Raw genomic sequence first — 72,089 nt, 5'->3', positions numbered from 1 at the left:
TATCAAAGTATTTAGGCATGATTAATATGTCATTACCTGATGCCATGACCTGGTCCACAATTCACATTGGAGACTAAAATGTTGGAAGTACCGTCTCCGACAGAAACACAATCATCACCGGTTCCAATATTACTGTTAGTAACAGTGATGCCGGATGAGTCGCCGATGTGCACACCGTCAGTGTTTCGGCTCGTCGCAGGGCTTGGATATTGATATCATGGACGGTAAAGTCACCGCTTTCAACAATACCTATGTGAAAAGCCTTACTGTTGATTAAAGTGATGCCGCTTAATGATCCGCCGGTAATTTTAAAAAGGCGCAAGGTCTGCAACAAAAGCGAAAGTTCAAGAAGGGAAACAAATATTAAGGATCCAATTGTTTCCATGTAAAAATACAATAACTCACTGATTCAGCCATTTTGCAGTTTGAATTGCTATTGTGATCACAACTACTGCCCCAAGAGGCTTCTCCTTGACCATCCAGAGATCCAGTTCCGGACCCAGTGATGTCCAGCTCGTTTAGACTATCAAATGTGATCCATGACTCGGTAGATCCCGAGGAAGTTGGAGCTATTAATTTGCCGCTTATCTCAACACGAGGAGATTTCTTGTTTCCACAAGGACCACTAAACATGATTGAAGTAAGAAAGTAGTCACCTTTTGGGACCAAAAGGCTGGATGGTTCAAGTAGATTTACATGCAGCGGCCCATGCATTAAGGAAGGCCTTATTATTATTTGTTTTCCCGTCGCCAACTGCTCCATACTTGGTGACATCAAACACTGTACCCTGTGAATCATCACCTGGTGGCGGCCCGGAAGCATCTCTCGGTGCAGATGCTGGTGATGGCGTTCCAGTCGGAGTTTCACCTTTCGAGGTTCCTTTTTTATGTTTTGATTTGAGAAGCCGAGTCTCAATAGTTCTAGCTTTAGCCACCCATAGAAGGAAGCCTAGTAAACATATTAACATAAGAAGCCTGCCCGAATCCATCGTTGATTTCTCCTAAGAAAATAAAGACTATAAGACAAGTGAGAAAGGCAAACGAGCTAGGATCATAAACAAGGATCAGGCAGAGCCTTAGAGACCTTGCTTGGGACGAGAGGTTTGGTTGATACGAACTCCAACAGATGTCTAGTGGACTCCGTTCAAGTTGTAACGCTTGTGGGAGGGAGTTGATATTTATGCTCTGAATTTCCATCCATATTTGGGCTTTACACGTGAATTTAGCGAGAGAGATCTTAACTCACTGTTCTTGTTAATATTAACTGTGCGGTAAGAAATCCACATTCAAATAAGGATTGGCTGCCCTTTTCTTTAGGAAAAAGAATGAGAGGAAGAAAAAGAGAGTAGGTAATATGTGGTTCTTTGGCTTGTTAGTTTGGTTATGTTGTTTCGCAGTTTGTTTTTCTCTCTTTTTGAGTGAGTGGAATAATTTCTTAATGAAGGTTCTTGGTCAGGGGATTCTCCCTCAACTGAGTATACCACTTGATAAGGAACTGGTGAGCGATGGGTGTATTGGGGGAGTTGTTGTTGCCAGTTTGAGTGTTTATTTTTCCTTGTAATCCTTTTTATCCCCTTTTCATAAAGATGTTTTATTTATTTTTTGTAAAGAAAAAAATAAAAGGATTTATGTTGGTCTATGGTCTGGCTTTATGTATAGATGATAAATTTAGGAACTTGGATCCGCTACACTGCTGGAAGGTCACCACATAATGGTGTTAAATTTTCAGTTATTGTTGATGAATTTAGGGACTGGGTCCTCTATGGAGCAAAGTAAGTAACCAATCTGGCAATTATGGGATTACCCCAATATAGAAGCACACACGGAAGAAAGATCCTAAATGTCCACGGAATGATCATTCAATTATTGTATAGAAGAAGCCTTACACATACTTAGTATTTTTTTTTGTACGAGACATGTTCAATATTTTATTTGTTTGTTTTAGTGAATATATTAACTTGTTAAATAGAAGGTTAAGATGATTTTGTTTGGCTTGGGTTTCCCTCCAAGTAGGGGATGGCCCATTACTTGAGTTATCCCATGTGGTTAGTTTGTTTTTCTCTTAAGAGGTCCAAAGGGGGAGAAATTGCTTGTTTGGATGAAACAATAAAGGAAGGAATCCCAAAATAGAGAAGAATGAGCTCAAGTCTTGTTTTTGTGTGTGCCTTGCGCACATGGCATTCGGGACGATGTAGGCCAAGTCTATCGGAAAGCCGATGTAGAGAGAATAGGTGACGTGTGCCTCCATTGGAGAGATCTTGTCTTGGTGCCTTCCTTTAGGCACGAGGTTTCCGCTATCAATGTGTGAGATCACTCTAGCAGATTGAAGCATGCACTTGTCCTTCTTAACAGCAGTGCACTCCTCATCACAGAGAATGGACAAGATCATCTAGTGCTCAATCCAGTATAGTATGTCGTCGAAAGTCACAGCCTGGTGCATTCCATCTACTCTCAGTTGGGACGTAAAGAGGTCCAGTATGTGTGCTCTTCTAATTATTCTGGCAATAGTATGAGTAAAAAGATAGATTTCAAGACAAAGACATTCCATTAAAGATTGAAGGGAATATAGGCACCCCCACACTTAAGCTCTTTACAACCTCTCTTGTGTCTAGCTCTAGGCAAACAATTCTATTGAGAAGTCTCCTCTTATCCCCAGTCTACCAGTTCACCCTCAGATAAGACTAAACTAAGTATCAAATAATACCAAGAACTCAAAATCTAAGCAATATTAACCTTCTTAGACATTTCACCTTTATAAACACATTACTTCACTTCTTTCTTCAATGGTCGCTGTTCTAGTCCGTGTAATGTCTTGCCTCTTAAGCTTTCTCGATGGCCTATGTAACGAGTGTTGGGTCAGCCGCTTTCAATCTAGATGGCCTTAAGGGATTAGGTGTAGAATACCCCTCGAACTTACTTACTCAAGCCAATGAGGCTACATGCCAAGACTGGACCAAAGACACCCCAATTGTTTGACGTGAGGCACGATGTTGGTGACACCGAGACCCGGTTACTATGGAGGAGGTCTAAACTTTAAACTTCAGCAGATTCTTTTTTCCCTTTTTTTTTTCTTTCACATTATACTTCAATTCACTTGACATTTAAATAATCTAAAATCAGTCTCAACTTGTCACCATAAGTACAAGGCAATACAAGATAACTAGATGGTCAAACCTTTAGGACTACTTGGAGTTCCTATTTTCCGATTCAACCTCAGTCTCAAAATGTAAAACCCATTACTATTCTCTCAAGAGGGTGTTCATTACATCTGATGGGATTTCTAAAACACATAAACTCTCATTTTGTATCTAATCAAAGAATTAAAACATGTATCTTACCAAAGCCAGAAAAAATTGGGCACTTTTCATCTTTGTGACAATGCTCTAGCAACTATCAACAAGTCTTACTCGAGTTGACAACCCCCCCCCCCCACACACACTTAAATTTTGCCATGACCTCAGTGCATGCAAGATATATAAAAAAAATGATAGAAGCAAATAGAGCAAAAAGAGTTTACCCGATGTTTGAAATCATGATAGAGCACGCAACAATAAAGCCTAACCACAAACAAAGAAAAGAGAAAAAAAGAACAAGAAATAACATCTAAACAAATGGGTTGCCTCCTATAAAGTGCTAACTTTATAGTCTTCAGCCAGACTCAGTGAGATGCAGCCAATGGAGGTGGAGGCTCAAATCTAAATGTGAATGGTGACTTCTCCAAAGAAGTGGAAGAGTCCAACAATGTGTTGACTTCCTCAATATTTAGGTTAGATTCCCCAAATGGCAAGTAATGTTGTAGGGGATCATCAATAAGCATGTTTGGAATATAATCAACCACTACCTCATCAATAAGGTTAATCGCAAAGCACTCTTCATCCCTATTTGAGCTTAAAAATGCATTGAAGATGTTGACCCTATTTGATTAGAGGGATTGGGCATTGAGTTTCGCCATGAAAAATTGGGGTGGTTTCGCCATCCTGGGTTGTAGGTATTGGAATATGGATCATTGCCCAGTTTAGAGACTCCTTGGGCTAAATGTGTATGCTCCTTAACAAACTCAGGATATTGTGTAGCCAAATAGCAATCGGTGACATAATGGGATAGGCTAGAACATAAAGCACATGTTTCAATCTGATTAGGTGGAGAGGAACTTGTAGGAAGTGGAGATGGGGTTTGTTGTCCTAATGATAAGAGATGGTCCAATTTCTTTGGTAGCAAGTCAACCTTAGTGCTCATCTCAATGGTAGGATTGATCTCATAGAGACCACTCATCTTTGGTTGCCCAATGGATGGAATCTCAGTCCTAGCTGCTGAAGCATGGTGTTGGGAGTTTTCACTAAGGGTCTCAAAAAGTTCCCATGCCTCATTCTCATTCTTGTGCATGAAAGTCCACAAGAAGAATCAACTATTTGCCTATGTCGGTCTCTAAGGCCATCATAAAAGCATTGAACCAATTTCCATTTAGGAATAGCATGGTGGGGGCACTTTCTTAGTAATTCTTTTAGTCTTTGCCAGGCCTCATGAAACTGTTCTTCTTCTTGTTGGGAGAAACTCGTTATCACTCTCCTAATGCTATTGGTACGGCCAATGGGGAAGAACTTTTTAAGGAACTCTTGTTGCATTTCTGCCCAATTAGAAATTTTAACATTGTCTAAAAAATCAAGCCAATGCATAGCTTTATCTTTAAGGGAGAATAGGAAAAGAAGTAACCTTAAAGCATCAACTGAAAGGTTTTGACTTTTAACCATGGAGGACACCTCTAAAAACTTATCTCAGTGCTTATAAGGCTCTTCATTGGCAAGTCCACAAAAAGATGGTAGCATTTTGAATCACACTAGATTTGATCTCATATTGAGCCGCCTCTATTTCAGGCAACTTAATACAGAAACCGGAGTATATATCGTAGGAATGAAATGCTCACTCAAGGGCCTCATTGGAGGCTCATAGTTTGCCATGGTTCTTTGCCTTCTAAGGTTGGCCAAAGTCTCTTCTAACTCTAAGTCAAGTGGAGTCAACTCAAGGTATAGGGACCGACGACCATGCATGCATACAGAAGAAGAAAAAAAAGAAGAAGCGAAATAAGTAAAATTAAAAGAAAATAAGTATAGCAAAAGGGAGAGTTTAGGACGTACCTGAAGCGCAATCCACATGATCTTTCGAACAAATGTTACACATGTGGGATCTGAGGGATGGGATTTTTAAAAATTAACCTAAACAACCCAATCTAATGCAAATATTACAATTGAAAAGTCCTAAATACAATTATATCTAAGAAGAAAAGATAACAACCTAATCTAATTATCGAATTGCTACTCTTGCAGTAACCTATAAAACAAAAGAAAAAGAGATTAGTTAAATAATCAAAGACAAAAATTAAAAATTAAAAACTCTAAAATTTATGCCTAATTGACAAAAATCAATCCAAGCAACCGTGCTTTGGTTCTCCGGCAACGGCGCCAAAATTTGATCGAGTCGCTAACCAATCAAAAATAAAATGCTATGCTAATCTAGCAAGCAAAAAGTACGGGGTTGAACTATGGGGAAGTAAAAGGCTAAGTTACTAAGATTGAATTTAACACAACCTAATTTAAACTAAATCTATTAATTAATGCAAAAACTTAAACTTTGAATATTTGAAGATTTTGAATCCCCAATGCTTTTCCTTAACCGATATAACTCTACACTTCAAAGTAAATTAGGGATGGACTTCCTAGATATGCCCTATCTTCGCAAGACTATCGTCCTTCGTGGAAGCTTGGCACGCTTAGTTCGCTGAGCTATAGAACATCTTTGGCCAAACTCAAACACAATCAACTAGAAGAGACAGAACAATGAAATTAATGAAATCAACATGGTTCATCTACATCCCAAAGAAAATGAACTAGCTACTCATTATCACAAAGATCATAAGAAAAATAAAGATGAAACATAGGGAGAGAGAGAGAGAGAGAGAGATGTGGTCATCTTCTTCAGCAATGAGAGAGATGAGAGCCGTTCGTTCGCCGACTTCTTTTCTTCTCTTTGGCTGGCTTCTCTTTTATGTCTCCCGCACACAATGAATCCCCTCTTTTTACCTGTATATTTGACCTCTATTTATTCGGATTTCGGAAAAACTCAAGACTATAAAGTTTTATATATTTTCAATATCGTTCCATAGTGTCTTGAATCACCACAATCCAAGCTCATACGAGAGAGATATGCCAAAAATACTGAAGGTATGTCTATTTACCCGATTTTCAGATTTTTTACCAATTTTGTTCCTTAGACCTCCACCTATTTCCAATTTGACTAAGATCTCATTTTTCATGATTTCTTGGGCAGCAAGATTGAATGCCATGATTTAAAATCCACCAATATCTAATATATTTGCCAACTTTACTCCATATTATCTCTAATATCCAAAATCACCTTATTCCTGAAAAATACACAAAAATACTCAATTAGCTCTCTTCAATTAAATAAGTATGGGGAATGTAAATCAAATAAATAATGGTAAATGCATGCTTATCAAGCTCCTCGTGGTAAGTCAGGTTCCACAATGCAGAGGACCTTGATAAGCTGGTGGAATAGGAAGAGTGGGATGAGTATCTTGGAGGTAGTGTTGAAGGTAACGCGTAATGGAATGGCAAGGGACGAAAAGGGCTACTTTGTGCACAAGAAAGAGATTTTGGAAGAACACGTAATATTCTTTGGAGAATGATCAAGTATGGAAGATGTTGAATTGGGTGTGGTAGGGAAAAGCTAGATGACACTTCAACCAGTCATCTCTTATGCCATATTTAGAGAAGAGAACTGCCAAATTATCTTGATAAGTGGTTCTGCATCGGCTGGTGATAGTGCGACAGGGGATATCACTATAAATTGTTGGAGGTAGGTTGGAGAGATGAGGTGGTCCAATGTCGTCATCAGAAGGAGATTTTCCATTGGGGGAATTCGGAGGTGGTCTTGAGGACGAAACCCCAAGAGTAAATGGGAAACAGAGAGGGAGGACAGATTGGATACCTAGGGTGGCTTCAAGGGTCTAGATAAGAAATCTGTTGGCACCTTATGTTTGCCTTTGACATCTTTTACTGTAAATGACCATTTACAGAACCATTGCGCCCGTTTTAACAATTGAGAATCTGGAAGCATCCTTGACTTGAATTGGAGTATGTGGGGGGAATGTTGTCATATCCATTTCAATCTAGAGTGTATGACCAATGAGGTGGATTTGAAATTTTTCAATGCATGTTCTGACAGCAAGGATCTCTCTAAAGTTGTTATGGTATGACTGTTCAGCTGTAGTGAAAGTACCACCTTTATAACCACAAACCCGTCTTTTTCCATGGAGTTCTTCAAAGAGGATTGCTGCCCATAATTTGTCACTGGCATCTGTTTGCAAACTGCGGGTACCTGTAGAGGGGATTTCCAATGGAGGGAGCTTTTGGGCAATTTGCTTAATTCTCTTATGAGAAAAAGATTTCCCAAAGAAGATGGCTGATTTTTAGAGATACAATTATAAACAAGGGTTTTAATATAACCTTTGAACATATTAATGGTAAAGATAATTTCCTTGCAGATGGATTATCCAGATCCTTATTTGGAAAATAATTTGTAGGAAATAGATATGGCTGATTCCCAACCCAAAGATTCTGAAGATACGACTGGTTCCCAGTCAAAAGATACTTCTATCGAAGAGATTATAGCTTCTGTGGTTAATACCCGGAGCAGCAAAGATAAAGTTTCTCAGATGGGAAGTGCTATCTTGAAAAGGAAGCATGTACCAAAGAAGATTATGTATGGGCAGAGATATCTCTACACCATAGATGAAAGATTTCAATTCAAGGTTTTACTTGAAGTTGAAGAAGAAGATAGAACAATTTTAGATAATCTTTGGATTTCTCACCATCAGAGTGTCCAAGAACCAGCAGATAAGAGCAAACGTGACTACTTCAGTTCAGTCATGAATTGCTTAAATTATCAGATGAATATGGCTTACTCCAAGTCAAAATCCAGCTACAGATATTACGTTGTGTTTAAGGGAAAGCTTCCCGGAATTTACACACAATGGTCAGATGTCTCTGTTTGTATCAGAAACTTTGACAAGCCTCTATACAAAGGTTATGTTGATCTTTCTGAAGCTCTGAAGGATGCCAGGAAAACCCTTGGTATCAACTTCTACAAAGATCCCAAGATTGAGAAAGTTGACCAAAAAGATTTTAAAGGCGCACTCATGGCATGTGATGAGTGTTCCATCACAAAGATGGAAATGAAAGATTTAACAGAACAGTGTGAGATATACAGGACGTGCTCGCTCCGTCTTGTTGAAGAAGTTAACAGCTTAAGGCTTGCAAACCGCAAGCTTGACAGTGAAAAGACAGAGTTAATAGCTCATTTACTTCGTGCCAAAGACCTCTTAGTCATGAATGAGTTGGAGATTATGACCTCATTTGTCAATAAACACAAGAAAAAGACAAATGAAGTTCCCAAAGATAATCTCACTACAGATAAACAGATTGTAGAAGCTCTAGAGCCTCCCATCCAGCAATATGTCAGATCCATTGATGAAATGCTGGTGCAGGTTAAAAGGCTACTATCAGTGGAAGATGGTGGACCCAGTTCATCCAGTTCTACAAGATCAGATGGCTCGTAGAAGGCCTTCCAGAAGAAGTGAACACAACAGAAGATACAGAAGAATAATCATTGCCGAACTTGGAGATCGTCCGATTCCAAGATGGGTAAACAGATATGGACAAATACTTGGACGAAGATTCAAGAAAAAGAAAGCTGCTTGTTTTCTGAAAAAATATGAAAAGAAGCATGATGAGAAAGTTACTACAAAGGCTAAAAGGAGATGCAGGTCCAACATCATGGAGATGATGGACGATGAACCCCTGAGATACAATGAGACTATTGCTGAAGTCATTAGCCTCACAAATGAAGATTTCGAAGTAGGAACAGTAATTGTCTGAAAATACTGCCTACACAGCTGCTGACGTCATCATGCTGATGCCACAAAAAGATGCTGTTACTATGCAAAGATGTTGCTGACGCAATGCTGACGTCACCAAACACTATGTAAACAGTAAAAGAAGATTCTTTTATCTTTTGTCAAACTATGTTTAATAGTTTTTGAATTTCGTTCTATCTTTTATTAAGTTATGTTTTATAAACTTTGAAGTCCGGAGTCTATAAATAAGACTTCTTGTTACTAGAAATGCATCGAGAGAGAAGGAAAGAAGGAGAAAGAGAGAAGCTCTGTAATAGTAAGAGCTCTAGTTTGTAATAGTTAGATATTAATGAAGTATTATTCTCCAATATTGCACTTGTCTTAAGAAGATCCAAGCGTAGGAAGACTGCTTCCTCCCAAGTAAGTTTTTTTCTTTAGTCGTTTCAAAGATATGGGCTTGTAGTAGTGGAGTAATTATGTATTTCATGTCATTTGCATGCATATTCGAGGTGGATAACCGTGGAACATGCCTACAGTAGTGCCTCTGTTCTTGGTGACGACCACCACCGCATTCATGTAGGATCATCTGCATCAATAATCCCAGATGAGTAGTTTCAGTGGATAACCGAAACTAGATGTATGCTCGATGAGTACAGGTTGAAAGAGACCCAACTCCAGCGCTGTCTAGAATTGGTGAAAAACTGTTATGAAAACTGATGTTAAATAATCCTAAGAATTATTCAGAACTTCAGATGACTATTTATAACCCCGTGAAATAGTCGGTGAGGTGCCTGATGGTCTGAAAGTCTGTTTAAATCTTAAAGAATGAGTAGAGTTAAAGGACCCTATCTGATAAAGCCAGAGGAATAGGCTATGACAGTCAAGGACTGGGTAAAGGCCTCAGCAGAGCCGTGAAGGGCAGTGAGTGTAAGTCCCGTTGTGCCGGCAAGATTGCAGAGCTGCAAGATGAGTCTGTTCATGGAAGCCTCTCTTGGCCTAAAGAGACAAAGACCATTAATTTGGTTGGGTTACTCCTCGAAAATTTGAAATTTTCACTTGACCTTGCACACCATTCTAGTTTGCATCCAAGCATTTAGAACTCAAAAAGAGTTGAAATCCGGTTGAGAGTAAACAGAAATGCACTCCTTGGCCCAAAAGGAAATGCAAAAAACATCCCTGCTTTGCAGTGCAACTTCCAGAGCGGGCTTGGCCATAAGTCTCGGTTGGTACGATGTAAGTATGCAGGAGCCCTATAGGCCTTGTGTTTTGCGTCTATTTATTTCAGATATACTGGTTAAAATACTCTGAGAGTATAGGTCATATTTGCATATAGGATTTGCATAGTTTTTGCATAGTTTGATCCAGCGAACTTAAAACTTTCTGGATTACCCTTATATTGGTATATATATATATATATATATTTTCATTATAAGCGAGGCCTCCTCCTTGATTGTAACCCCTGACAGCAAGGCGTGCTCTATATGTATGAAGACTGCCAGCAACCTTTCTCTTAATACGAAAAACCCACTTGCGACCGATGATGTTCAAACCCAGACAAATTTGGACGAGGGACAAAGTACCATTTCTTGTGAGAGCATTAAACCCATTGTCCATGGCTTGACGCCATTCTGGATGTTCGTTTGCAATGGTGAAGTAGGTGGGTTCAACAATTAGAGGGGCCGAGATAGATACGTAAACTTTGGGACGGTTAGTGCCATCGTGTTGACGAGTTACCATAGGATGATGCTTGGGAGGAGGTGGAGGAGCAGGTGGGTCAACCACATGGTCCTTTGTGGGAATGGGAGTGGCTTGGGAAGGAGAGGGCGAAGTCAATGTACTATGTGAAGGGGAAGTAGGTGGAGAGGATGGTGAGGTTTTGGGAAAGGATGATGCGGTAGGGGATGGTTGAAGCATGCCAATGTATAATGCACATCAAGATACTGGTAAGTGATCGTAAGTTGGATGCACAACATGCGTTCAAAACATTGGAGAGATTTTTGTAGTATAGGGGTGGGAAATGGACTGATAAAAAAATTGCTTTAGTTAATGCTTATTGCCAAAAATTCCAAGGTACAGAGGCATGTGCATGTAAGGCTAGCCTAATCTTTACAATACGACGAAGTCCGCATTCTGCACCTCCCTCCTTCTCAATTGAAGGATAGCGTGTAACACGATGTGCAATACCAGCTTGGTTAAGAAAGTGAGAGATTGTTGGGTACTCCTCGCCCAATCACTATGGAATCTCTTAATTTTGCGGCTCAAACTCATTCTCTACCAACATTTTAAACTTCTGAAACACAGGAAAAGCCTCATATTTAAGGGCAATTGGAGACACCCAAATAAATTACTAAAAGCATTAAGAAACAAAACATAATAACGATGTCCTTCTGTATAGGAGAAGGGCCTTATGAACGTGACTGATTGCTGGCGACAATCAAGGGCCTTATGAGCCATTTATTGCAGATCTGACAATATGTTTCATGCATTAGATGAAGGATGAGCACTAGAACCATGGTGAGAGTGGGAGGCAACATCGTCTGAAGAGCGGCTGGCTAAAAGATCAATGAGATTCCACCACGATAATTGCCAAAATGTCCACAATAGCCATGGCGACGGGAACCATTTAACAAGCATCGTTGCCAGCAAAATTATGTGACCAACTACTGCAAGCCATATTAGCAGTTGCCTGAGGTATATTGAAGAGAGTCGAATCATCTTTGAGTCGGAGCACTTGAGTCAAAAGCAGACTACGAATATCACAATAAGTTACAGGGATGACACAAGTGGAGACTAAGCTAACAAACACAAAGATACCTGGACCTAATTAATTCTCTTTCTTCTTTTTTTTTTTTTTTTTTTTTTTTTTTTTGTTGTTGTTGTTGTTGTTGAAGAGTAGACTAATTTCATTGCTAGAAAAATGCCTAAAATCCAGATTACATGCCTCTAGAATCCAAGGAACGGATATGGGCAAAACTAGCTCTGTCGTACAAGTTAAGGCCTTGCGTGGGAGAGAATCCACAGCCAAATTGGACTTTCTCAAAATAGGAAATTGTTGTTGAAGGATTTTAATAGTTTTAATTCTTCTACTTCATTCCACTGATCATGAAGAGAGATTAATTGTTTTTTTATATATTCTAGAGTCCTTTCACAATGCCATAATGAAGTTGCATGGGTCCTTTATGCTAATACAATTATCTATTTTCTAAACTCAAGGGATTGGTTCAATTGCAACACCAGCTTGGCCACTAGTTGAGGACCATGAATACTAAAATCCGGATGCCATCTCTAGAAGTGAATAAACTGATTTTGCCACCTTCCGTTACCCAAGACGCTACACCTCTAACATATCTCCCTCATAAATGAAAGAAAAATTTATAAAAATTCAACCCAACAAATGTTAGTCTACCCCCGAACTTAATTTTCAGGATTTCCTTGCTAGATCTCACTACACATCCATAGAAGTAAGTCGAAGATTGGATCTGTTGATCAATGAACAATGAAATTGGATGCTTTGCAATTCATCATACTCCTGTTGGGGTATCATAGTTCTCCGATAAGAACCAATATGCACAGGAGATGGGAGAGAGTCAATGTTAGGGACCCTTGGATTTTTCCCACAACACCAACATATGACTTCTTCCCTTCCCCACCACCAGCACCTCCATTACCTCCTCCTCGGGATGTTTCAAACATTGGAACACAGATTCTCTTGGAGCCCCCATGTCCCTCGGAGCTTCTCTATCCTCACACATTATTCGAGTTTAATAAAATTCAGGAGAAGATTTCTTCGAAAAAGAAAAGAAAAGAAAGTTAACTAAATTTCCAATAAGGATTTCTTTTTGAAATTGTGGAGGAGGCACAAAATTACTTTGAAGATATTTTTTTAAAAGGTAGTAAATAAATTACCAAGAATATGTGACCGAAAAAATGAAAAGAAAATAATAGGTAAATAAATGATAGGTAATAAGAAAATAAAGGTATTTCAATTAAAATAGAGGATAAATTCATCAAGTTAAAATTTTCCATGAAATAGGAATATACGCACTTTGTATAACTAGTAAAGTACTACATGCAATGCAAGTGAGTTTTTGTTGGTTTTTCAATAATTATAGGTGTGTTGATCACTTGATTTCATTTGGTAGTGGCATTTTCGTACAATTTTTTTTTATGACGGCTATTGTAGTATATGGATTTCGTATGAGACTTGAGATGGTTGATTCTAAGCATGAATATTAAGAGGTTGGGCTTTAGTGGAGATGATTAATTCACTTGATTTCATTTGGTAGTGGCATTTTCGTACAATGTTTTTTTTTTTTATGAGGACTATTGTAGTATATGGAGTTCGTATGAGAATTGAGATGGTTGATTCTTAGCATGAATATCAAGAGGTTGTGCTTTAGTGGAGATGATTAATTACAATTAATACTAAATTGCAAATGAATATATTTTTCTTTTCCCTTTTCTATAGATAAACGAGTGGATATATTCGCAATGCCATAGTGACGCTTTTCTACATCTTTTTTTTTTTTTTTTTAAGGGGGGGTGGGGTGGGGTTAATAGATTTAATTCTCTAATGGGATTTGAGACAGTTGGGATCTATGCATGAATATCAAGAAGACCATAAGTTGGGTTTTAATGGAGGAGATTCATTGCAATTAATATTATTATATAATTAGAGTAAAAGACTAATTAATGAGCTAGTACAATAACAATTTTTTACATAAGTAACCAAACCCTTTTGGCGAGTAATTGAGGGTATTCTAGGAATAAAAATGTTATCATCCTCCATGAGTTCATGCGTTTATAAAAGTAGTATGTTAATATGATTTACTTTTGGAAATCGAAGCTGATCGGGTGCAAAGTAAAGTGAAATCTAATAATCAACTTCTAAATTATTTGATGTTATTTATATTGTTTCTTAGAGTAATGAATATGAATTATTAGAAAATTTGTTTTTTTAAGTATGAACATTTCCCTTCCGTTCCTTCAATTTCCTTGCAACCTGGACAAATTGACCATCAAAGATTGAATATTTAGTAAGAAATTAAATTTCAATATATTGAACTTTGAATCAAGTCAAAGAGAAGTAGTAATATAGGCAGGTAGTTATGTTTTAATGGAGAAGGTGTCATATGCTTTTCTCCTTCCATAGTTTCTCCTTTGCTTGGGGTACTTGAACCAAACACAACTAGATACTCCAGCTTGAGGAATCACTCTTTAAAAGCAATTCATAAGAAGCCAATTACACAGATGTACGAGAATCAAAATTGAATGGACTCAAAAACACGGACTTGGCATTTGAACGCCCGAGGTAACCCCTTTTGCATTCTCACAAACAGAGGTGCTGTCACCATCACTTGATGTCAAATCAATATCAACGAGCTGTACTCCTTCGCATGGTACGGCTTGACTACATATGAGGGCAACTGCTTCCTTGGTGGCAGATGTACCCTTGATGTTCTTGAAAAGAATGTCTGTGAGCTTCACACGTGAAGGCTGTGCATTGGGTAGGGTTAATAAATGCCATTAGTAATCTTAGAGACAAGGTTTACAAAGCCAATATATAATTACCAGCCTTCAAGTGAAAAAGACGAGGTAGAGCAATCAGGATCCTCTCCTATGACCTGATCGACCTACCTCCCTTCTATCAAACACAAAAGGGGATGGTTAGACGAACATACTTATGCCAACCTAGACAAGGTGAGCTCACACACGAAGTCTAATTGGGTGGGGAGCATATATGTATTAACTTGATGAAAAGAGAGTGATTCTAACAAAATGCTAATTGTGCTTGGAGAGAGACCGTCAATGACTCTGTACAATCAAATTGGGTAGTATTTTGTTGATGTCACATTATTTTACTCGTTGGGCTCATCGAACTTACCGAGGAGTCACACTGGTTCTTGTCACAATATTCTTGGTTGATGATGATGGGGTTTTTCACATTTTTCATGATAAGATCCTCAAATATAACATTAGAAACTTTGTTGTCTTCTGATGCTGGCCATGTTTTGATCCGGACGCCATTGTCAGTTCCAGTAAAAGTACAACTCTTCACTGTGATACCGTTCACTTCCTTTTCATTTTGATATCTCCCAAGGCTTCCCAAGCTGCAAAACAAAGAACAAAACTTGGAGAAAGCCGTTTGAAACAATTTTCATCATCCCTCCTTTTCTTGTTTCCTTTTTTTTGGGGCGGAGGGGGCTTTGAGATTTAACCCAACCGTAGGAGCCTTAATCTAATACCTAGCCCTGCGTACCCCTGCTAGGGCCAAGCGTAAACTTGACCCAGACCAACCCTAGTAGGGTTTTCCCAACAATTGCCCACCCCTAGTTCACCTTGATTATCATGCACCCATTTAGTCATGGAACTTGCAAACCCATTGCATCCTACTAGGGCTAAGCCCAAGCTTTAATGCCCATAATATCATGGAAATAACAAAGCTCATCAAAGCCCATTTATATCAAGCACATGCTTTATATATGATGAACCTAGCCCACACCTAACTTCAAATACAGGCCCGATCTAATCCTATTTGGGCTCAGGGTGCTTGTGCTAGTTGCTTTTTCTCTGACACCCCTTTATTGTTTCAGATCTGATGTACTAATTACTAGGAGATTTATCAAAGTATTTAGGCATGATTAATATGTCATTACCTGATGCCATGACCTGGTCCACAATTCACATTGGAGACTAAAATGTTGGAAGTACCGTCTCCGATAGAAACACAATCATCACCGGTTCCAATATTACTGTTAGTAACGGTGATGCCGGATGAGTCGCCGATGTGCACACCGTCAGTGTTTCGGCTCGTCGCAGGGGCTTGGATATTGATATCATGGACGGTAAAGTCACTGCTTTCAACAATACCTATGTGAAAAGCCTTACTGTTGATTAAAGTGATGCCGCTTAATGATCCGCCGGTAATTTTAAAAAGGCGCAAGGTCTGCAACAAAAGCGAAAGTTCAAGAAGGGAAACAAATATTAAGGATCCAATTGTTTCCATGTAAAAATACAATAACTCACTGATTCAGCCATTTTGCAGTTTGAATTGCTATTGTGATCACAACTACTGCCCCAAGAGGCTTCTCCTTGACCATCCAGAGATCCAGTTCCGGACCCAGTGATGTCCAGCTCGTTTAGACTATCAAATGTGATCCATGACTCGGTAGATCCCGAGGAAGTTGGAGCTATTAATTTGCCGCTTATCTCAACACGAGGAGATTTCTTGTTTCCACAAGGACCACTAAACATGATTGAAGTAAGAAAGTAGTCACCTTTTGGGACCAAAAGGCTGGATGGTTCAGTAGATTTACATGCAGCGGCCCATGCATTAAGGAAGGCCTTATTATTATTTGTTTTCCCGTCGCCAACTGCTCCATACTTGGTGACATCAAACACTGTACCCTGTGAATCATCACCTGGTGGCGGCCCGGAAGCATCTCTCGGTGCGAGATGCTGGTGATGGCGTTCCGATCGGAGTTTCACCTTTCGAGGTTCCTTTTTTATGTTTTGATTTGAGAAGCCGAGTCTCAATAGTTCTAGCTTTAGCCACCCATAGAAGGAAGCCTAGTAAACATATTAACATAAGAAGCCTGCCCGAATCCATCGTTGATTTCTCCTAAGAAAATAAAGACTATAAGACAAGTGAGAAAGGCAAACGAGCTAGGATCATAAACAAGGATCAGGCGAGCCTTAGAGACCTTGCTTGGGACGAGAGGTTTGGTTGATACGAACTCCAACAGATGTCTAGTGGACTCCGTTCAAGTTGTAACGCTTGTGGGAGGGAGTTGATATTTATGCTCTGAATTTCCATCCATATTTGGGCTTTACACGTGAATTTAGCGAGAGAGATCTTAACTCAATGTTCTTGTTAATATTAACTGTGCGGTAAGAAATCCACATTCAAATAAGGATTGGCTGCCCTTTTCTTTAGGAAAAAGAATGAGAGGAAGAAAAAGAGAGTAGGTAATATGTGGTTCTTTGGCTTGTTAGTTTGGTTATGCTGTTTCGCAGTTTGTTTTTCTCTCTTTTTGAGTGAGTGGAATAATTTCTTAATGAAGGTTCTTGGTCAGGGGATTCTCCCTCAACTGAGTATACCACTTGATAAGGAACTGGTGAGCGATGGGTGTATTGGAGGGAGTTGTTGTTGCCGGTTTGAGTGTTTATTTTTCCTTGTAATCCTTTTTATCCCCTTTTCATAAAGATGTTTTATTTATTTTTTGTAAAGAAAAAAATAAAAAAGGATTTATGTTGGTCTATGGTCTGGCTTTATGTATAGATGATAAATTTAGGAACTTGGATCCGCTACACTGCTGGATGGTCACCACATAATGGTGTTAAATTTTAAGTTATTGTTGATGAATTTAGGGACTGGGTCCTCTATGGAGCAAAGTAAGTAACCAATCTTGCAATTAGGGGATTACCCCAATATAGAAGCACACACGGAAGAAAGATCCTAAATGTCCACGGAATGATCATTCAATTATTGTATAGAAGAAGCCTTACACATACTTAGTATTTTTTTTTGTACGAGACATGTTCAATATTTTATTTGTTTGTTTTAGTGAATATATTAACTTGTTAAATAGAAGGTTAAGATGATTTTGTTTGGCTTGGGTTTCCCTCCAAGTAGGGGATGGCCCATTACTTGAGTTATCCCATGTGGTTTATTGATGGGCAAGTTTGTTTTTCTGTTAAGAGGTCCAAAGGGGGAGAAATTGCCTTTTTTTGTGGATGAAACAATAAAGGAAGGAATCCCAAAATAGAGAAGAATGAGCTCAAGTCTTGTTTTTGTGTGTGCCTTGCGCACATGGCATTCGGGACGATGTAGGCCAAGTCTATCGGAAAGCCGACGTAGAGAGAATAGGTGACGTGCGCCTCCATTGGAGAGATCTTGTCTTGGTGCCCTCCTTTAGGCACGAGGTTTGCGCTATCAATGTGTGAGATCACTCTAGCAGATTGAAGCATGCACTTGTCCTTCTTAACAATAGTGCACTCCTCATCACAGAGAATGGACAAGACCATCCAGTGCTCAATCCAGTATAGTATGTCGTCGAACTCACAGCCTGGTGCATTCCATCTGCTCTCACTTGGGACGTAAGGAGGTCCAGTATGTGTGCTAGCGGCCATGTGGAGAAGGGGATGTGGATGTCCCACACCTTGCTCTCTATCACCAATCATTTGTCCTCTTCACCAACTAGCTCTGATCGTGTCGCTAACCAATCAAAAATAAAATCCTATGCTATGGGGTCAAACTATGGGGAAGTAAAAGGCTAAGTTACTTAGATTGAATTTAACACAACCTAATTTAAACTAAATCTATTAATTAATGGAAAAACTTAAACTATGAATATTTGAAGATCTTTGGGATTTTGAATCCCCAATGCTTTTTCGTAAGCGATATAACCCTACACTTCAAAGTAAATTAGGGATGGTCTTCCTAGATATGCCCTATCTTCGCAGGACTATCGTCCTTCGCAAAAGCTTGGCATGCTTAGTTCGCTGAGCTATAGAACATCTTTGGCCAAACTCAGACACAATCAACTAGAAGAGATAGAACAATCGAATTAATGAAATAAGCATGATTCATCTACCACCCAAAGAAAAGGAACTAGCTACTCATTATCACAAAGTTCATAAGAAAAATAAAGATGAAACATAGGGAGAGAGAGAGAGAGAGAGAGAGAGAGAGAGAGAGAGAGAGAGAGTGTGGTCTTTTTCTTCAGCAATGAGAGAGATGAGAGCCGCGTTCGCCGTCTTCTTTTCTTCTCTGTGGCTGGCTTCTTTTTTATGTCTCCCACACACAATGAATCCCCTCTCTTTACCCGTAGATTTGACCTTTATTCGTTCAGATTTTGGAAAAACTCAAAATCATATAGTTGTAGATATTTTCAATATCGTTCCATAGTATCTTGAATCACCACAATCCAAGCTCATACGTGAGAGATATTCCCAAAATACTGAAGGTATGTCTGGTTACCAGATTTTCAGATTTATTACCAATTTTGTTCCTTAGACCTCCACTTGTTTCCAATTTGACTAAGATCTCACTTTTCATGATTTCTTGGGCAGCAAGATTGAATGCCATGATTTAAAATCCACCAATATCTAATATATTTCCCAACTTTACTCCATATTATCTCTAATATCCAAAATCACCTTATTCTTGAAAAATACACAAAAATACTCAATTAGCTCTCTTCAATTAAATAAGTATGGGGAATTAAATCAAATAAATAATGGTAAATGCATGCTTATCAAATACCCCCACACTTGAGTGTTTGCTAGTCCTCGAGCAAAACGAAACAATAAATGCAATACGGAAATAAATATAGAAAAACCTAACTCACTTTCATAGGAATCACGGTTGCACTGAGCATGTGCAACAATCCTTTAAACCCCTAGGTTACCCTAGTGGACGAGTTGTGTCTCGTGAGTGTTTCCAGAGAATATACACACAAAATTCTTAAGTGCTCTTCTAATTATTCTGGCAATAGTAAGAGTAAAAAGATAGATTCCAAGACAAAGACACTCCATTATAGATTGAAGGGAATATAGGCACCCCTACACTTAAGCTTTTTACACCCTCTCTTGAATCTAGCTCTAGGCAAACAATTCAATCGAGAAGTCTCCACTTATCTTCAGTCTACCAGTTCACCCTCAGATAAGACTAAACTAGGTACCAAATAATACCAAGAACTCAAGATCTAAGAAATATTGACCTTCTTAGACATTTCACCTTTATAAGCACATTACTTCACTTCTTTCTTTAATGGTCGCAGTTGTAGTCCGTGCAATTTCTTGCCTCTTAAGCTTTCTAGATGGCCTATGTAACGAGTGTTGGGTCAGCCTCTCTCAAGCCAGATGGCCTTAAGGGATTAGGTGTAGAATACCCCTCGAACTTACTTACTCAAGCCAACTAGGCTACAGGCCAAGAGTAGACCTAAGACACCCCAATTGTTTGACTTGAGGCACGATGTTGGTGACAACGAGACCCGGTTACTAAGAAGGAGGTCTAAACTTTAAACTTCAGCAGATTTTTTTTTCTTTTTTCCTCACATTATACTTCAATTCACTTCACATTTAAATAATCTAAAATCGGTCTCAACTTGTCACCATAAGCACAAGGCAATACAAGATAACTAGATGAGCAAACCTTTTGGACTACCTGGAGTTCCTATTTTCCGATTCAACCTCAGTCTCAAAATGTAAAACCCATTACTATTCTCTCAAGAGAGTTTTCATTACATTAGATGGGATTTCTAAACACTTAAACTCTCATTTTGTATCTAATCAAGGAATTAAAACATGTATCTTACCAAAGCCAAAAAAAATTGGGCACTTTTTATCTTTGTGACAATGCTCTACCAACTATCAACAAGTCTTACTCGAGTTGACACCCCCCCACACTTAAATTATGCAATGACCTCAGTGCATGCAAGATATATAAAAAAAAAATGATAGAAGCAAATAGAGGAAAGAGTTTACCCGAAGTTTAAAATCATGATAGAGCACGCAACAATAAAGCCTAACAACAAACAAAGAAAAGAGATGAAAAAGAACAAGAAATAACATCTAAACAAATGGGTTGCCTCCCATAAAGCGCTAAGTTTAGAGTCTTTAGCCAGACTCAGTGAGATGCAGCCAAGGAGGTGGAGGCTCAAATCTAAATGTGAATGGTGAGTTCTCCAAAGAAGTGGTAGAGTCCAACAATGTGTTGACTTCCTCAATATTTAGGTTAGATTCCCCAAATGGCAAGTAATGTTGTAGGGGATCATCAATCAGCATGTTTCGAATATAATCAACCACTGCCTCATCAATAAAGTTAATCACAAAGCACTCTTCATCCCTATTTGAGCTTAAGGATGCATTGAAGATGTTGACTCTAAGTTTCTTATTGTCAAATAATATGTCCATGACACCTGATCTACAATTGATGCAAGCATTCGCAGTGGCTAAAAAGGGCCATCGAAGAATGACTGGTGGTAAGTTATTGGTAGTTGTATTGTCCATATCTAGGATAAAAAAATCAACAGGAAAATATAGATCCTCAACCTTTACCAAAACGTTTTCAAGTAGCCCACGGGTTCGTTAGATTGAGCGGTTTGCCAATTGTAGAATCACATCAGTAGATTTCAAATCTCCTAGACCAAACCTATCATAAACTGAACCGGGTAAAATATTCACACTAGCTCCCAAATCAAGCAATGCTTTACTCATGGATAAATCTCCAATGACACATGAAATTAAAGGTGTACCTGGATCTTTAAGTTTTGGGGGCAGTTGGTTGGAAATTACCGAGTGACTTGTTCGATTAGGTGCACGATTTTAGGTGTTTGAGTCTTCAACTTACGCTTTTGGGTGCACAAATCTTTTAGAAACTTAGCATAAGCTGAGACTTGCTTAATAGCATCTAATAGTGGGAGATTGATACGAACTTGTTGGAATAAATCAATCATCTCTTGCATCCTAGCATTCTTTCTAGAATGCGGAATTGAGGACTAAAGAGATTCGGGGAAGGGGGCTTTGGGAGTGTAAGATTTAGGAGTAGGACCCTCTACAATCGGAATGTGCAACCCCTTACAAGGAAATTGATGGGAAATACTCACAGGTGGTGTTTCTTTACTAGGCTTGTGTGCATCATCGCCGGTGTCATGGGTCAAATCAACCTCCTCTCGACTCTCAAGATCAATGGGCAATGGCTTGGGAGTAGGCAAAGGTGCATAATATTTCTTCCCACTACGTGTCACAATAGAGACTGCTTGGACCTGTTCTTTCCTAGACCCAATTTGATGATTAGGGTTACCGATTGGTTGACTAGGTAACTGACCAACCTCCCTCCCTACTGATGGCATCAGCTAGTTGACCAAGTTGGGTTTCCAATTTGTTAATGGACTGAGAATGGGAATGCAACAATTGAGTGTTTTGCTCTAATCCACAAAGTGCTTTTAGTACCTTATCCTCAAATGATGAATTATGTGAGGGTTGTGGAGAAGATGGTTGCTCATTCCTATAGGCATTTTGGTGCATATTAAATGGAGATGGCCTATAAGGTATTTGATTAGAGGGATTGGGCATTGAGTTTTGCCATGAAAAATTGGGGTGGTTTCGCCATCCGGGGTTGTAGGTATTGGAATATGGATCTTTGCCCAATTTAGAGACTCCTTGGGCCAAATGTGTATGCTCCTTAACAAACTCGGGGTATTGTGTAGCCAAATAGCAATGAGTGACATGATGGGATAGGCTAAAACATAAAGCACATGCTTCAATCTGATTAGGTGGAGAGAAACTTGTAGGAAGTGGAGATGGAGTTTGTTGTCCTAATGATAAGAGATGGTCCAATTTATTTGATAGCAATTCAACCTTAGTGCTCATCTCAATGGTAGAATTGATCTCATAGAGACCACTTATCTTTGGTTGCCCAATGGATGGAATCTCGGTCCTAGCTGCTTTGAAGCATGGTGTTGGGAGTTTTCACTAAGGATCTCAAAAATTCCCATGCCTCATTCTCATTCTTGTGCATGAAAGTCCCACCACAAGAAAAATCAACCATTTGCCTATGTCGGTCTCTAAGGCCATCATAAAAGCATTGAACCAATTTCCAATTAGAAATAGCATGGTGGGGGCACTTTCTAAGTAATTCTTTTAGTCTTTCCCAGGCCTCATGAAAATTTTCTCCTTCTTGTTGGGAGAAACTCGTTATCACTCTCCAAATGCTATTGGTATGGCCAATGGGGAAGAACTTTTTAAGGAACTCCTATTGCATTTCTGCTAAAGTAGAAATTTTAACATTGTCCAAAAAATGAAGCCAATGCTTAGCTTTATCTTTAAGGGAGAATGGGAAAAGAAGTAACCTTAAAGCATAAACTGAGAGGTTTTGAATTTTAAGCATGGAGGACACCTCTAAAAACTTATCTAAGTGCTTATAAGGCTCTTCATTGGCGAGTCCATAAAAAGATGGTAGCATTTGAATCACACTAGATTTGATCTCATATTGAGCCGCCTCTATGTCAGGCAACTTAATACAAGAAACCGGAGTATATATCGTAGGAATGAAATGCTCACTCAAGGGCCTCATTGGAGGCTCATAGTTTGCCATGGTTCCTTGCCTTCTAAGGTTGGCCAAAGTCTCTTCTAACTCTAAGTCAAGTGGAGTCAACGCAGGGTATAGGGACCGTCAACCATGCATACATACAGAAGAAGAAAAAGAAGAAGAAGCTAAATAAGTAAAATTAAAAGAAAATAAGTATAGCAAAAGGGAGAGTTTAGGACGTACCTGAAGCGGAATCCACGTGATCTTTCGAACAAAAGTTACACATGTGGGATCTGAGGGATGGGATTTTTAAAAATTAACCTAAACAACCCAATCTAATGCAAATATTACAATTTAAAAGTCCTAAATACAATTATATCTAAGAAGAAAAGATAACAACCTAATCTAATTATCGAATTGCTACTCTTGCAGTAACCTATAAAACAAAAGAAAAAGAGATTAGTTAAATAATCAAAGACAAAAATTAGAAATTAAAAACTCTAAAATTACTCTAAAATTTATGCCTAATTGACAAAAATCAATCCTAGCAACCGTGCTTTGGTTCCCCGGCAACGGCGCCAAAATTTGATCGTGTCGCTAACCAATCAAAAATAAAATCCTATACTAATCTAGCAAGCAAAAAGTACGGGGTCGAACTATGGGGAACTAAAAGGCTAAGTTACTAAGATTGAATTTAACACAACCTAATTTAAACTAAATCTATTAATTAATGCGAAAACTTAAACTATGAATATATGAAGATCTTTGGGATTTCGAATCCCCAATGCTTTTCCCTAACCGATATAACTCTACACTTCAAAGTAAATTAGGGATGATCTTCCTAGATATACCCTATCTTCACAAGACTATCGTCCTTTGCAGAAGCTTGGCACGCTTAGTTCGCTGAGCTATAGAACATCTTTGGTCAAACTCAAACACAATCAACTAGAAGAGATAGAGCAATCAAATTAATGAAATAAGCATGGTTCATCTACATCCCAAAGAAAAGGAACTAGCTACTCATTATCACAAAGTTCATAAGAAAAATAATGATGAAACATAGGGAGAGAGAGAGAGAGAGAGAGAGAGAGAGAGAGAGAGAGAGAGAGATGTGGTCTTTTTCTTCAGCAATGAGAGAGATGAGAGCCGCGTTTTCCGTCTTCTTTTCTTCTTTGTAGCTTGCTTCTCTTTTATGTCTCTCGCTTACAATGAATCCCCTCTCTTTACCCGTAGATTTTACCTTTATTCGTTCGGATTTTGGAAAAACTCAAAACTAAAAGTTGTAGATATTTTCAACATCGTTCCATAGCATCTTGAATCACTTCAATCCAAGCTTATACGAGAGAGATATATCCAAAATCCTGAAGGTATGTCTGTTTACCCGATTTTCAGATTTATTACCAATTTTGTTCCTTAGAACTCCACATGTTTCCAACTTGACTAAGATCTATCTTTTCATGATTTCTTGGGCAGCAAGATTGAATGCCATGATTTAAAATCCACCAATGTCTAATATATTTGCCAACTTTACTCCATATTATCTCTAATATCCAAAATCACCTTATTCCTGAAAACTACACAATTAGCTCTCTTCAATTAAATAACTATGGGGGATGTAAATAGATAATGGTAAATGCATGCTTATCAAGCTCCTCGTGGTAAGTCAGGTTCCACAATGCAGAGAACCTTGATAAGCTGGTGGAATAGGAAGAGTGGGATGAGTATCTTGGAGGCAGCGTTGAAGGTAATGTGTAATGGAATGGCAAGGGACGAAAAGGGCTACCTTGTGCACAACAAAGAGATTTTTGAAGAACACGTAATATTCCTTGGGGAATGACCAAGTATGGAAGATGTTGAATTGGGTGTGGTAGGGAAAAGCTGGATGGCACTTCAACCAGTCATCTCTTATGCCATATTTAGAGATAAGAATTGCCAAATTATCTTGATAAGTGGTTCTGCATCGGCTGATGATAGTGCGACAGGGGATATCACTATAAATTGGTGGAGGTAGGTTGGAGAGTTGAGGTGGTCCAAAGTCGTCATCAGAAGGAGACTCCCCATTGGGGGAATTCGGAGGTGGTCTTGAGGACGAAACCCCGGGAGTAAATGGGACACGAGAGGGAGGACAAATTGGATACCTGGGGTGGCTTCAAGGGTCTAGATAAGAAATCTGCTGGCACCTTATGTTTGCCTTTGACATCTTTTACTGTAAATGACCATTGGGCCCGTTTTAACAGTTGAGAGTCTGGAAGCATCCTTGACTTGAATTGGAGTATGTGGGGGGAATGTTGTCATATCCATTTCAATCTGGAGCGTATGACCAATGAGGTGGATCTGAAACTTTTCAATGCACTTTCGACAGCAAGGATCTCTCTAAAGTTGTTATGGTATGAGTGTTCAGCTGTAGTGAAAGTACCACCTTTATAACCGCAAACCTGTCCTTTTCCATGGAGTTCTTCAAAGAGGATTGCTGCCCATAATTTGTCACCGGCATCTGTGTGCACACTGCGCGTACCTGTAGAGGGGATTTCCAACGGAGAGGAGCTTTTGGGCAATTTGCTTAATTTTCTTATATTATATGTTGACTTGTGGTAGCATTAATGGTAAAGTGATCATTAATCTATGAAATCTTGATAATTCCATCTGATATCTTGCTAATCTAAGGGATCTTTAACATATTCTCTTATATGCCCCTTCAAACTCAACAGGGATGAAATCAGCTTGAGGTTGGATGCCAAAATATTGAAGCAAGCACAAGATAATGTGTTAGTGAAAATGTCAACCACTTCATCTTTAGTTTAGATGAAGCGGGCACCCAAATTGCCCTTGGCAACTTAATCACTCACAAGGTGAAAATTGATTTCAACATGCTTAGTTTTAGCATAAAACACTGGGTTGGAAGTGAGATACATGGCCCCTACATTGTCACACCATAGTATTGGAGCGGAGGGGAGAAACACTGTAGTTCTTTTAGTTGAGATATTAGCCAAGTGAGTTCAACAGTAGTATCAGTGAATGCACAATACTCGGCCTTCATGCTTGGTTTAGCCACAGATGCTTGCCTTCGAAAAATCCATGATATCAAATTGGTTCCATGAAAAATTGCAAATCCTCTTGTAGATTTTTGATAATCAGAGCAACCAGCCCAGTCAGCAACAGAATAGGCAGATAACTTCACGCCAGGTTGTTTTGTGAAGATGAGGCCAATGTCAACAGTGGCCGTGAGATAATGAATAATTCAATTTACGGCTGCCCAATGATTGAGAGTTGGGCAACGCATGAATTGACACATTTGATTAGCTGTGGATTTGATATCTGGACAAGTAAATGTGGCATATTGCAAGGCGCGTGTACTAGGATACAAATTAAGATCACTCATTGGAGTACCAAAAAACTTGGATAATTGGGCTGATGAAGCCATTGGAGTATACACCGGTTTGCAAAGAGACATATTTATCTTGGCTGGTAAATCTAGAATGTATTGGCATTGTGTAAGAACAAGGCCATGAGAGGTAGGGAGCACACTAATTCCCAAGAAATAATGTAGAGGCCCCAAGTCCTTGTTAGCGAAGGTAGATGCCATGGTGCTGATGAAATGGGTTAGTGTTGCATCACTATTGCTAGTGATAGTGATCTCATCAACATGAATTAACATATAGATCATCGCATCAACCTTGTTGCATATGAAAAGAGAGGTATCAGTCTTCAAACCTATAAAACCATTTTCAAATAGAAAGCAGCTAAGATGATCAAACCAAGCATGTGGGGCTTGCTTTAGGCCATTATGTGAGCGCTCAAGTCAACATACATGGTTAGGACGAACAGGATTGATGAACCTTGAAGGTTGGGACATAAATACCACTTCATTAAGAACTCCGTGGAGAAATGCATTTTGGACATCAAGTTGGCCAACAGCCAAAGATTTTGAAAATGCAAGGGATAAGACCGTTCGAGTGGTAGTGGGTTTAACAACGGGACTGAATGTTTCATTATAAGCGAGGCCTCCTCCTTGATTGTAACCTTGACAGCAAGGCGTGCTCTATATGTATGAAGAATGCCATCAACCTTTCTCTTAATACGAAACACCCACTTGCGACCGATGATGTTCAAACCCAGACGAATTTGGACGAGGGCCAAATTACCATTTCTTGTGAGAGCATTAAACCCATTGTCCATGGCTTGACGCCATTCTGGATGTTCGTTTGCAATGGTGAAGGAGGTGGGTTCAACAATTAGAGGGGCCGAGATAGATACGTAAACTTTGGGACGGTGAGTGCCATCGCGTTGACGAGTTACCTTGGGATGATGCTTGGGAGGAGGTGGACGAGCAGGTGGGTCAACCACACGGTCCTTTGCGGGAATGGGAGTGGCTTGGGAAGGAGAGGGCGAAGTCAATGTACGAGGTTAAGGGGAAATAGGTGGAGAGGATGGTGAGGTTTTGGGAAATGATGATGCAGTAGGGGATGGTTGAAGCATGCCAATGTATAATGCACATCAAGATACTGGTAAGTGATCGTAAGTTGGATGCACACCATGCATTCAAAACATTGGAGAGAAATTTTGTAGCATAGGGGTGGGAAACTGACTCAATAAAAAAATTGCTTTAGTTAATGCTTATTGCGAAAAATTCCAAGGTACAGAGGCATGTGCATGTAAGGCTAGCCTAATCTTTACAATACGACGAAGTCGGCATTCTGCACCTTCCTCCTTCTCATCTGAAGGATAGCGTGTAACACGATGTGCAATACCAGCTTGGTCAAGAAAGTGAGAGATTGTTGGGTACTCCTCGCCCAATCACTATGGAATCTCTTAATTTTGCGGCTCAAATTCATTCTCGACCAACATTTTAAACTTCTGAAACACAGGAAAAGCCTCAGATTTAAGGGCAATTGGATACACCAAAATAAATTACTAAAAGCATTAAGAAACATAACATAATAACGATGTCCTTCTGTATACGAGAAGGGACTTATGAACGTGATTGATCGCTGGCGACAATCAAGGGCCTTATGAGCCATTTGTTGCAGATCTGACAATATGTTTCATGCATTAGATGAAGGATGCATTAGATGAAGGATGAGCACTAGAACCATGGTGAGAGTGGGAGGCAACATCGTCAGAAGAGTGGCTGGCTAAAAGATCAATGAGATTCCACCACGATAATTGCCAAAATGTCCACAATAGCCATGGCGACGGGAACCATTCAACGAACATTGTTGCCACCAAAATTACGTGACCGACTACTACAAGCCATATTAGCAGTTGCCTGAGGTATATTGAGGAGAGTCGAATCATCTTTGAGTCGGAGCACTTGAGTAAAAAGCAGACTACGAATATCACAATAAGTTACAGGGATCACACAGGTGGAGACTAAGCTAACAAACACAACATACTCTGGACCTAATTAATTCTCTTTCTTCTTCTTTTTTTTTTTGGTTGTTGTTGTTGTTGTTGTTGTTGAAGAGTAGACTAATTTCATTGCTAGAAAAATGCCTAAAATCCAGATTACATGCCTCTAGAATCCAAGGAATGGATATGGGCAAAACTAGCTCTGTCGTACAAGTTAAGGCCTTGTGTGGGAGAGAATCCACAGCCAAATTGGACTTTCTCAAAACAGGAAATTGTTGTTGAAGGGTTTTAATAGTTTTAATTCTTCTACTTCATTCCACTGATCATGAAGAGAGATTAATTGTTTTTTTATATTTTCTAGAGTCCTTTCACAATGCCATAATGAAGTTGCATGGGTCCTTTATGCTAATACAATTATCTATTTTCTAAACTCAAGGGATTGGTTCAATTGCAACACCAGCTTGGCCACTAGTTGAGGACCCTGAATATTAAAATCCAGATGACATCTCTGAAGTTGAATAAACAGATTTTGCCACCTTCCATTACCCAAGACGCTACACCTCTAACATATCTCCCTCATAAATTGAAGAAAAAATTATAAAAATTCATCCCAACAAATGTTAGTCGAAGATTGGATCTGTTGATCAATGAACAACGAAATTGGATGCTTTGCAATTCATCATACTCCTGTTAGGGTATCAAAGTTCTCCGATAAGAACCAATATGCACAAGAGATGGGAGAGAGTCAATGTTAGGGCACCTTGAATTTTTCCCACAACACCAGCATACGACTTCTTCCCTTCCCCACCACCAGCACCTCCATTACCTGCTTCCTCAGGATGTTTCAAACATTGGAACACAGATTCTCTTGGAGCCCCCATGTCCCTCAGAGCTTCTCTATCCTCACACATTATTCGAGTTTAATAAAATTCAGGAGAAGATTTCTTCGGAAAAGAAAAGAAAAGAAAGTTAACTAAATTTCCAATAAGGATTTCATTTTGAAATTGTGGAGGAGGCACAAAATTACTTTGAAGATACTTTTTTAAAAGGTATTAAATAAATTACCAAGAATATGTGACTGAAAAAATGAATAGAAAATAATAGGTAAATAAATGATAGGTAATAAGAAAATAAAGGTATTTCAATTAAAATAGAGGATAAATTCATCAAGTTAAAATTTTCCATGAAATAGGAATACACGCACTTTGTATAACTAGTAAAGTACTACATGCAATGCAAGTGAGTTTTTGTTGGTTTTTGAGTAATTATAGGTGTGTTAATCCCTTGATTCCATTTGGTAGTGGCATTTTCGTACAATTTTTTTTTATGACAGCTATTGTAGTATATGGAGTTCGTATGAGACTTGAGATGGTTGATTCTAAGCATGAATATCAAGAGGTTGGGCTTTAGTGGAGATGATTAATTCACTTGATTTCATTTGGTAGTGGCATTTTCGTACAATGTTTTTTTTTTTATGAGGACTATTGTAGTATATGGAGTTCGTATGAGAATTGAGATGGTTGATTCTTAGCATGAATATCAAGAGGTTGTGCTTTAGTGGAGATGATTAATTACAATTAATACTAAATTGCAAATGAATATATTTTTCTTTTCCCTTTTCTATAGATAAACGAGTGGATATATTCGCAATGCCAAAGTGACGCTTTTTTACATCTTTTTTTCTTTTTTTTTAAGGGGTGGGGTGGGGTTAATAGATTTAATTCTCTAATGGGATTTGAGACAGTTGGGATCTATGCATGAATATCAAGAAGACCATAAGTTGGGTTTTAATGGAGGGGATTCATTGCAATTAATATTATTATATAATTAGAGTAAAAGACTAATTAATGAGCTAGTACAATAACAATTTTTTACATAAGTAACCAAACCCTTTTAGCGAGTAATTGAGGGTATTCTAGGAATAAAAATGTTATCATCCTCCATGAGTTCATGCGTTTATAAAAGTAGTATGTTAATATGATTTACTTTTGGAAATCGAAGCTGATCGGGTGCAAAGTAAAGTGAAATCTAATAATCAACTTCTAAATTATTTGATGTTATTTATATTGTTTCTTAGAGTAATGAATATGAATTATTAGAAAATTTGTTTTTTTAAGTATGAACATTTCCCTTCCGTTCCTTCAATTTCCTTGCAACCAGACGAATTGACCATCAAAGATTGAATATTTAGTAAGAAATTAAATTTCAATATATTGAACTTTGAATCAGAAGTAGTAATATAGGCAGGTAGTTATGTTTTAATGGAGAAGGTGTCATATGCTTTTCTCCTTCCATAGTTTCTCCTTTGCTTGGGGTACTTGAACCAAACACAACTAGATACTCCAGCTTGAGGAATCACTCTTTAAAAGCAATTCATAAGAAGCCAATTACACAGATGTACGAGAATCAAAATTGAATGGACTCAAAAACACGGACTTGGCATTTGAACGCCCGAGGTAACCCCTTTTGCATTCTCACAAACAGAGGTGCTGTCACCATCACTTGATGTCAAATCAATATCAACGAGCTGTACTCCTTCGCATGGTACGGCTTGACTACATATGAGGGCAACTGCTTCCTTGGTGGCAGATGTACCCTTGATGTTCTTGAAAAGAATGTCTCGTGAGCTTCACACGTGAAGGCTGTGCATTGGGTAGGGTTAATAAATGCCATTAGTAATCTTAGAGACAAGGTTTACAAAGCCAATATATAATTACCAGCCTTCAAGTGAAAAAGACGAGGTAGAGCAATCGGGATCCTCTCCTATGACCTGATCGACCTACCTCCCTTCTATCAAACACAAAAGGGGATGGTTAGACGAACATACTTATGCCAACCTAGACAAGGTGAGCTCACACACGAAGTCTAATTGGGTGGGGAGCATATATGTATTAACTTGATGAAAAGAGAGTGATTCTAACAAAATGCTAATTGTGCTTGGAGAGAGACTGTCAATGACTCTGTACAATCAAATTGGGTAGTATTTTGTTGATGTCACATTATTTTACTCGTTGGGCTCATCGAACTTACCGAGGAGTCAACCCTGGTTCTTGTCACAATATTCTTGGTTGATGATGATGGGGTTTTCACATTTTTCATGATAAGATCCTCAAATATAACATTAGAAACTTTGTTGTCTTCGATGCTGGCCATGTTTTGATCCGGACGCCATTGTCAGTTCCAGTAAAAGTACAACTCTTCACTGTGATACCGTTCACTTCCTTTTCATTTTGATATCTCCCAAGGCTTCCCAAGCTGCAAAACAAAGAACAAAACTTGGAGAAAGCCGTTTGAAACAATTTTCATCATCCCTCCTTTTCTTGTTTCCTTTTTTTGGCGGCGGAGGGGGCTTTGAGATTTAACCCAACCGTAGGAGCCTTAATCTAATACCTAGCCCTGCGTAACCTCTAGGGCCAAGCGTAAACTTGACCCAGACCAACCCTAGCAGGGTTTTCCCAACAACTGCCCACCCCTAGTTCACCTTGATTATCATGCACCCATGTAGTCATGGAACTTGCAAACCCATTGCATCCTACTAGGGCTAAGCCCAAGCTTTAATGCCCATAATATCATGGAAATAACAAAGCTCATCAAAGCCCATTTATATCAAGCACATGCTTTATATATGATGAACCTAGCCCACACCTAACTTCAAATACAGGCCCGATCTAATCCTATTTGGGCTCAGGGTGCTTGTGCTAGTTGCTTTTTCTCTGACACCCCTTTATTGTTTCAGATCTGATGTACTAATTACTAGGAGATTTATCAAAGTATTTAGGCATGATTAATATGTCATTACCTGATGCCATGACCTGGTCCACAATTCACATTGGAGACTAAAATGTTGGAAGTACCGTCTCCGACAGAAACACAATCATCACCGGTTCCAATATTACTGTTAGTAACAGTGATGCCGGATGAGTCGCCGATGTGCACACCGTCGGTGTTTCGGCTCGTCGCGGGGCTTGGATATTGATATCATGGACGGTAAAGTCACTGCTTTCAACAATACCTATGTGAAAAGCCTTACTGTTGATTAAAGTGATGCCGCTTAATGATCCGCCGGTAATTTTAAAAAGGCGCAAGGTCTGCAACAAAAGCGAAAGTTCAAGAAGGGAAACAAATATTAAGGATCCAATTGTTTCCATGTAAAAATACAATAACTCACTGATTCAGCCATTTTGCAGTTTGAATTGCTATTGTGATCACAACTACTGCCCCAAGAGGCTTCTCCTTGACCATCCGGAGATCCAGTCCGGACCAATGATGTCCAGCTCGTTTAGACTATCAAATGTGATCCATGACTGGTAGATCCCGAGGAAGTTGGAGCTATTAATTTGCCGCTTATCTCAACACGAGGAGATTTCTTGTTTCCACAAGGACCACTAAACATGATTGAAGTAAGAAGTAGTCACCTTTTGGGACCAAAGGCTGTATGAGTTTCCTTTTCGAGGTTTTTTTTATGTTTTTATTTGAGTTTGTTAATAGTTAGTTTAGCCACCATGAAGGAGCTAGAATCCTCGTTGATTTCTCCTAAGAAAATAAAGACTATAAGACAAGTGAGAAAGGCAAGCGGGTTAGATTCTTAACAGGATTTGGCGACCTTAGAGACCTTGCTTGGGACGAGGGGTTTGGTTGGTCTGAACTCCAGGTTGGTCTTAGTGGGCTCCGTTCGTGGTGACGCTTGTGGGAGGGAGTTGATATTTATGCTCTGAATTTCCATCCATATTTGGGCTTTACATGTGAATTTAGCGAGAGTGTGTAATCTCCTGTTCTTGTTAATATTAGTGTGCGGTGAAATCTGCATTCTAAATAAGGATTGGCTGCCCCCTTTTCTTTGGGGAAAAGGGGGTTGAGGGAGGAAGAAAGAGAGAGTGTAGGTATGTTGGTTCTTTGGCTTGTTAGTTTGGTTATGGTTGTTTCGTTGTCTTTTTTTTTCTCTTTTTGAGTGAGTGGAAGTAGTTTCTTAATGAAGGTTCTGGTCGTGGGGATTCTCTCCTCGGGTGTACCACTTGATAAGGAGGCGGGTGACGTGGGGTGGTATTGGGGGGAGTTGTTGTTGCGGTTGAGTGTTTATTTTTCCTTGTAATCCTTTTTTATCCCCTTTTCATAAAGATGTTTTGATTTATTTTTTGTAAAGAAAAAATAAGAAGGATTTATGTTGGTCTATGGTCTGGCTTTATGTATAGATGATAAATTTAGGAACTTGGATCCGTCATGCCACGTTGTGGGAGGTCACCCCATGATGGTGTTAAATTTTCGGTTGTTGTTGATGAATTTAGGGCTGGTGGGTCCCTCTATGGAGCAAGGTTAGCTAACCAGTGCAATTATGGGATTACCCCAATATAGAGGCACACCGGAAGAAAGGTCCTAAATGTCCACTTGGAATGATCATTCAATTATTGTGTAGAAGAAGCCTTACTTCTTTATATTTGGTTTTTTGTTGTGAGACATGTTCAATATTTTATTTGTTTGTTTTAGTGAATATATTAACTTGTTAAATAGAAGGTTAAGATGATTTTGTTTGGCTTGGGTTTCCCTCCAAGTAGGGGATGGCCCATTACTTGAGTTATCCCATGTGGTTAGTTTGTTTTTCTCTTAAGAGGTCCAAAGGGGGGGAAGTTGCTTGTTTGGATGAAACAATAGAGGAAGGAATCCCCAAAATAGAGAAGAATGAGCTCAAGTCTTGTTTTTGTGTGTGCCTTGCGCACATGGCATTCGGGACGATGTGAGGCCAAGTCTATCGGAAAGCCGAGTGGGGAGAGTAGGTGGCGTGTGCCTCCATTGGAGAGATCTTGTCTTGGTGGGGGCCTTCCTTTAGGCACGAGGTTTCCTTTGCTGATCAATGTGTGGTGGGGTCCTTGTAGATGCCTTTGGTTATCGGGCGTCCTCCTCATATGGCAAGAGTGGTTGGGTTCATCTAGTGTGGTCCTGGATAGTATGTCGGGAAGTCAGTTTCTTCGTGGGCAGATGGTTTTTTTGGGGGTAAGGAGGTATGTATGTGTGCTCTTCTAATTATTCGGCAATAGTATGAGTAAAAAGATAGATTTCAAGACAAAGACATTCCATTAAAGATTGAAGGGAATATAGGCACCCCCACACTTAACGCTTTTACAACCTCTCTTGTGTCTAGCTCTAGGCAAACAATTCTATTGGAGAAGTCTCCTCTTATCCCCGTCGCAGTCACCCTAATTCTAACTATGGGATTACGTTCAAATAATACCAAGAACTCAAAATCTAAGCAATATTAACCTTCTTAGACATTTCACCTTTATAAACACATTATTTAATTTTCTTCGTAATGGTCTCTGTTCTTTATTCTATGTTAACTTGAAGAAGCCTTAACATACTTAGTGTTTTTTGCCGTTTGTACGACAACTGTTGGACAATCCCACTTTAATTGTTTGCTCCCTCAGTGCATGCAAGATATAAAAAAAAATGATAGAAGCAAATAGAGCAAAAGAAGAGTTTACCCGATGTTTGAAATCATGATAGAGCACGCAACAATAAAGCCTAACCCACAAACAAAGAAAAGAGAAAAAAAGAACAAGAAATAACATCTAAACAAATGGGTTGCCTCCTAAGTAAAGTGCTAAGTTTATAGTCTTCCGCAGAGACTCGTGAGATGCAACCAATGGAGGTGGAGGCTCAAATCTAAATGTGAATGGTGACTTCTCCAAAGAAGTGGAAGAGTCCAACAATGTGTTGACTTCCTCAATATTTAGGTTAGATTCCCCAAATGGCAAGTAATGTTGTAGGGGATCATCAATAAGCATGTTTGGAATATAATCAACCACTACCTCATCAATAAGGTTAATCGCAAAGCACTCTTCATCCCTATTTGAGCTTAAAAATGCATTGAAGATGTTGACCCTATTTGATTAGAGGGATTGGGCATTGAGTTTCGCCATGAAAAATTGGGGTGGTTTCGCCATCCTGGGTTGTAGGTATTGGAATATGGATCATTGCCCAGTTTACAGACTCCTTGGGCTAAATGTGTATGCTCCTTAACAAACTCAGGATATTGTGTAGCCAAATAGCAATCGGTGACATAATGGGATAGGCTAGAACATAAAGCATATGTTTCAATCTGATTAGGTGGAGAGGAACTTGTAGGAAGTGGAGATGGGGTTTGTTGTCCTAATGATAAGAGAAGGTCCAATTTCTTTGGTAGCAAGTCAACCTTAGTGCTCATCTCAATGGTAGGATTGATCTCATAGAGACCACTCATCTTTGGTTGCCCAATGGATGGAATCTCAGTCCTAGCTGCTGAAGCATGGTGTTGGGAGTTTTCACTAAGGGTCTCAAAAAGTTCCCATGCCTCATTCTCATTCTTGTGCATGAAAGTCCCACCACAAGAAGAATCAACTATTTGCCTATGTCGGTCTCTAAGGCCATCATAAAAGCATTGAACCAATTTCCATTTAGGAATAGCATGGTGGGGGCACTTTCTTAGTAATTCTTTTAGTCTTTGCCAGGCCTCATGAAACTGTTCTTCTTCTTGTTGGGAGAAACTCTTTATCACTCTCCTAATGCTATTGGTACGGCCAATGGGGAAGAACTTTTTAGGAACTCTTGTTGCATTTCTGCCCAATTAGAAATTTTAACATTGTCTAAAAAATCAAGCCAATGCATAGCTTTATCTTTAAGGGAGAATAGGAAAAGAAGTAACCTTAAAGCATCAACTGAAAGGTTTTGACTTTTAACCATGGAGGACACCTCTAAAAACTTATCTCGAGTGCTTATAAGGCTCTTCATTGGCAAGTCCACAAAAAGATGGTAGCATTTTGAATCACACTAGATTTGATCTCATATTGAGCCGCCTCTATTTCAGGCAACTTAATACAGGAAACCGGAGTATATATCGTAGGAATGAAATGCTCACTCAAGGGCCTCATTGGAGGCTCATAGTTTGCCATGGTTCTTTGCCTTCTAAGGTTGGCCAAAGTCTCTTCTAACTCTAAGTCAAGTGGAGTCAACTCAAGGTATAGGGACCGACGACCATGCATGCATACACAAGAAGAAAAAAAAGAAGAAGCGAAATAAGTAAAACTAAAAGAAAATAAGTATAGCAAAAGGGAGAGTTTAGGACGTACCTGAAGCGCAATCCACATGATCTTTCGAACAAATGTTACACATGTGGGATCTGAGGGATGGGATTTTTAAAAATTAACCTAAACAACCCAATCTAATGCAAATATTACAATTGAAAAGTCCTAAATACAATTATATCTAAGAAGAAAAGATAACAACCTAATCTAATTATCGAATTGCTACTCTTGCAGTAACCTATAAAACAAAAGAAAAAGAGATTAGTTAAATAATCAAAGACAAAAATTAAAAATTAAAAACTCTAAAATTTATGCCTAATTGACAAAAATCAATCCTAGCAACCGTGCTTTGGTTCTCCGGCAACGGCGCCAAAATTTGATCGAGTCGCTAACCAATCAAAAATAAAATGCTATGCTAATCTAGCAAGCAAAAAGTACGGGGTTGAACTATGGGGAAGTAAAAGGCTAAGTTACTAAGATTGAATTTAACACAACCTAATTTAAACTAAATCTATTAATTAATGCAAAAACTTAAACTTTGAATATTTGAAGATTTTGAATCCCCAATGCTTTTCCTTAACCGATATAACTCTACACTTCAAAGTAAATTAGGGATGGACTTCCTAGATATGCCCTATCTTCGCAAGACTATCGTCCTTCGTGGAAGCTTGGCACGCTTAGTTCGCTGAGCTATAGAACATCCTTGGCCAAACTCAAACACAATCAACTAGAAGAGACAGAACAATGAAATTAATGAAATCAACATGGTTCATCTACATCCCAAAGAAAATGAACTAGCTACTCATTATCACAAAGATCATAAGAAAAATAAAGATGAAACATAGGGAGAGAGAGAGAGAGAGATGTGGTCATCTTCTTCAGCAATGAGAGAGATGAGAGCCGCATTCGCCGACTTCTTTTCTTCTCTTTGGCTGGCTTCTCTTTTATGTCTCCCGCACACAATGAATCCCCTCTTTTTACCTGTATATTTGACCTCTATTTGTTCGGATTTCGGTAAAACTCAAGACTATAAAGTTTTATATATTTTCAATATTGTTCCATAGTGTCTTGAATCACCACAATCCAAGCTCATACGAGAGAGATATGCCAAAAATACTGAGGTATGTCTATTTACCCGATTTTCAGATTTTTTACCAATTTTGTTCCTTAGACCTCCACCTATTTCCAATTTGACTAAGATCTCATTTTTCATGATTTCTTGGGCAGCAAGATTGAATGCCATGATTTAAAATCCACCAATATCTAATATATTTGCCAACTTTACTCCATATTATCTCTAATATCCAAAATCACCTTATTCCTGAAAAATACACAAAACTACTCAATTAGCTCTCTTCAATTAAATAAGTATGGGGAATGTAAATCAAATAAATAATGGTAAATGCATGCTTATCAAGCTCCTCGTGGTAAGTCAGGTTCCACAATGCAGAGGACCTTGATAAGCTGGTGGAATAGGAAGAGTGGGATGAGTATCTTGGAGGTAGTGTTGAAGGTAACGCGTAATGGAATGGCAAGGGACGAAAAGGGCTACTTTGTGCACAAGAAAGAGATTTTGGAAGAACACGTAATATTCTTTGGAGAATGATCAAGTATGGAAGATGTTGAATTGGGTGTGGTAGGGAAAAGCTAGATGACACTTCAACCAGTCATCTCTTATGCCATATTTAGAGAAGAGAACTGCCAAATTATCTTGATAAGTGGTTCTGCATCGGCTGGTGATAGTGCGACAGGGGATATCACTATAATGTTGGAGGTAGGTTGGAGAGATGAGGTGGTCCAATGTCGTCATCAGAAGGAGATTTTCCATTGGGGGAATTCGGAGGTGGTCTTGAGGACGAAACCCCAAGAGTAAATGGGAAACAGAGAGGGAGGACAGATTGGATACCTGGGGTGGCTTCAAGGGTCTAGATAAGAAATCTGTTGGCACCTTATGTTTGCCTTTGACATCTTTTACTGTAAATGACCATTTACAGAACCATTGCGCCCGTTTTAACAATTGAGAATCTGGAAGCATCCTTGACTTGAATTGGAGTATGTGGGGGGAATGTTGTCATATCCATTTCAATCTAGAGTGTATGACCAATGAGGTGGATTTGAAAATTTTCAATGCATGTTCTGACAGCAAGGATCTCTCTAAAGTTGTTATGGTATGACTGTTCAGCTGTAGTGAAAGTACCACCTTTATAACCACAAACCCGTCTTTTTCCATGGAGTTCTTCAAAGAGGATTGCTGCCCATAATTTGTCACTGGCATCTGTTTGCAAACTGCGGGTACCTGTAGAGGGGATTTCCAATGGAGGGAGCTTTTGGGCAATTTGCTTAATTCTCTTATGAGAAAAAGATTTCCCAAAGAAGATGGCTGATTTTTAGAGATACAATTATAAACAAGGGTTTTAATATAACCTTTGAACATATTAATGGTAAAGATAATTTCCTTGCAGATGGATTATCCAAATCCTTATTTGGAAAATAATTTGTAGGAAATAGATATGGCTGATTCCCAACCCAAAGATTCTGAAGATACGATCGGTTCCCAGGTCAAAAGATACTTCTATTGAAGAGATTATAGCTTCGTGGTTAATACCCCGGAGCAGCAAAGATAAAGTTTCTCGATGGGAAGTGCTATCTTGAAAAGGAAGCATGTACCAAAGAAGATTATGTATGGGCAGAGATATCTCTACACCATATATGAAAGATTTCAATTCAAGGTTTTACTTGAAGTTGAAGAAGAAGATAGAACAATTTTAGATAATCTTTGGATTTCTCACCATCAGAGTTTCCAAGAACCAGCAGATAAGAGCAAACGTGACTACTTCAGTTCAGTCATGAATTGCTTAAATTATCAGATGAATATGGCTTACTCCAAGTCAAAATCCAGCTACAGATATTACGTTGTGTTTAAGGGAAAGCTTCCCGGAATTTACACACAATGGTCAGATGTCTCTGTTTGTATCAGAAACCTTTGACAAGCCTCTATACAAAGGTTATGTTGATCTTTCTGAAGCTCTGAAGGATGCCAGGAAAACCCTTGGTATCAACTTCTACAAAGATCCCAAGATTGAGAAAGTTGACCAAAAAGATTTTAAAGGCGCACTCATGGCATGTGATGAGTGTTCCATCACAAAGATGGAAATGAAAGATTTAACAGAACAGTGTGAGATATACAGGACAGGCTCGCTCCGTCTTGTTGAAGAAGTTAACAGCTTAAGGCTTGCAAACCGCAAGCTTGACAGTGAAAAGACAAAGTTAATAGCTCATTTACTTCGTGCCAAAGACCTCTTAGTCATGAATGAGTCGGAGATTATGACCTCATTTGTCAATAAACACAAGAAAAAGACAAATGAAGTTCCCAAAGATAATCTCACTACAGATAAACAGATTGTAGAAGCTCTAGAGCCTCCCATCCAGCAATATGTCAGATCCATTGATGAAATGCTGGTGCAGGTTAAAAGGCTACTATCAGTGGAAGATGGTGGACCCAGTTCATCCAGTTCTACAAGATCAGATGGCTCGTAGAAGACCTTCCAGAAGAAGTGAACACAACAGAAGATACAGAAGAATAATCATTGCCGAACTTGGAGATCGTCCGATTCCAAGATGGGTAAACAGATATGGACAAATACTTGGACGAAGATTCAAGAAAAAGAAAGCTGCTTGTTTTCTGAAAAAATATGAAAAGAAGCATGATGAGAAAGTTACTACAAAGGCTAAAAGGAGATGCGGGTCCAACATCATGGAGATGATGGACGATGAACCCCCGAGATACAATGAGACTATTGCTGAAGTCATTAGCCTCACAAATGAAGATTTCGAAGTAGGAACAGTAGTTGTCTGAAAATACTGCCTACACAGCTGCTGACGTCATGCTGATGCCACAAAAAGATGCTGTTACTATGCAAAGATGTTGCTGACGCAATGCTGACGTCACCAAACACTATGTAAACAGTAAAAGAAGATTCTTTTATCTTTTGTCAAACTATGTTTAATAGTTTTTGAATTCCGTTCTATCTTTTATTAAGTTATGTTTTATAAACTTTGAAGTCCGGAGTCTATAAATAAGACTTCTTGTTACTAGAAATGCCTCGAGAGAGAAGGAAAGAAGGAGAAAGAGAGAAGCTCTGTAATAGTAAGAGCTCTAGTTTGTAATAGTTAGATATTAATGAAGTATTATTCTCCAATATTGCACTTGTCTTAAGAAGATCCAAGCGTAGGAAGACTGCTTCCTCCCAAGTAAGTTTTTTTCTTTAGTCGTTTCAAAGATATGGGCTTGTAGTAGTGGAGTAATTATGTATTTCATGTCATTTGCATGCATATTCGAGGTGGATAACCGTGGAACATGCCTACAGTAGTGCCTCTGTTCTTGGTGACGACCACCACCGCATTCATGTAGGATCATCTGCATCAATAATCCCAGATGAGTAGTTTCAGTGGATAACCGAAACTAGATGTATGCTCGATGAGTACAGGTTGAAAGAGACCCAACTCCAGCGCTGTCTAGAATTGGTGAAAAACTGTTATGAAAACTGATGTTAAATAATCCTAAGAATTATTCAGAACTTCAGATGACTATTTATAACCCCGTGAAATAGTCGGTGAGGTGCCTGACGGTCTGAAAGTCTGTTTAAATCTTAAAGAATGAGTAGAGTTAAAGGACCCTATCTGATAAAGCCAGAGGAATAGGCTATGACAGTCAAGGACTGGGTAAAGGCCTCAGCAGAGCCGTGAAGGGCAGTAAGTGTAAGTCCCGTTGTGCCGGCAAGATTGCAGAGCTGCAAGATGAGTCTGTTCATGGAAGCCTCTCTTGGCCTAAAGAGACAAAGACCATTAATTTGGTTGGGTTACTCCTCGAAAATTTGAAATTTTCACTTGACCTTGCACACCATTCTAGTTTGCATCCAAGCATTTAGAACTCAAAAAGAGTTGAAATCCGGTTGAGAGTAAACAGAAATGCACTCCTTGGCCCAAAAGGAAATGCAGAAAACATCCCTCGCTTTAAAGGGCAACTTCCAGAGCGGGCTTGGCCATAAGTCTCGGTTGGTACGATGTAACTATGCAGGAGCCCTGTAGGCCTTGTGTTTTGCGTCTATTTATTTCAAATATACTGGTTAAAATACTCTGAGAGTATAGGTCATATTTGCATATAGGATTTGCATAGTTTTTGCATAGTTTGATCCAGCGAACTTAAAACTTTCTGGATTACCCTTATATTGGTATATATATATATATATATATTTTCATTATAAGCGAGGCCTCCTCCTTGATTGTAACCCCTGACAGCAAGGCGTGCTCTATATGTATGAAGACTGCCAGCAACCTTTCTCTTAATATGAAAAACCCACTTGCGACCGATGATGTTCAAACCCAGACGAATTTGGACGAGGGACAAAGTACCATTTCTTGTGAGAGCATTAAACCCATTGTCCATGGCTTGACGCCATTCTGGATGTTCGTTTGCAATGGTGAAGTAGGTGGGTTCAACAATTAGAGGGGCCGAGATAGATACGTAAACTTTGGGACGGTTAGTGCCATCGTGTTGACGAGTTACCATAGGATGATGCTTGGGAGGAGGTGGAGGAGCAGGTGGGTCAACCACACGGTCCTTTGCGGGAATGGGAGTGGCTTGGGAAGGAGAGGGCGAAGTCAATGTACTATGTGAAGGGGAAGTAGGTGGAGAGGATGGTGAGGTTTTGGGAAAGGATGATGCGGTAGGGGATGGTTGAAGCATGCCAATTGAAAGAATATGTATACTAACCAAAAGTCAAAGTTAAAATCTACAAAGAAGCTATACCCCCCCCCCCCCACACACACACACACACACTTAAGTAATGCAATGTCTTCAATGCATGATGAAAAGAAGAATAAGGGCAAGGCAAAAGAGGGCATACCTTGGAGTTTCTCAATCACCAGTGTAAAAAGGCTCATAGAGATCAATGATCTCTACACTATCAACACTTGGCATTTCAAGGAAAGGCTTTAAACGTCAACCATTCACTTTGAAATTTTGGTTAGAATGAGAATCAACTATTTCCACAGCACCATGGTTGAAAACACGATGAATAATAAATGGACCTTTCCATCTAGTTCGCAATTTTCCTGGGAACAAATGTAGCCGAGTGTTGTACTACAAAACCTTATCATCAATAGAAAATGATTTCCTAACAATATGCTTATCATGAAAGGTTTTAGTTTTAGCCTTGTAAATCTTTGAGTTTTCATAGGCTTCATTTCTAAGTTCCTCCAACTCAGATAGTTGGATACGACGATGGATATCCGCATCGTCAAGATCAAAATTCAACTTCTTGATTGCCCAGAAAGCCCGATGCTCAAATTCAACTGGGAGGTGACAAGCTTTACCATACACTAAACGGTATGGGGATTGACCCAAATCCATTTTATATGCAGTTTTGTGGGCCCATAAAGCATCAATCAAACGGTTTGACCAATCCTTACGAGTGGGGTTAACTATCTTTTCTAAAATCTACTTAATCTGTCTATTGGAAACCTCTACTTGACCACTCGTTTGCGGATGGTATGCAGTAGCAAGCTTATGGGTGATTCCATACTTTTTCATCAAGGCCTCAAAAGGCCGATTACAGAAATGCTTGCCCCTATCACTAATCAAAGCACGAGGAGTGCCAAAACGAGAGAAGATATTTTCCCTTAAAAACTTGACTACCCCTTTGTGATCATTTGATTTACAAGCTATGGCCTCTATCCATTTGCTCACGTAATCGACAGCCAGCAGAATATATAGATTCCCGTAAGAATTAGGAAATGGTCCCATAAAATCAATACCCCAAACATAAAAAATTTCAACAATTAAAATTGGATTTAGGGGCATCATGTTCCTTTTGGTCACTTGACCAAGAGATTGACAAGCTTTGCAAGCTCTGCAAAAAGAAAATGAATCCTTAAATATTGTAGGCCAATAGTGTCACATCCCCCCAGCTGATACCCTAACTGGCATACCCGGGAGTGTGATCCACAGCCCCGAAGATCAAGTATCGAGGAAATCATCCTCCCACATACAATAACATAATCATAAACAGGAAATAATCAAGGTTTTAATATTATAGACAAAAGATTCAAATCAAGAAATGAATAATCAATATAATCAATATAGTTAGAGTGCGGAAATGATACCAGATGTAATCACATAAAAAAGAAGTAGAGTGAGGCGGAAACTCACTCCACAGATACAGCGGAACGTAGTACGTAACTCTAAAAAGAATTACAATGATTCTAAAGAAAAGTAAGGAAAGAAAATCAAACAAAACTACGAGTTTTCTATCCTATAGATGACATCTTCAAAATAGTGGACTTCATCAATCCAACATAGATGTTCCATCTCTTCATTACGTCTAATCGTAGTACGCAATGTGATCGCTCGAGAGATCATCAATGTTATCTTCATAGTTGCCAACACGTTGCGTGTAGTACGCTTCATCGTACTATCCTTCATAGTAGTCAGTACCTGTAGAATAATCTAACAAAAAGATTGTACAAAAAGGAGTGAGTTTCTAAAGAAACCCAGTAAGGCAAGTTAACTCATAACAACATAAATAACATGCGGCAAATCATAAGAAGATGCAATGCAGTATGAAACAGATAATGTATGTATGCATCTAAACTCTATGTATGCTGGTCTCTATGACATGCTTTAAGTCATAACACCGTACTTCTTTGGGTAGGTCTCATCTCACAACGCCTTTTGGTAGTGGGTCCGGCATCCCTCGGGACATTCCATGGCTGGGGGTTAAGTCACTGCTCTCTCACATCACCATTGGTCTAAATACTGGTGCATGCCAGGGTTAAGCCTAGCCAAATGCAAGTCATCTACTCAGTCACATCAACTCAGTTCCAGATACGTCCATTCCTCATCCCTGACGATCCTTTCCAGTATCCTTCGCACTAGAGTCCTAATAGCCCTGACTACGGACTCATTAACCCTATTGGTTATCCACATATGGTAAACGGGAAGCTCTCATGTCCTCTCACTGGTTGGTTACCGGTCTTGAGTGCCCATGAGCCCAAGTCTATCCATATGCAACCCTCTAATAAATGGCCCCCACAATGTGATTCCCGTCCTCTCACGGGTTGGTTACCAGTCTTGAGTGCTTGTGAATCCCCACTGCTGCCACGGGTCATTCGGTCTCAATTCCCTTCCTAATCGGGTCTGATATGATGGGGACATCCTAGCCAAACACTGCTAGACAGTCCTAGGTATGACACCAAATGGTTCGGAAAAGCGTCAATGGGCAACCCCGGAAACATCCCATACTATTTCCGATAATGTCCAAGGACAGAAGTGTCAAAAGGACACTTCCCAATCCCAAACCATACCTAATCAAACACATTCTCAAATCAGTCATGTCATACACAATCAACAATTCATCATATAAAAGAGAATATAAAGTCATGATCTAATCATTAAACAATATAGTAATAAGCAATTCATATAAGCTTGAATAATGAAAAAGAAAACATAAGTGAAGTGCTACCGTACTTACAAGTACGTCGAAGTAAAAAATACAAGAACAAGAATAAACTCGTAGTTTCTTAAAGTAGAAACCAGAGAGTATACGATCTATGTTATTATTAAATAACTGTCCTTACCTTGATTATCGCCGAAGATAATCCAAGATCAAAGAGAGTAACTCCAAACTTAGCAAATAAACCCCTAACAATCATAGATACAACATTAGGAAAGATACCTAAAAGATCAGAGAGAAAACAAATCAAACTGAGCGAAAACGAAGCTACTGCCTTCATTGGTCGAGTGCTTGGTCTACTGACCCCGTTGACCAACCGAGTCAGTACGGAATTGCAGAAACTAGATTGGTCATAACTTCTTCGTTTGAAGTCAGATTGATCCGAAATTTGAAGGGGAACTTCCTAGAATGTATTAGAACTATATGGGAAGGTAAAATCATCAAGTCAAGGTCAAGATATGGGTTCCTGATTTGAACCAAGAAACTAGGGTTTCAACCTTATGGCTCTCATGAAAAGGCTATGATCACAGGATGAAAGGGAATAAATTGCTTGGCCAAATATAACAAGAAAATCATTGAAAAATCAAGTTTAGATTAATCTAAACATTACCCATGAGGTTTCCCTCGCATGGGAGGTTACCAGAGGTTTCCAAAAATCAAACAAGGATCAGGGTTTCAAGAAATATTCGGCTAGGGTTAAGATCACAATGATGATCATAGATCTCAAAGAATAGAATGAGATCATGGAATAGATGAATGCAAAAATGTCGCATCTTCTTCCTGATCTCAATCAAGAATAAGATCGAAGAAAGAATAATCTATAATACAGAAAAATACAAACCTTGAATTGGTAGATCAGAGATGAGAGGCTTCAGATCTGCAGAGGAGTCTTCGAAATCACCGGAAAGAGTTTTGGAAAGGTCTTCCCACGTTCACAAAGTGTTTAGGAGGTAGCCGTAACTAAGAAACACAAAGTAGGGTTTAAATATAAGTGAAAAACCCTAAAATTGCATTTTCTCATATTTGACAATCCTTTGGTCGACTGGCCCAGTCGACCAATGAGTCGACCAAACAAGTCAACAAGGTTCAAACAGGGAATTGAAGGATCAAATGGGCTCTAAACCTCAAGGGCTTTTGCACACACATCAAGTGACATATCTAGTGTGTAGAAATACCTTCAAACCAAGTCAGATGATACTCTAAGTCCTTCAACTAATCTCATCTTCAGACAGCTGCAGCATTCTTTCCAAATCTACACAGACCTTCAAGTATGGAACTCCATCATCAACATCCATGGGTTCAAAGTCAAACACCATGTGTTCTACTGAGATGGCCCATAGTTGGCTTCTTCCTTTACTCCGGGTCTTCGGACCTAAAAACAACCGGGTTTTCGGGTCAAGGACAGGGTTAGGTTAGGGTTGGGTTTCACAAATAGAACCCACATTGAAGCACTTTTTTTGCAGTTTTTCTAGGCCCAAAATGACCCCCACAGGCATGATCATGGCAAAATGAAAGAACATACATTTGTTCATGCTCAGGTACACAACGCCTAAGGATTTGATCTGAACCTATTTTAAACAAGTATGGATCATCCCAGAAAAAATATTTCACTTGTGAATGGAACCGATACTTATCTTGGGTGGACCAATGGGATGGGGTTTCATTGGTCACAAGATAATTGATAATATCTGCATACCAAGGTACTGTGTTTACTGATAACAATTGCTCATCTGGAAATGTTTCTAGAATTGGACTCTCTTACTTTCTAGAATTAGAAAGGCAAGATAGATGATTTGCAATTAAATTTTCAGTTCCCTTTTTGTCCCTAATTTCTAAGTCAAACTCTTGTAGTAGCAAGACCCAACGAATGAGTCGGGATTTTGCATCCTTCTTCTGTAGCAAATATTTGATAGCTGAATGATCAGTGTAAACAATTACATGACTACCTATCAAATATGAGCGGAACTTTTCTAATGCAAATACAATAGCCAAAAATTCTTTTTCAGTTGTCTTATAGTTAAGTTGTGCATCATTGAGGGTTCGACTTGCATAAGAAATCACAGTGGGCATCTTATTTAGCCTTTGACCTAGAACTGCCTCTAAAGCATAATCAGAAGTATCACACATTAACTCAAAGGGTTCTAACCAATTTGTTGCTTGTATTATAGGAGTGGTGGAGAGCTTCTATTTTAATTGTTCAAAACATAGTAAGCACTCAAAGGTAAAATGAAAGGGGACATCTTTAGCAAGTAATGAAGTTAATGGTCTGGCTATCTTGTTAAAGTCCTTTATAAAGCGGCGGTAAAAACCAGCATGACCTAGAAATGATCTAACATCCTTGACAGTCTTAGGTGATGGTAAATTAGAGATAAGATCAACCTTAGCCTTATCAACCATAATTCCTTCCCTAGAAACAATATGACTTAAGACTATTCCATTCTTCACCATGAAGTGACATTTCTCCCAATTAAGAACTAAATTTTTGGCTCTACTACGTTCAAGAACTAAGCGGAGATGGTGAAGGCAATCAAAAAAGGTAGACCCATGAACAGAGAAATCATCCATAAATACTTCCAAATAATCCTCTACCATATCTGAGAATATGCTCATCATGCACCGTTGGAATGTGGCAGGAGCATTGCATAACCCAAAGGGCATGCATCGATAGGCATATGTTCCATATGGGCATGTGAATGTGGTTTTGTCTTGGTCTTCGGGTGCTATAAGGATTTGATTATAGCCAGAATAACCATCAAGGAAACAATAATAAGCATGGCCGGCTAAACGTTCTAACATTTGATCAATGAAAGGCAAAGGAAAATGATCCTTATGAGTGGCTACATTAAGCTTCCGGTAATCAATACAAGCACGCCAACCAGTTTGAATACGAGTTGGGATGAGCTCATTGGTAGTAGATGTAACTACTGTGACTCCGGACTTCTTATGAACAACTTGGACTGGGCTTACCCACTGGCTATCTGATATGGGATAGATAATCCCATTATCCATGCATTTCAACACTTCTTTGTGAATGGGTTCTTTCATCACAGGATTAGCCCTTCTTTGGGGCTCCCTAGAGGGTTTGGATCCATCAATCAAATTTATATGATGTTGAACTATGGAGGGACTAATTCCTTTAATGTTGGCCATTTGCCAACCTATGGCTTCTTGATTGTCTTTAAGCAAACTAAGAAGCTCATCCTCTTGGTCTTTGGTAAGATCAGAGGCAATGATTATAGGAAGAGTTTCATTGGGGCCTAGAAAAGCATACCGAAGAGTCGAAGGCAAAGGTTTCAATTCGAGTTGGGGGGCCTCAACCACAGATGGGATAGGAAGATTTCTAGACAACTTACCAAGTGGTTCATTAAATTGTTGCAAGCTCATCATATCAGAAAAGAAATCACTTCCTATATCCTCTAGTTCTTGCAAACAAGTGTAAAAATCATCCTCAAAACCTTTCTCAATGGAGAAATCAATATCATCAAAAATGTTTTGCAACATACTAATATTCTCAAAAAAGTTTGGTTGTTTCCCCAACTTAAAGACATTGAACTCAACGGATGTATTCCCAAATGATAACCTCAAAAGACCATTTCAACAATTAATAAGGGCATTGCTTGTAGCTAAAAATGGTCTCCCTAATATCACAGGAATTTGGTCCTTAAGATTTGTAACTGGATGTATGTCTTAGACAATGAAATCAACAGGAAAAACAAATTCTCCTACTCAAATTAACACATCTTCAATTATTCCATTGGGTATTTTAACAGATCTATCAGCCAACTGGAGAGTAACCGAGGTTGGTTTGAGTTCCCCAAGACCCAATTGTTTATAAACAGTATACGGCAATAAATTAACACTAGCGCCCAAGTCTAGTAAAGCATGTTCTATTTTTTTATCACCAATAACCCATGGAATTGTTGGACTTCCTGGATCTCTATACTTAATTGGGACTTGTTCTGAAAGGATTAAACTCACATTTTCTGTTAGAAAGGCCTTCTTTGGGACATTCGTGGTTCTCTTTTGAGTACACAAGTCTTTAAGAACCTTAGCATAAGAAGGGATTTGAAAAATAGCATCTAAAAGTGGAATGTTGACACTCACATTTTTGAAAACTTCTAAAATTTTGTAAACATTTTCATTCCTTTTGGTACTTGCTAATCGGCTAGGAAAAGGGGCCTTAGGTACATAAGATCTCTCATTTGAAGTTTGTTCTTTTTTCTGGGTTTCGGATAATGATTCATCGTACTTAGGTACCTCTAAAGCAATTGGTTCCTCCTCAACTTCTAAGGATTCTTCGAGACAAACCCTCATTAGGAGATACTTGAACATTATCCACATCATGATGGTCACTAATTTTGCTCTGGTCAGTAATAGGAGATTCACCTGTTAAACACCCTTTTCCACTTCTCAATGCTTTCCGAAAAGTTACTACTTGGACATTGGCTTATAGGGCTTATTTGGTTACATGAATCTGAGAATTATACCCGCTTGGTTGTAAAAATCTTTAGATTCATGAAATCTAGAGATTCACGTTTTTACACAAAAAAACTTGAACCTGTAGATTTATGGGTAAAGGGTGAAATCCAGAGATTTCAAAAAAGCTATACATTTGCACATTCACAAAAATCACGTCGATCAAATAGTTTTTTAGTATGAATCCACAGATTTCATTCCACAACCAAACATTTAATTTTATAAATTATGACTCCATAGATTTGAAATTTATAAATTTGAAATCTCTAGATATTTGAAATTTCCAAACTCATGTAACCAAACATGCCCTTAAAAATTCTTGTCTTCATACATAAATTATTCTTTCTAACTTAAAGGTTTTTTTCCCAAGAGAAAAAAAAATCAGAAAATTCATTCATTCTTGTATGTTAAAGGACATTATGATATGTATCAACTAAGAAAATCATTAGAAAAAAATGGAGGGTAGACGGATCTTCCATTATTAGCTTTGTATTAGTTTAATGTCTTATTAATAAAATATTTTTGTCTTTATGTAAAAAAAATGTTAAAGAAATACTAATAATAGTCAAACTTTGGGTAAGCTTGTAAGAGATCGGTTGGTTCTCTTTGTTAAGGCATTCTTTCCTTTTCTTTTCTTTTTCTTTTCTTTTCTTTTCTTTTCTTTTTTTTTTTTTTTTTTTTTTTTTTTTTTTCCTTGTGGTATAAAAGGTATTTGTTATCATACACTTCATCAATGAGAAAGAGAACGTTGTCTTGTCACCGTGGAAGTTGAAATATACATCTACATATGGGAGCATGCAAAATGCTAAAATATTTATGTATGTTAACATTTACGTCCGTAATCTTATTAACTCCCCATGGACCACATATATTTTTGTTTTTACATTTTTTGGTCGAAGAAATAAGAGGCAAAGTACACGATGTGACTTTTTGTTATGTGTTTCTTAAGTTTTACTCAACTGATATTAGTCTTATACCCAAATTTTAAGTGTGTAACTTAAAATAGAACAAATTACATTTACACCCCCTGGATTTGCAAATAATTATGTTTACACCTCTGCAATTTATTCAATTGCTAACGTCCCCTTATGCCTAACATAATTTTAAATATGTTTAACCTTAATGAATCTAAGTGTAATTACCCAAAAAAAAAAAATCTAAGTGTAAGTTTTAAAAAAGAAAATGCTACAAAAAAAAATTAAAAATAAAAGGATGCATCAAAGTCTACTTTCTTTTTAGGGTGAATCTACTTTCTTTTTTTTTTTTGGTACAAAGGCGCTTTTTATATATGGGGATAGGGATATTACATATGCCGCCGGCAGGAGTTGAACCCATGACCTCTCCACTGAGAAGCGGGTTCCTAACCATCTTACTACTCCTCCATTGGCTGAATCTACTTTCTTTTTAGGAGACTTTTTAGCAAATTGCTTAGCAAAAAAGTGAGTAAAAAATAAGAGACTTTTGGTTGTTTTATTTTCTTTCTTTTTTTAAGGGTGTGAAACAAAGAAGGGTATAATTGGGAATTTGAAAAATATAATACATGCCAACTCATCCCTTAACCTTATTATTCTAAAGTAGGGGTACGGTTGTTATGTAATTCAGAACATATATAAGGATTATAAATATAATAGAATAAATTACAAAAGGTGTAAATGTAACTGTTTGCAAATACAAGGGGTGTAAATGTAATTTTCTCTATAAAATATTAGTGAAAGTGAGATTAATTTATTGGGATAATTACTGTTGCCCCCCTATAGTTTGATTTTATTATTAATAAAACCATGTTCTTTACAAAATTACTATTGCCCTATTGCCCCCTTCCTTATAACGGTGTTAAGTTGCCGCTAAGTTTGAATATGTAATATCTAATTTGCCCTTCATTAAAATTAAGAAATCAAAAGACGATGCTACCCCATTTATAAAACCATATTAAATGTCAATTTTACCCTAAACTTCATTTATTTTGAATTAATGAAATGGGCAAAATCCAAATCCGATTTGGTTTCCCACCTTCACTAAACTTCATTTATTTTGAAAAAGTTTTAGGTGATATTCAGTTTCCAATTTGAGTTGAATTCAATTTTCCTTCATCTTCAGTTTCTATTTGAGTTTTATTCAATCATTCTTTCTTTATTTGATGGTTTTTTTTTTTTTTTTTTTTTTTTTTTTGAGAATAATACAGATTATAGTTATTTTTTTTGTCCACAGTTAATTAAGGGTACTACTGTAACTTGACAAAAGGGTAAATAAGTAAAGAGATAAGTATAAGGGTATTCTGGGGTTTTTGAGAAAATATAAAGATGCTACATCATCAGTTAACTAACAGAACTTAACGGTAGGGGGGCAATAGTAATTATAGACAAAGTTAAAGGTTGGATTAGTAATTTTGAAAAATACAGGGGATACAGTAGTAATAAAATCAAAGTACCAGGGACCAATAGTAATTATCCCTAATTTATTTTATTAGAGGTTATCTTACACATGAGTGTCAATTAGTTCAAATAATTTTAAACCTAGTTATTAGATTTCACTTTACCACAATTAGAATTTGAGAAGGAAATTATAGAATACATTTGAAAAGTATAGAGGAGGCTTGCATACACTAATAATGTGCAATTTTAAGCAAATGATGGAACCTCTTCAAAGATATGATGTTAAGCGGAGGGCATCTAACATTAAACTCACTACATAAATAGTGACAAGTGAGTTGGTATACAATTTCATTTTGGGCTAACTCTATGCAAATATATCTTTAGCAAAATTATAATTGCTAAAATTTGGTTAGAATTTTAGTGATATTTTCTTTTGATTTTTCTTATAAAACTTAAAAAAGGTTTAACTTACAATATCACATTAAATTTTTATATTTAAAATCTTTGAAGATAAAGAAAAACTGAAAAAGGAAGAAAGTCTCCAACTAAGTAATTATAACAAAAACTTATCAATATTTTTATTATTAGATTAAAAAATTCATACACTACTCTCCATCTGATAAAATGTCTTCCTTTGTTTGCTAAAACTTGAAACACTAGATTACTAATACAATATGTGATCAAAAACATCTTCTCCACATCCACTTTGATTTGGGGAAAAAGGATTGAGATGGATTACATGTCCTACATCCTTGTAAGGCCTTAGGAGATCTTAGGGGGTGGGTATTTGATGGCATTCTTGACAAGTTTTTTCAGTGCAGCTTCTCCAAGATCAATACCACACATATCAGACAGCCTAATGAGGTAAAGCAACACATCAGATAACTCCTCCCCAAGATGTTCTTTATCAGATTCCTCCCAATTTGGTAAGCCTTTTGCAACTTCTCCGCTCCATTGGAATATCTCTGATAGTTCTCCAACCTCACCAACCTATGCATTGTTAAACAATAAATTTATCAACAACAACATTAATAGATCATTTTTCTGTATTGAATTCCCCTTCTAAGTATATGGTGAGGGAGTGTAATAGGTAAACAATCTCCAATTCAGTGAAACTAGCATCTATGTGTATGTGATGGTGGGGTTGTGCCACCCACACATCAATAATATGCTCCGTAGAACATGAATGATACAATCCATCCATCAAAATGTGACTTGTATCTCTAGTTCATCAGAGATATCCATATATCTCATATCTTCACACAAAGCCCAAAATGGAAAAAGAAAATAAAACACATAAACAACCAGGTTGAGGGGAATTTTCTACCCAAAAAGAAAAAAAATGAACGAGAATTGTTTGACAACATACCATTGCAAGGAGTAAGTTTCTTGGGCTATGGTATTGTTCCCAATCTCTTGCCTTTGCAAATTCTTCCATCTTCTTTGAGAGATCTTTCAGGCTCACCATCCCCTCTCCTTTCTCTTTTCTTTCTCCTCCTCCACTTATTTCTTCCATGACTATCTTTTTTCACTTCACCTTTGACATCATCCCCTTTTAATGGTTCTGGCCAAAATTGGATATTGTGAAAAGAATATCTACATTGAATTCCCATAAATGGAAATAAATAACAATATATAATAATCTTAAAGACAATGATACTGAAAAGTCTCTAGGCTCTAAGGATGTGAACAAGGTTGCATCCTCTCACTCTTCTCTTGAGATGATGCCTTTCTTTACTAGCTGCCGTTCTATTGAATCAATGTTCTCTTCTTTTGGTAAAGTGAAATAAATGTCATTTAAGAACCATCCGTTGCTATCTTTCTAAATTTGGGTAGTTTTGAGGTGTTTTATTCCAATAATCAACTTCTTTTTTAAGTCAATAGTTTTTTACGGTAAGAAGATTACAAAGGAATGAAAATGAAACAGCACATAAAATCTTTTCAGTACACCGAACATGACTCAAATCCAACTCACCCACTACCCACCAACCTACCTTTAGTTTATTCAATTTTATGTACAGTCTAATTAGATTTTAAATTTTGAAGTATTTGCAGCAAACAATGAAAAATGATGACATAAAGAGAGGAAAATTCTAAAGACACTTTGATAATTGATGAAAAGTATAGATAACTTAAAATTATGTAAAATTGACAATTGTTCCATTTTCCTTTAGAATTGTTAATTGGTTAGAGGAAATGATGAGTGTATCTTTAGATGTATTACTCTTTATCTTATAATACAAATGACAAATGAATGAAAAGGAAGAATCTCATGGAAGAAGAAAAAAGATGAAATTTAGGATTTGATTTAATTAAGGACAACAATGTAAAGAACATTGTTTAGAATCATATTTGGCTGCTTTCATGTGAAGTGTTGAAGTATTTTCAAATACAGTGACACGATAACCTTTCAACTGCTTGTTCATCTTCTCAAAGCTCTCTTGAAGGCTTACACAATATTGATTTCCATGTAATATTTCATCTTCTCAAGAGTGAGTAGCTAGCATCTCCTCGAATCGTTTTTTCCTTGGCAAAACAAATAACACACTTCTAACCATCAGAATCGTCTCCATCAATTGTATTCCCTTCCAAATATTCATTTCCAGTAGCTGCACAAGCTCCACCATTGATCTCAACATCATATTCATAATGACTCCCTTCTTTTTCTTCGGTTCGATTTCCACTTTGCAAAAGTGAAAAATACATAAAGTCTGACACTGGTTATATATAGTCTGTCCAAAAGCAAAACACAAATTGTACAAGGGAAGTCTAGCAGAACTGAACCTAGGAACGATAAGACGCTTGCCTGTGCAATGCTCAATGAATAACAAACCTCAAAATCTAAGGTTTTGTAGGTATTGAATTAACAAAGAACTGAAATAACAAGGGCTGAAGATTGACAGAGAAGACAGGCAAGTGTCTTCTTTGTTTCATGTACCTTTTTTTCTAGAGATGAATCATGAAGAAGAAGAAGATATGTAGGGTTTATTTTGTTTTTGGAATTTTAATTTAGGAATGGGAAGTAAGATGATATTATATTGTCTAAGGGTAATTTAGGAATTAAAGAAAATATAACTTGGATTTACTATAAACTATTAACATATTAGATCAATATGTCCATCTAATATGTCCAAAGTAAATCCAAGTTTTGGGTGTTTGTCCTTATCAAACATAAAATGAGGTGTCAGTGCATTTAGACCTCTATTTTGGGGTGTCGGAGCAATTTGCTTTGAATATAAATATGATACAAGATAAAGTGGTATAGACTTGGGTTCTTAAGAATCAGCGGCGGCTTAGCAACATATTGGGAGAGCAGGTTTGACAACCCTAATGGACTAGAAAATTTTCTTGGTTGGTCGGCATCAATCTAGCAAGATAGTTGGCACAACGATTGGTCTCCCAAACTCCATGAAATAAAACGCATTCCTCAAAAAGCATATTGAGATCAAGAATCTCCTCAACAAGGTGAAGGACTCTTCAGTTGGGGTGGAAGATGCCCAATAGAGTCTTGATAACCACTTCAGAGTTAGAGTGAACTAGAACCTTCAGGCAACCAAGTTGTCGAGCATGACGAAGGCTGCAACGAATTGCCAGAAGTTCATCATGCAGGATGTCAATATTACAACAACCTGACCTCAATGTAAGAAAAGACAATGTTCCCCCTGCATTTCTGAACTAGGCTGCCATAACTGCTAGCTTCACCACTCACCGATCCATAACAATCAAGAAGCACCCACCCCCATGGTGGAGGATGCCGACGATTTATGCTAGTTTTGCAGCCAAAATAAGACACCTTAATGTTCTATGCAGAGAAGAATTGTCAGTGTTGTGAGGAATTGATATGGAGAGTTTATGATCAGACCGGGTTCACACCTGGTCCAACCCTTGACCCCGGTCGAGACGGAGAAAACCGAATCGCTCTCGAGCGAACCGGATCCAGAAGATGGCTTGCTGGAGAAGAAAGATTATTCTGCTGCAAGCATGCCCTAATCTTACTTATGGATTAGGGTAATCACCCTGATGACAGCAGACTCAAACTGACGGCTGTGGATAATCATCATCAAAGGGATAACTATCGCATAACCTAACGGTTATCTCAGGAGTCCTCTACTAGCCCAAACTAGTAGAAGTCTATCGCTCAACGGATCTTATTGATGAGATCCAACGACTACCCGAAGAAGGCTCGAGTGCATTCAAAGAAGGAGATTCGAAGGTACACTCTATATAAACCTCACTACCATACAAGGTGAGGGAATGATCAATTGATCAAGGAGAATACTATCTGAAACTCAGGTTCAGATACATACTGATAGACCTCAATTATCAGCGTCCTGCTATCTAGATCACCTTTCCCGTTTCTTCATTCATTAGCTCTGTACTTCTAGCAGAGCCGTTTGTGATTAAGTTCATCAACTGACTTAGCCTTCGGAGGTGGACTCCCGACCCCAGCGGTCGGGCCACATCTGACGCTTTTGTTTTGCAAGACATTACGTGGAGATCCAAGGGCTGAGCAGATTTTGGACGCATCATTTGGCGCCGTCTGTGGGAAAGACTTGAATAAGCCATGGTGACTAGATCAGCAACCGCAGCAGCCGCTGCACAACGCAATTCCGGTGTTCAGATACCTGGGGTGAATAATCCAGATATTCCCCAGGAAAGCCAAAATCCTATCGAAGTGGATAAAGGCCAGGGAGGACGTAATCCTCCTGATACAATCCAAGATCAATTGGATCAGTTAAAGATTCAACTCTTGGAGGTGAGCCAAGCACTTCGCTTGCTCACCAGACGAGTGGTTTTGCCACAAGAACCTGATCAACACGATTCGGGAAGACGCGCATTACCACGTGACCAAAGAATGGCTGAAGACCGGAATGTTGATCAGAATTTTCGTGAAGGAGATCGAGGACTTCGGAGGACTGATGATCAACCAAGGCGAGGCGATCGGTTTGATAGACCGCAAGAGAGTACAACTGATTCAAATACAAGGTTGGATTCTGGGGTAAGAACTCACTCACCCATTGTCAGAAGAACCGTTCGTGATGATCGAGCAGTTCATGACGAGAGAAACGTTCGTGAAGGACGGGCTGTTCGTGATGATCGAGTAGCACGTGATGATCGTGTTAATCGAGGTCGTGATCGTATTGCTGAAGATCACCCGACCCAGATTGGTCAAGAATTGGCCAACATCAATGAGAAGTTAGGGCAATTGGCTAAGGGAAGGATAACTGAGGATATATACTCAGTCATTCGGAAGACTCCTTTTGCTGAGCCAATCGCGGGATATCGGTTTCCCCATAACTTCCGTTTGCCTACCTTCTCAACATTCGATGGCTCCGGAGATCCAATAGCTCACATTGGCTATTACCAACAGACCATGGCAGTTTCAGGTAATTCTGATGAAATTTTATGCGGGGTTTTCGAATCATCTCTAACTCGGAGCGGCACAAAAGTGGTTTTCTAACCTCCCCTCGGAAGGATCGTAAACTTTGACGAATTGGCACGCCAATCCATAGGGCGATTCCAGTGGGGGATACGGGTCAAGAAAACGGAAGAAACCTTGTTTACTGTCAGACAGGGAAAGGACAAATCGATCAGAGAGTTTCTGAAAAGATTCAACAAGGTGACGATGGAGATAGAAAACTTGGATGAACAGGTAGCCAGAACCGCTCTATTCACGGGACTCACAAATCGGAAACTCCTGGAGTTATTACTACATGATATACCCACGACTTATGCTGAGTTGGTACAGAGATGCCGAAGCGGGCTGAAGTCATGGAGATTCTAGATGCGCGCCAAGGAGATAATAAAGTCTCCAATAAGGAACAAAAGGCTCCTGAGCAGAAGCAGAAGCCAAAGAAGAATGTTTGTGATCGGGTTGGAAGATCCCAACCTTGGCGCCAAAGATCCCCCGGCAGAAGTGAGTACACTCCATTGAATGCTCCTCGGGCCGATATTCTGAATATCCTCAAAAGAAAAAATATTTTGAAGTGGCCGCCTAATATTCTTTTGAAGGAGGGTCCGAAGAAGGTTACTGCCCTCCCCATAGAAATTCGAGATGATCGGGAAGAGACAGAGATGCAAAGGCCCGAACCAGTGGAGAAACTAGAGCAAATCCAGCTGTGTACCGAAGATGCGAAAAAGATTACTTATGTCGGGTCTGAACAGTGGAAGAGTTTAAAGATGAATTGAAGTTATTTCTTCAACGAGAATAAAGATGTATTCGCGTGGTCTGCTGAGGACATGCCTGGGATCGATCGTGCCATTGCAGAGCACAAACTCTGGATAGACCCTAAGGCGAAACCAATGATACTAAGAATTCTGGTTTCATAGAACCAATCGAGTGCCCAACTTGGTTGGCCAACGTGGTGATGGTGAAAAAGGCGAATGGGAAGTGGAGGATGTGTACGGACTACACGGATCTAAACAAAGCTTGCCCAAAAGATTGCTACCCGTTGCCTCGGATTGACCTCTTGATAGATGCTATCTGCAGGGTATGAAACTTTAAGTTTCATGGATGCCTACTCGGGGTATAATCGGATCCTTATGAATAAGGAAGATGAGAAGTATACGGCTTTTATGACTGATCGTGAAAGCTATTATTACAAGGTCATGCCTTTTGGCCTGAAGAATGCAGGAGCAACATATCGGAGGGCCGTCAACAAGATTTTCAAAGAGCTGATAGGAAAGAACGTTGAAGCATATGTTGACGACATGCTTTGGTGAAAAGCTTTACAAAAGCAAATCACATTGCAGATTTAATCGAGGTTTTCTCGATCGAGGAAACATCAAATGAAGTTGAACCCCGAAAAATGTGCCTTTGGAGTCTCCTCGGGCAAATTCTTGGGTTTCATGGTATCACGAGAGGGGAATTGAGGCAAATCCCGCCAAAATACAAGCTCGATTGATATGGAGGCTCCCAAAACCGTTCGGGATGTACAATGTTTGACGGGGAGAGTTGCTTGCCTTAAATCGATTTATCTCCAAGTCCGGAGAGAAATGTTTGCCTTTCTTCAAGGCACTTAAAGACCTGAAGGCGATAAGGAAGCAAAGTGGACTGAAGAGTGCCGTAAAGCTTTTGAGGAATTAAAAGAAGCACTTGGACAACCACCGATCTTGTCCGAGCCGAGAGAAGGGGGAAATATTACAGCTATATCTAGCGACATCCCTTTCCGCGGTCAATGCGGTACTTGTTCGGGAGAAAGATAAGAAACCAGTGGCCGATTTACTATGTAAGCCACGTGTTGCTTGGATGCGGAGACGAGATATTCGCAGATTGAGAAGCGAGCTCGGCTCTCATGATGGCCGCCGGGAAGCTAAGGCCATATTTTCGAGCTCATCCAATTGAGGTATTTACAACTTTTCCTCTTAGTAAAGTTCTTAACAAACCTGATTTGTCCGGAAGGATGGTATCCTCGGTCGGTTGAGCTAAGTGAGTTCCAAGTGAGCTTTAAGCCCGGGACTGCAATCAAGGCTCAAGCATTAGCCGACTTTGTAGTAGAAACTACTGCACCAATGGAACCCACTATTGAAGATCCCATTATACCAACCACTTGGGAGGTATATGTCGATGGTTCGAGTAATAAAGATGGAGCAGGTATTGGAATTCTATTAAAAAGTCCGGCGGGATTCATTATTCGATATGCTTTGAGATTCGCATTTGATGCGAGTAATAACGAAGCGGAGTACGAGGCCCTAATAGCGGGACTTCGGTTGTCAAAGGCATTAGCTATTGCAGATGTTACTATTTATAGTGACTTTCAGCTTATAGTCAACCAAGTCCAAGGGGAGTATGGCATTAAGGAACCATGCTTGCAAAAATATCGGGAGATAGTGCGGGCATTTCAGAACCAATTCCGGAATTTGAAGATATCTCGGATCTCGAGGAATGAAAATTCGATGGCGAGATGAGCTATCCCGATTAGCCAATGCCAAGGAAAAGAATCTAGACCCTTCGGTCTATATTGAAGAGATAACTTTTCCAAGTTATCATGAGAAAGAAATTTCTTATATTGAAGCGAACGTTCTTTGGATGGATCCAATAATTGAATATCTAAGAGATGACAAGTTACCGGAGGATCCAGCAGAAGCAAGGTTGATCAAGATTCGATCAGCTAGATTTGTCATTCAGAATGGGAGACTATATAAAAGATCTTATGCTGGACCCCTTATGAGATGTATAGGCCCCGAAGGAGCAAACTCGGCTTTGGTGAGGTTCATGAAGGAATTTGTGGCGCTCACATGGGTGGCGAGCCCTGGCCCACAAAATTCTAAGATTGGGGTTATATTGGCCTAAGATCCAAGAAGGCTGCTATGGACTACGTTCGTCGATGTAGTAATCGTCAAACTCATGCTACAAGATGTCGAAGCGCCGGCGGAGATTATGACTTCAATTCTAAATCCCATTCCCTTTGCAATGTGGGGAATTGATATCATGGGCAAATTCACCAAGGCATCGGGCGGACGAGAATATCCGATAGTAGCAATTGATTACTTCACCAAATGGGTAGAAGCCGGTGACCTTCGCGACAATTCGAGAAAAAAAGTGGAGAAATTTGTGCTTGAATCAATCATATATCGCTTTGGGATTCCAAAGATAATTGTCACTGACCATGGTACTCGGTTCGACTGTCCACAATTTGAGCAATTACGTGGAACATATATGATCGAGCATCGTATGTCCTCGGTGGCATACCCCCAAAGCAATGGCCAGGTAGAGGTTACTAACCGAACGCTACTTGGAAGGAATAAAGAGAAGACTCGAAGCTGACAAAGCTTCTTGGGTCGAAGAACTATATAATGTCTTGTGGGCTTATAGAACTACGGTTCGAACACCTACGGGAGAAACTCCATTCAGGTTGGCATATGGATCCGAAGCATTGGCACCAGTGGAGATAATGGCGAGGACGTTAAGGGATCGTGAGTTCGAGGAAAAAGCAAATGAACAAGGACTGCTTGATAGTCTTGATTTGTTGGATGAAGTTCGAGCAAAGGCAATAGCACGAACTCAACATTATCAAAGAAGGATAGCGTCTCATTATAATACTCGAGTGAAGAATCGTCGGTACTTAGCCGGAGATTTGGTGTTGAGAAACACCCTAGCTTCCAACCCGCATCACCAAAGAAAGTTGGACCCTTCCTGGGAAGGACCTTATATGGTTGTGAAACCGGTCGGTTCAAGAGCTTACAAGCTGAAGAACATTGATTCCCAGAAAGAATTGGATCGTTCGTTGAATGCTAGGCATCTCAAAAAGTTTTATCCTTGAAGATGATTTCAAGTTCGCGATGTAATCATTTTCAACTCAATCAATGCAATTTTTGGTTTTCAACAAACTATCTTTTGATTGGGGGGCATCATACACCACATTCAATAACAAGATCCAACTATAAGGCATCGGATGAAAATTCGTGTGGGTCCTTCAACACTTCAACACTTATGGAAAATCTTTCAAACTTTCTTAAGTCGGGGCATCGAATGAAAATCTGAGTGAGTTCCTTTTGCAAGGCGTCGGTTTAATACCCGAGTAAGTTCCTTCGAGACTTATTGAATTTTTGAATTATCCTTAAGTATAAGGCATCGGTTTAAAACCCGAGTGAGTTCCTTCTCAGACTTATTGTATTTCTCCGGAAATCCTTAAGTATAAGGCATCGGTTTAAAACCCGAGTGAGTTCCTTCTCAGACTTATTGTATTTCTCCGGAAATCCTTAAGTGTAGGCATTGTTTCCGGACAACTAAGACCTAATACAACGACGATTCAAGTGGCTAGCAAAGTTCAAGATAAAGTAATTTCTTATTTCTTCGGAAGATCCAAAGAGGCCAGTATCAAAACAATTACAAGAGCTGGATACAATCTCCGATCAAAGAAGAAGGTCATTACAGATTTGTTAACAAGTTATACAAGATCGATGCGACTTTGCTAGAACAAACATATGAGTCAACCATTGAGAAGAGTCAAGGAAAAGAAGAGAAGCAATGAGGATTACAAAAATATTCCAATATTCAGAAAATCCTCTACAATTTCATACTCTTTGCCCAGCTTGTCCAGGAGAAGAATGGTCTTCGACCAAACTCGCATTCGGCACAAGCTCGCCATAATTGACTTCTTCCAGCGGAGAATAAACAGGAGAATCTTCCAGATATTGCATAATATCTGGATCGGAAGGTGGAGGATCAATCTTATCCTTGGTCCATGTCGGGAGGAGGAATACCCCGGGTTGGTAAATACTTCGGGATGGCAAACAAGACCTTGTAGGGAGTCGTATCAAAATGAGGATCTTTCCTTAGTATTGATTCCCATACTTCGTTCTCACCATCCCGGTGCGCTTTGCAAGTTGTAAGCATTCAACATATCAACAAAAGGCTTACTGTGTAAATACTTGAAGACACGAGCTCTGCGAACATCGGTTGGAAGGGATTCGGGCAAAGGAACGACGGCTTGCCTTTCGGGTAATGTTTCGGATCCTTTAGCTCCCGACTTTCCAACTGTCCGTTCCGATCGCCGGATCTTCTCCACTGCATCATCCAAATCGACCGAAGACGACCAATCATCGAATTCTTTTCTCCTGCCACCTCCCAAGCTAGATTCCGAAGGCGAGCAATCTCAACATCTTTAGCTTCGAGATTCCCCGAAGCCTAGAAACTTCATTGCTCAACCTCTCGAGTCTACTAACCGCTTCCACTTGGTTGTGGAAGTTACAAGCAAGACTCCTGCAAACAACTTTCGAGTTAGCAAGGAGCGAGAAAAGTAATTTTCCAAATCGAGAGAAAAATGATGAAAGACTTACATCACCGGTGACTTCGTAAAGACTTCATCTGGAAGTTTGGAAAGAAGCTGCGCTCTCGAAGTCATTCGAGCAGCGGTACACCATTCCAACGCTCTGTCAAACTCATTTGACACTAATTCGAGCGAAGGATGAGAGGATGAGAGGATGAGCTGCATCACTTGTCATCCGACGGCGCTTCCTGGTGGCAAAATCCTCCAACTCGAAGGAGAGGAGGAGGATGCCAAACAAGCACTAGAGTTGGAAATAGGAGCAACACCTGCTGGGGCCACACCTTCATCAGACGCCAACATAGTTGCCTCAGATGCCCGAAGAGTCTCCTTCGGGGGTGCACCGACAGGCTCACCAACAGGCTCACCAGCAGGATTGCCGCCAGCACCATCGGCAACCGAGTGATCAAGATCTTCCTGGGAAAGACAAGCGGTCACTTCGGGCAAAGGAGGCGCGGGGACGGCATCAACGAAGCTGCGGGAATCGACTTGAAGATTCACCGCCAGCGATCGCCTTACGCTTTGAGGATTCACTAGCTGAAACCACCGCACTGGCCCCAATCACCACTGACGGAACGATATTCTTGCGAGATTTTGCTCTGATAAAGTCTGGGTTGTTTTTGGGAGCCACTATACAAAAAACAAACAGCCGTATCAGTACAGAAATAAAACAACAGCAATAATGGGGAAACCCTAGTTTTCTAAAGCTTCTGACAGACCAACAAACTAAACCCCAAGTATAACTATTGTGCGGTTTACTTCGGGGGGAAGAGGGGAAAGAGATGAGAAATCAAAAAACTCACTTGTTCGAAATGGATAGAGCTGTCGTTGAAGTACGAGGAATACGGAGGCGGGCCGAAGGACGAAAGGTTGCTTTGGCACTTTAGCAAATCTATCTTGCGAAGTCGGGATAGATGGAGGGTACCCACGAAGGCTTTAAATAGCCTCGGGTATAAGACGACGGTTGAAGGCTAAGGACAACCGACGACCCGATCGAAACGACGCTTCGAAATCCGTAAAAAGCAAGATCAACGGTCGAAGGGATGCCACATGGAAACATGTGGAAGCGAGCACCGATGCGAGAGAAACCTCCAATCGTCGCACCGCCATTAAAATAATGGAGATATTTCCGATTCATTGGAAACAGTGAATGGTACACAAAAGCAGGAAGACGTTTGAACTTCGCAGAAGGGAAACGTGCGGACTTTGCAATAAATGAAGAAGTGGGGAAGATTAACGCATCTTCCCGAAACGCATCTTCACAATATTTCTACAAGATCATTATTCGGCGAGGAATAAAGAGTTAAGTGATAAGTTTTATCATTAATACTTTGATATTCAAGGCAATACTTGGCAAGAGATGGGGAAATTTTGAGGTCAACATGAATAAAGAAATGTCTATTCATTAAAATGAGGGTACATCTTTACAAAGGAACAACACCCTAAGCCTTTTCTTCATTGTTGCCCGAAGGACCCTGGTCGGGATGACTTTTCTCAGGATCCTGAGAAGAGCCTTCCTCAAGAATGTCATCGGCTGAATCCTCTACAGCAACAACTTGAGACTCGGCTTGTGATTTCTCCTTTGGAAGTGCCGGCTCGTCATCTAGATATGCCTCATATTGAGGGTCAGCTGGAAAAGGATCTTCTACTCCCCGGGCCCGGTGCGGGGAGATCCATACCAACTTTCCCGAAGACCTCTCGGGTGGCATACCTCACGAAAAGGAGCGATGTCGAAGTCGGGGATCGTTCCAAGGATCTGCTCCCAAACGTCGTTCTGCCCCCCATGCGGTAAGCCCTGAATGTTGTAGAAACCTAGCAATTCGGAGAAAGGTACGCTGTTCGGGTATTTCCGGATGCACTCCTTCCGAAGGTTTGGCTTGATATGCTCAGGCTTGCTAGGGATTGCCAACTTCGGATGATCTTCGAGATCCCTACTCTTAACTTTAAGGCGGTCACCAAACAACGTGGCAGCTGCCTTTGCTTCCTGGCCTCGCGCTCGGCAGCGAGAGACGCGAATTCTTGAAGCTTCAAGGGCTTCCTTGAGGGAAGTCACTTCTTCCTCATGCTTTTTCTGCAACTCTACGATAGCTGCGGTCAGCAGTGGTCTATTTCAGAATTGGCCTTGGCCAATTTCTCTTCACAAGTTTGCAGCAAAGGAGTCTGGTGCGACCAACACGGCTCAATGCTTCCATGTGTTGATAAAAACTCAACACAGCATTCCTGGGAAGATGGAAGACATCAGAAGAAGTCATAAGAAATTATGAAAACATAAATAAACAAGAAGACCGTTACCTTGTAGATTGACTCACAAGGGAGGTGTCATCCAGGGCTTCAAACTCCTGGCGATCAGAAGGAGCAAGACTGAGAGAGCTCCACTCTGCAGCTTTCTCGGGATCCCGAGTGACCCCTGTCGGTCATCTTCGGGGTCCACCGGGGGAGGAAGACTTCCTCACCATCCGTCAAAGCTTTGGATTTTTTGTTGGAGGGAGCATCAATTGTGTCATGCCTCCTCTTGGTTCGGACGGAGGAGGAGACGGTGGCCCTCTCCACCATTGGTTTCTTCCCTTTACCCGAAGCGTCAGCTACATGCCTAATATTTCTGATACCCCTGTAAGAGGGGTCGGGAGAGGGAAGAGAAGCCTCTTGATCTGCAGTCAAGGCCCTGGGCGATCGTTGTTCGGCTGTCACAACGGCTCTAGCGGCCTTCACCCGCAGACTTTCAGGGTTCGTTCTGGGAGGCACTGCAAAGAAGAAGGACAAGAATCGAATTCAAGACATATCACTTCGATCAAATCAAAGGATGATGGTTAGAAGCTCACAATGAGCCAAGCCCCAATACTGAAGGATGGAGTTATACTCCATTCCATATCCATGTATCTCTTGATACCACGGAATGGATTTGATCTTCAAGATGGCCGCCTAGTCTTCTTTGGATAAGGGAAGGCCCCGGTTACTTTCGGACGAAGAAGTAATCCTCCTCCAGGTGATCGGGAAGTTAAGATCTGATGGAGGCGCTCGACAGAAAAAATATCGTTCGCGCCATCTTTTGTGGTTAGAAGGGCAAGTTCCTTTGGCGAGGATGCTGCCCCTCCAATCAAGTTCAGCCCTATTGCGTTTGGAAAGAAAGACCCATCCGGGAGGATGGGAGATAGAAAGAACATGAAAATGTACAAAAAGAGAAAGAGATGGCGTGATGCCAAGCTCAAAACACAAACCCAAGAAGCCGACGATGAGACGCCAGCTATTGGGGAGGAGCATTCCGGGACAAATGTTCCAGTGATTCAAAACTGCGGAAAATAAAGGATTAAAAAAGGGAAAGCGAACCCCGCTTTCCAGTGTATCTATGTACAGAGAAAATTCACCCGAAAGGGATGAATCAACCCTCTCATCAGGGTGGGGAGCCCTAACCTGATATGAGGAAGGAAGGTCAAAATCTTGAACAGCGAGAAGAAGAGTTTCTCCATTATAAATGGAGGGGAACAGAGCCAGGCCCACTATTGGACCCGGAGGTTTGAGGTTGCCTCGGAGGAATCAACGATCTTGGAAGATCCAGACTCGACAAAGACAGGAGAAGTTTCGGTTTTTCTTTCAAAACCTTTTTGAGAAACTTCAGCGAACTCCTGCCAGAGAACGGTTAGGGTTTTGTTATCACTATCCGACTGTTCGGGCGGGGAGAAGCAAAAGCATCACTTGCTATCACCAGCATGGGGTACTAAAGAAGCCCTATCGTCCGCCATTACTCGTTTCGATGAAACTACAAAAAGAAAAGATCAGGAAACTTACTGATTCGGTGAGACGGAAGCTTGAGAGCGGGAAGGCGCGAAGCGACGACAAAGGTTCAAATTCCAGACAGGAAGAATGAAACCTACGAAGACAACGAACCGCTTTTAAAACTCCCATACGAGTGTTCGGGAATCTGAACGATCGAGATTGATTCAAAATTGACGATCAAGATTGCAAGACGTTTTGAAAGTTTGAACTCACGAATCCGAAATAGGCGTTCGGAAACCGTCGCTTGGATGACGTGAGCCACGGCAGATCAACTGCAACGGAGACATGTGGCCTTACACCTACAACGCTCGAGGAAAAGTGACCACCGCATTAAATGTGATATGACATTTAATGAAGCACGCAGAGATCATCACTCAACGATGAACCCAGTTAAAAACCAAACCCTCGGGATCAACCGAACGCTTGGTCTGGGGGGCTCGTGATATGGAGAGTTTATGATCGGGACCGGGTTCACACCTGGTCCAACCCTCGACCCCGGTCGAGACGGAGAAAAAACCGAATCGCTCTCGAGCTAACCGGATCCGAGAAGATGGCTTGCTGGAGAAGAAAGATTATTCTGCTGCAAGCGTGCCCTAATCTTACTTATGGATTAGGGTAATCACCCTGATGACAGCAGACTCAAACTGACGGCTGTGGATAATCATCATCAAAGGGATAACTATCGCATAACCTAACGGTTATCTCAGGAGTCCTCTACTAGCCCAAACTAGTAGAAGTCTATCGCTCAACGGATCTTATTGATGAGATCCAACGACTACCCGAAGAAGGCTCGAGTGCATCCAACGAAGGAGATTCGAAGGTACACTCTATATAAACCTCACTACCATACAAGGTGAGGGACGGATCAATTGATCAAGGAGAATACTATCTGAAACTCAGGTTCAGATACATACTGATAGACCTCAATTATCAGCGTCCTGCTATCTAGATCACCTTTCCCGTTTCTTCATTCATTAGCTCTGTACTTCTAGCAGAGCCGTTTGTGATTAAGTTCATCAACTGACTTAGCCTTCGGAGGTGGACTCCTGACCCCAGCGGTCGGGCCACATCTGACGCTTTTGTTTTGCAGGACATTACGTGGAGATCCAAGGGCTGAGCAGATTTTGGACGCATCAGGAATCCTCCACAACAATTCTAGAAAACTAAATTGAGTATGAATCTAGTAAACAATAATGCAATAGATATCTAGTTCTCTCCTTCTGTAACAACCCTCGTATTTCTAACCTGGAATCTGTATTTCAGGTCCGACAACCCGAAGGTCAAGTCGGATTAAGTTGTGGAGGACGATCTTCTTAGAGAAGTGGATTTCTTCGACGTTGAAGAGGACGATCTTCTTGGAGAGGAACTTGCAAACAACTTCTAGAAACGAGTCTCCATGGCTGGAGGTAAGTACCTTATTTTTTTTTCTTCGCATGATGGAACAAATAACATGATTAGTTTGGTTCTAGAGTTCAATATAAGCAGATTGTGTCACATCCACCCAACCAGTACCCTACCTGGCATACCCGAGTGTGTGATCCACAGCTTCAAAGAACAAGTATCGAGGAAATCATCCTCCCACATGCACAATAACATAATCATGAACAAGATATAATCAATGTGTAATAGCATAAACAAGAGATCAAGATAAGTAGAGAGAATGACAATATAATCAGAGTGCGGAAATAATGATACCAATATATAATAATCAAAATGTAGAGTGCGCGGAAAATCACTCCATAGAATACAGCGGAAATGTAGTTCAAATCTAAAAAGGAAAGATTACAACTGATCCTCGAAAGAAAGAAAGAAAAGAAAAGATCAAACTAAACTAAGGTTTCTTCGATCTTATAAAGAATGTCTTCATAAACATAAACAAAATAAACTAAGCAAGGCCGCTTCCACTCCAGAGTAGGGCTAATCTTAGTATGCAACATAATCACTCGAGGGATCTTCAATGTAATCTTCGTAACCACTAGCACCTTGAGCGAAGTGTTCTTCATCAGTTTGAGTCTCGTAGTACTGGCCTTCATATTCTTTAGTACCTACAGGTAAGGGTGTCAATTCAGTACCAAAACCGTATTACCGCACCATACTGAACTGTTTAAACCGCACCGTACCATACCGTTTCCAAATTCGGTACGGTTTGTACCGAAACCGAATTTGGAAATTCGGTACGGTATGGTTTCGGTATACGGTACCATACCGTTGGTATATACCGTATACCGTACCGTTTTACCGAATACCGTATACCGTAGTAAAAACCGCATTTTGTACCGTATATCGATAATAAATTTAAACCCTAAAAATTGGCTTTTGCTTTGTTCGTCCCATTTGAAGAGAACAGAGAGGGCCGAGAGGCAAGAGTCTTGCCTGAATCCCAGTGATGCCTCTCATTCTTCCTTCCTCTCGCTCTTCCTTCCTTCGTTTAGTTTCTTCTTCTACTCTATTTTCTTTTTATTTTCTACAAATCTCGTTCTTCCTTCCTTCTTACCGTCTGGGACCTGGGTAAAGACTACAATCTACAGGTAACTGGGTAAGATTTGTAAATTGCTCCCTCTCCTAAATTAGGATTTTAGTCTCGTGAACCGATTTGCCAAATTCCATGGCCGAAGCAATGCTGATGGGGCTGAGACCTCATCATCCTCTGAGGCAAGTTTAACCCCACAAATGGGGTACAATGTCTATTACTTTGATCATATAAATTTATTAAATTTTTTGCCTTCTTTTGGGTCGTTGGTCTTCTTCCTCAAAGCAATTCATGTTCTCCTTTTCATGCCATATGCTGGTACTGAGCATGCACTTATAGAAAGCATCATGAAGAATGGTTATGTAATTCTGTTGAGTAATCAAGGTTGCGCATTTTGTTCAAATGAGGCCTTTAATGTGAATTTTGGTGTTCCTGGAAGTAGCTACAAACCCATGTATATTCTTGATACCTTGAGAAAGTTATAGGAGACTCGGATTTCCCCCATCATTTTGTGAAACAGAAGAGGGATGAAACGATGCACCATTAAGGTGAAAGATATGGAGACAGACAGGCGAATTATAGGATAAGCTAAATGTTCAGGCATATAGTCATTCTTAATTCTTATGATGGATTCTGATATTGGGATGATTAGGGTTATTGCTTCTATTGATTGGTGTTGCTCAAATTGCCAGACCAAAAAGAAGGAAAAGCTGAATGCATTTTTGAAGTTTGAAGAGCACAAAAGAAGCTACGACTACATTAGTGAATTTAACTCAGAAGCCTTGCATCCCCTCTGTAGCTCAACTTGGCTTTTGCTTACAAAGAAGGCAAGTTATAAGAAACAAGAAAGGAAGACACAGAGAAGAATTCAAGAAGGGAAATACCAAAGCAATAAACTGAACATAAGCGAAGAAATAGAGGAGATGAGAGCAAAGGAGAATGATGAACGGAGACGTTCCATTTATTCATAAGCTTTGTCTTGCTATGACTCGAACAAGATTTTACGAATAAGAATAACCCTTCAGCTTTGGCTTTAATCAAATTTACTACATTCACTGATTAATATTTTCAAACAGAAAATATTGAAGTTAATCATAAGAATAGCATATATGACTCTTATGCCAAACCCATACAGATTTTCATACGTTAACAAAACCAAACCGTATACCGAACCGTGCCCTTTTTTCATACCGAATTATTACCATTTTCATACAGTACCGTTTTTAAAATACCGTTTTCATACCGTACCGTATAAATTTGGTACGGTACGAAAACGGTATGAGGTTTTCAAACTCAAAACCGTACCGTACCGTACCGAATTACCGATACCGTACCGAATCGACACCCTTACCTACAAGATAATCTAGCAAAGATATTTGCACAAAAAGGAGTGAGTTCGAAAGAACTCAGCAAAGCAAGTTATTCCATAACAACATAAATAACATGATAGCAAAACATAGCATGATGCAATATGATATGAAACAGACAATGCATATATGAATCTAACTCTACGTATGCTGGTCTCTATAGGCAGACATGCTTTAAGTCATAGCACCATACTTCTTTGGGTAGGTCAAGTCACTCTCCCTCAAGCATCTAGGTATCTTGGGCTTTGCCGGTGGTAGTTGGGTCCTGCATCCCTCTGGACATTCTATGGCTGGGGTTTAGGTCACCGCTCTCTCACATTGCCATTGGTCTAAGTACTGGCGCATGTCAAGGTAAGACTAGCCAAATGCAAGTCTTCTACTTAGTTATATCAAGTCAGAGTCAGATACGTCCATTCCTCACCTCGGGCGATCCTTTCCAGTATCCTTCTCATTAGAGTCAGCATAGTCTCGAACAACGGACTCATCAACCCTATTGATCATCCACAAATAATAGACGGGAAGCTCTCATGTCTTCTCACGGGTTGGCTACTGGTCTTGAAAGCCCATGAGCCCAAGTCTACTATTTGCAACCCTACCAATAAATGGCCCCCACAATGTGATTCATGTCCTCTCACGGGTTGGCTACCGGTCTTGAGCGGCCACAAATCCCTTATTGCTGCCATGGGTCGTTCAGTCTCAATACCCTTCCGAATTAGGTCTGATATAACAGGGTATTCCTAGCCAAACACCGCTAGACAAGCCCTAGGTATGACAACCAATAATCCGGGAAAGCATCAAAGGGCACCATCGAAAATGTCCCATACTATTCCCACTGATGTCCAAGGACAAAAATGTAAAAAGGACATTCCCCAATCCCAAATCATACCTAATCAATCACATTCCTAATTCAGTCATAACATACACAACTGATAACTCATCATACAGACAGATACATATAAACATGATCAATTGCATATGTAATTGATGAGGATAAGTAATCATACATGAATCAAATAATAAAGAGACACATGAGTAAGGTACTACTGTACTTGAAGCATAGAACAAAATTCCATCGAAACTTGCAAAATTTCCACCGAAATTTCCCATTTTGGAAAATGTGAAACGAGACTCATGGGGACCCAAAAAAAGTCCTCAGTTTCGATCAAAACTGTCGAAATTTCGTCGAAATTTCGTCGAAACTAGTCGAAACCTCGAAACCTGTCAAAACTTGGTTCAACCCAGTTGGACCAGCTAGTTCATGAGGGGAAAAAATTCCCAAATTTCGTGGAAACTTGGGAAGTTTTTGTGGAATCTTGGGAAATTTTGTGGAAATTTGGGACTTTTTCCTGTAAATTTTGTAGTTTTCCCAAATTTTCAATTTTTTTGTTTATTTCATGTTCCCCCAAATACCCACGACAAATACCCCCTCCATCAGGACTTCCCTATCCAAAGTGCGTATTCCCTCAGGTTGGTTATCTTAAGCATATTGATGACCAGACTCATAAAGTTACAGTTGTCGATTAACTTGACAACCATAGGCATAAAATATCATGGGATGTCTATGTTCGTTGGTTGGAGGAGAGGATGTTACAAGCATAGTACTACTCAGCTCACAGGATGAATTCACTCTTGGCACTCCTCTTAACACTAAGTTGTATTTTTCTTTTATTGTCAACTATTTTGAAGTTAGAAATTATATATTGAATGTTATGTGCTTAAGTAGTTAAGTTTATAATATACTTTTTGGACAACTCTACATTGATGTTATGTACATTGAATGACATATCTACATTGATTTTTTTTAGCAAATACAACAAATGTATTCTTTATACTCTAATTAGCTTAAATACGGGATCCCACCCCAAAATACTCTCTAGACCCCGTCGAAACTTGTACGGAAAAAGTCCTCGGTTTCTTCGAAATTTCCCAAGTTTCCATCTAAGTTTCCCATTTTCACCCGATCGAAACTTGAGTTTCCCTCGAATTTT

General features: G+C 39.5%; 2 non-coding genes and 2 pseudogenes across 2 annotated transcripts; 2 read left to right on the top strand and 2 right to left on the bottom strand.

The window, feature by feature from the left end:
- Positions 1 to 988, bottom strand: part of LOC148998779 (exopolygalacturonase-like) — a 2,331-nt pseudogene extending 1,343 nt beyond the window's left edge.
- A 3,478-nt stretch (positions 989 to 4,466) lies between these two features.
- On the top strand, positions 4,467 to 4,573 carry LOC148998778 (small nucleolar RNA R71). The gene has a single exon (XR_016171114.1). It is a non-coding gene; the product is annotated as a small nucleolar RNA R71 (small nucleolar RNA).
- A 17,970-nt stretch (positions 4,574 to 22,543) lies between these two features.
- On the top strand, positions 22,544 to 22,648 carry LOC148998777 (small nucleolar RNA R71). The gene has a single exon (XR_016171112.1). It is a non-coding gene; the product is annotated as a small nucleolar RNA R71 (small nucleolar RNA).
- A 29,838-nt stretch (positions 22,649 to 52,486) lies between these two features.
- Positions 52,487 to 53,240, bottom strand: LOC148998776 (uncharacterized; annotated as a pseudogene).
- Positions 53,241 to 72,089: the final 18,849 nt, after the last annotated feature.

The sequence above is a fragment of the Hakea prostrata genome, unplaced genomic scaffold (genome assembly GCF_041222555.1).
Source record: "Hakea prostrata isolate BN-2017 unplaced genomic scaffold, UWA_Hpros_2 contig_140, whole genome shotgun sequence".
NCBI classification, from domain to species: Eukaryota; Viridiplantae; Streptophyta; class Magnoliopsida; order Proteales; family Proteaceae; genus Hakea; species Hakea prostrata.
Note: the sequence above shows the minus strand (reverse complement) of the source record. Positions and strands in the feature narration are given on the sequence as shown.